The 66757-nt window shown below is 43.1% G+C and overlaps 2 protein-coding genes across 7 annotated transcripts; one reads left to right on the top strand and one right to left on the bottom strand.

The window, feature by feature from the left end:
- Positions 1–12556: 12556 nt before the first annotated feature.
- On the top strand, positions 12557–51424 carry tert (telomerase reverse transcriptase). 4 transcript variants are annotated; one of them, XM_061882648.1, is made up of 17 exons: positions 12558–12862; positions 19963–21094; positions 29721–29910; positions 29974–30127; positions 30186–30353; positions 31746–31907; positions 31973–32059; positions 36346–36431; positions 36497–36613; positions 36706–36777; positions 36837–37013; positions 37178–37304; positions 37573–37634; positions 41991–42115; positions 47356–47493; positions 49994–50136; positions 51280–51424. In XM_061882648.1, the coding sequence occupies exons 1-16, from the start codon at positions 12647–12649 to the stop codon at positions 50095–50097; spliced, it is 3117 nt and encodes a 1038-aa protein (XP_061738632.1). In that variant the 5' UTR covers positions 12558–12646; the 3' UTR covers positions 50098–50136; positions 51280–51424. The 4 variants fall into 4 exon arrangements, with proteins under 4 accessions (XP_061738633.1, XP_061738630.1, XP_061738632.1 ...); XM_061882649.1 differs by lacking the exon at positions 51280–51424 and having other exon boundaries at positions 12557–12862; positions 36349–36431; positions 49994–50231; XM_061882647.1 differs by lacking the exon at positions 51280–51424 and having other exon boundaries at positions 49994–50231.
- On the bottom strand, positions 50092–60066 carry LOC133540132 (sodium-dependent neutral amino acid transporter B(0)AT3-like). Of its 3 annotated transcripts, none has more exons than XM_061882651.1 (12): positions 59871–60066; positions 59551–59691; positions 53185–53322; positions 52931–53112; positions 52761–52871; positions 52586–52698; positions 52387–52515; positions 52156–52312; positions 51498–51702; positions 51265–51424; positions 51094–51198; positions 50092–50956 (listed from the first exon to the last, which is right to left on the bottom strand). In XM_061882651.1, exons 1-12 carry the CDS (start codon positions 60007–60009, stop codon positions 50884–50886), a joined length of 1653 nt encoding a protein of 550 aa, XP_061738635.1. In that variant the 5' UTR covers positions 60010–60066; the 3' UTR covers positions 50092–50883. The 3 variants fall into 3 exon arrangements, with proteins under 3 accessions (XP_061738635.1, XP_061738634.1, XP_061738636.1); XM_061882650.1 differs by having other exon boundaries at positions 51036–51198; positions 59871–60065; XM_061882652.1 differs by lacking the exons at positions 51094–51198; positions 51265–51424.
- Between the last annotated feature and the right edge of the window lie 6691 nt (positions 60067–66757).

The raw sequence follows: 66757 nt of genomic DNA, 5'->3' as shown, positions 1-66757 counted from the left end.
GTGTTCAGGTAGTCACATGACTGTAAGTGGCCCGCCCTATGGGCTGTGTTCAGGTAGTCACATGACTGTAAGTGGCCCGCCCTATGGGCTGTGTTCAGGTAGTCACATGACTAGGTGGCCCGCGTTCAGGTAGTCACATGACTGTAAGTGGCCCGCCCTATGGCCTGTGTTCAGGTAGTCACATGACTGTAAGTGGCCCGCCCTATGGCCTGTGTTCAGGTAGTCACATGACTAAGTGGCCCGCGTTCAGGTAGTCACATGACTGTAAGTGGCCCGCCCTATGGCCTGTGTTCAGGTAGTCACATGACTAAGTGGCCCGCGTTCAGGTAGTCACATGACTGTAAGTGGCCCGCCCTATGGCCTGTGTTCAGGTAGTCACATGACTGTAAGTGGCCCGCCCTATGGGCTGTGTTCAGGTAGTCACATGACTAAGTGGCCCGCGTTCAGGTAGTCACATGACTGTAAGTGGCCCGCCCTATGGGCTGTGTTCAGGTAGTCACATGACTGTAAGTGGCCCGCCCTATGGGCTGTGTTCAGGTAGTCACATGACTAAGTGGCCCGCGTTCAGGTAGTCACATGACTGTAAGTGGCCCGCCCTATGGGCTGTGTTCAGGTAGTCACATGACTAAGTGGCCCGCGTTCAGGTAGTCACATGACTGTAAGTGGCCCGCCCTATGGCTGTGTTCAGGTAGTCACATGACTGTAAGTGGCCCGCCCTATGGGCTGTGTTCAGGTAGTCACATGACTAAGTGGCCCGCGTTCAGGTAGTCACATGACTGTAAGTGGCCTGCCCTATGGGCTGTGTTCATGTAGTCACATGACTGTAAGTGGCCCGCGTTCAGGTAGTCACATGACTGTAAGTGGCCCGCCCTATGGGCTGTGTTCAGGTAGTCACATGACTGTAAGTGGCCCGCCCTATGGGTTGTGTTCAGGTAGTCACATGACTAAGTGGCCCGCCCTATGGGCTGTGTTCAGGTAGTCACATGACTGTAAGTGGCCCGCCCTATGGGTTGTGTTCAGGTAGTCACATGACTAAGTGGCCCGCGTTCAGGTAGTCACATGACTGTAAGTGGCCCGCCCTATGGGCTGTGTTCAGGTAGTCACATGACTGTAAGTGGCCCGCGTTCAGGTAGTCACATGACTGTAAGTGGCCCGCCCTATGGGCTGTGTTCAGGTAGTCACATGACTGTAAGTGGCCCACCCTATGGGTTGTGTTCAGGTAGTCACATGACTGTAAGTGGCCCGCCCTATGGGTTGTGTTCAGGTAGTCACATGACTAAGTGGCCCGCCCTATGGGCTGTGTTCAGGTAGTCACATGACTGTAAGTGGCCCGTGTTCAGGTAGTCACATGACTGTAAGTGGCCCGTGTTCAGGTAGTCACATAACTGTAAGTGGCCCGCCCTATGGGTTGTGTTCAGGTAGTCACATGACTGTAAGTGGCCCGCGTTCAGGTAGTCACATGACTGTAAGTGGCCCGCCCTATGGGCTGTGTTCAGGTAGTCACATGACTAAGTGGCCCGCGTTCAGGTAGTCACATGACTGTAAGTGGCCCGCCCTATGGGCTGTGTTCAGGTAGTCACATGACTAAGTGGCCCGCGTTCAGGTAGTCACATGACTGTAAGTGGCCCGCCCTATGGCTGTGTTCAGGTAGTCACATGACTGTAAGTGGCCCGCCCTATGGGCTGTGTTCAGGTAGTCACATGACTAAGTGGCCCGCGTTCAGGTAGTCACATGACTGTAAGTGGCCTGCCCTATGGGCTGTGTTCATGTAGTCACATGACTGTAAGTGGCCCGCGTTCAGGTAGTCACATGACTGTAAGTGGCCCGCCCTATGGGCTGTGTTCAGGTAGTCACATGACTGTAAGTGGCCCGCCCTATGGGTTGTGTTCAGGTAGTCACATGACTAAGTGGCCCGCCCTATGGGCTGTGTTCAGGTAGTCACATGACTGTAAGTGGCCCGCCCTATGGGTTGTGTTCAGGTAGTCACATGACTAAGTGGCCCGCGTTCAGGTAGTCACATGACTGTAAGTGGCCCGCCCTATGGGCTGTGTTCAGGTAGTCACATGACTGTAAGTGGCCCGCGTTCAGGTAGTCACATGACTGTAAGTGGCCCGCCCTATGGGCTGTGTTCAGGTAGTCACATGACTGTAAGTGGCCCACCCTATGGGTTGTGTTCAGGTAGTCACATGACTGTAAGTGGCCCGCCCTATGGGTTGTGTTCAGGTAGTCACATGACTAAGTGGCCCGCCCTATGGGCTGTGTTCAGGTAGTCACATGACTGTAAGTGGCCCGTGTTCAGGTAGTCACATGACTGTAAGTGGCCCGTGTTCAGGTAGTCACATAACTGTAAGTGGCCCGCCCTATGGGTTGTGTTCAGGTAGTCACATGACTGTAAGTGGCCCGCGTTCAGGTAGTCACATGACTGTAAGTGGCCCGCCCTATGGGCTGTGTTCAGGTAGTCACATGACTGTAAGTGGCCCGCCCTGTTGAATGTGTTCAGGTAGTCACATGACTAAGTGGCCCGCCCTATGGGCTGTGTTCAGGTAGTCACATGACTGTAAGTGGCCCGCCCTATGGCTGTGTTCAGGTAGTCACATGACTGTAAGTGGCCCGCCCTATGGCTGTGTTCAGGTAGTCACATGACTGTAAGTGGCCCGCCCTATGGCTGTGTTCAGGTAGTCACATGACTGTAAGTGGCCCGCCCTATGGGCTGTGTTCAGGTAGTCACATGACTAAGTGGCCCGCGTTCAGGTAGTCACATGACTGTAAGTGGCCCGCCCTATGGGCTGTGTTCAGGTAGTCACATGACTAAGTGGCCCGCGTTCAGGTAGTCACATGACTGTAAGTGGCCCGTCCTATGGGCTGTGTTCAGGTAGTCACATGACTGTAAGTGGCCCGCGTTCAGGTAGTCACATGACTGTAAGTGGCCCGTCCTATGGGCTGTGTTCAGGTAGTCACATGACTGTAAGTGGCCCGCCCTATGGCTGTGTTCAGGTAGTCACATGACTGTAAGTGGCCCGCCCTATGGCTGTGTTCAGGTAGTCACATGACTGTAAGTGGCCCGCCCTATGGGTTGTGTTCAGGTAGTCACATGACTAAGTGGCCCGCGTTCAGGTAGTCACATGACTGTAAGTGGCCCGTCCTATGGGCTGTGTTCAGGTAGTCACATGACTGTAAGTGGCCCGCCCTATGGCTGTGTTCAGGTAGTCACATGACTGTAAGTGGCCCGCCCTATGGCTGTGTTCAGGTAGTCACATGACTGTAAGTGGCCCGCCCTATGGGTTGTGTTCAGGTAGTCACATGACTAAGTGGCCCGCGTTCATGTAGTCACATGACTGTAAGTGGCCCGCGTTCAGGTAGTCACATGATTGTAAGTGGCCCGCCCTATGGGCTGTGTTCAGGTAGTCACATGACTAGGTGGCCCGCGTTCAGGTAGTCACATGACTGTAAGTGGCCCGCCCTATGGCCTGTGTTCAGGTAGTCACATGACTGTAAGTGGCCCGCCCTATGGGCTGTGTTCAGGTAGTCACATGACTGTAAGTGGCCCGCCCTATGGCCTGTGTTCAGGTAGTCACATGACTGTAAGTGGCCCGCGTTCAGGTAGTCACATGATTGTAAGTGGCCCGCCCTATGGGCTGTGTTCAGGTAGTCACATGACTAAGTGGCCCGCGTTCAGGTAGTCACATGACTGTAAGTGGCCCGCGTTCAGGTAGTCACATGACTGTAAGTGGCCCGCCCTATGGGCTGTGTTCATGTAGTCACATGACTGTAAGTGGCCCGCGTTCAGGTAGTCACATGATTGTAAGTGGCCCGCCCTATGGGCTGTGTTCAGGTAGTCACATGACTAGGTGGCCCGCGTTCAGGTAGTCACATGACTGTAAGTGGCCCGCCCTATGGCCTGTGTTCAGGTAGTCACATGACTGTAAGTGGCCCGCCCTATGGGCTGTGTTCAGGTAGTCACATGACTGTAAGTGGCCCGCCCTATGGGCTGTGTTCAGGTAGTCACATGACTAGGTGGCCCGCGTTCAGGTAGTCACATGACTGTAAGTGGCCCGCCCTATGGCCTGTGTTCAGGTAGTCACATGACTGTAAGTGGCCCGCCCTATGGCCTGTGTTCAGGTAGTCACATGACTAAGTGGCCCGCGTTCAGGTAGTCACATGACTGTAAGTGGCCCGCCCTATGGCCTGTGTTCAGGTAGTCACATGACTAAGTGGCCCGCGTTCAGGTAGTCACATGACTGTAAGTGGCCCGCCCTATGGCCTGTGTTCAGGTAGTCACATGACTGTAAGTGGCCCGCCCTATGGGCTGTGTTCAGGTAGTCACATGACTAAGTGGCCCGCGTTCAGGTAGTCACATGACTGTAAGTGGCCCGCCCTATGGGCTGTGTTCAGGTAGTCACATGACTGTAAGTGGCCCGCCCTATGGGCTGTGTTCAGGTAGTCACATGACTAAGTGGCCCGCGTTCAGGTAGTCACATGACTGTAAGTGGCCCGCCCTATGGGCTGTGTTCAGGTAGTCACATGACTAAGTGGCCCGCGTTCAGGTAGTCACATGACTGTAAGTGGCCCGCCCTATGGCTGTGTTCAGGTAGTCACATGACTGTAAGTGGCCCGCCCTATGGGCTGTGTTCAGGTAGTCACATGACTAAGTGGCCCGCGTTCAGGTAGTCACATGACTGTAAGTGGCCTGCCCTATGGGCTGTGTTCATGTAGTCACATGACTGTAAGTGGCCCGCGTTCAGGTAGTCACATGACTGTAAGTGGCCCGCCCTATGGGCTGTGTTCAGGTAGTCACATGACTGTAAGTGGCCCGCCCTATGGGTTGTGTTCAGGTAGTCACATGACTAAGTGGCCCGCCCTATGGGCTGTGTTCAGGTAGTCACATGACTGTAAGTGGCCCGCCCTATGGGTTGTGTTCAGGTAGTCACATGACTAAGTGGCCCGCGTTCAGGTAGTCACATGACTGTAAGTGGCCCGCCCTATGGGCTGTGTTCAGGTAGTCACATGACTGTAAGTGGCCCGCGTTCAGGTAGTCACATGACTGTAAGTGGCCCGCCCTATGGGCTGTGTTCAGGTAGTCACATGACTGTAAGTGGCCCACCCTATGGGTTGTGTTCAGGTAGTCACATGACTGTAAGTGGCCCGCCCTATGGGTTGTGTTCAGGTAGTCACATGACTAAGTGGCCCGCCCTATGGGCTGTGTTCAGGTAGTCACATGACTGTAAGTGGCCCGTGTTCAGGTAGTCACATGACTGTAAGTGGCCCGTGTTCAGGTAGTCACATAACTGTAAGTGGCCCGCCCTATGGGTTGTGTTCAGGTAGTCACATGACTGTAAGTGGCCCGCGTTCAGGTAGTCACATGACTGTAAGTGGCCCGCCCTATGGGCTGTGTTCAGGTAGTCACATGACTAAGTGGCCCGCGTTCAGGTAGTCACATGACTGTAAGTGGCCCGCCCTATGGGCTGTGTTCAGGTAGTCACATGACTAAGTGGCCCGCGTTCAGGTAGTCACATGACTGTAAGTGGCCCGCCCTATGGCTGTGTTCAGGTAGTCACATGACTGTAAGTGGCCCGCCCTATGGGCTGTGTTCAGGTAGTCACATGACTAAGTGGCCCGCGTTCAGGTAGTCACATGACTGTAAGTGGCCTGCCCTATGGGCTGTGTTCATGTAGTCACATGACTGTAAGTGGCCCGCGTTCAGGTAGTCACATGACTGTAAGTGGCCCGCCCTATGGGCTGTGTTCAGGTAGTCACATGACTGTAAGTGGCCCGCCCTATGGGTTGTGTTCAGGTAGTCACATGACTAAGTGGCCCGCCCTATGGGCTGTGTTCAGGTAGTCACATGACTGTAAGTGGCCCGCCCTATGGGTTGTGTTCAGGTAGTCACATGACTAAGTGGCCCGCGTTCAGGTAGTCACATGACTGTAAGTGGCCCGCCCTATGGGCTGTGTTCAGGTAGTCACATGACTGTAAGTGGCCCGCGTTCAGGTAGTCACATGACTGTAAGTGGCCCGCCCTATGGGCTGTGTTCAGGTAGTCACATGACTGTAAGTGGCCCACCCTATGGGTTGTGTTCAGGTAGTCACATGACTGTAAGTGGCCCGCCCTATGGGTTGTGTTCAGGTAGTCACATGACTAAGTGGCCCGCCCTATGGGCTGTGTTCAGGTAGTCACATGACTGTAAGTGGCCCGTGTTCAGGTAGTCACATGACTGTAAGTGGCCCGTGTTCAGGTAGTCACATAACTGTAAGTGGCCCGCCCTATGGGTTGTGTTCAGGTAGTCACATGACTGTAAGTGGCCCGCGTTCAGGTAGTCACATGACTGTAAGTGGCCCGCCCTATGGGCTGTGTTCAGGTAGTCACATGACTGTAAGTGGCCCGCCCTGTTGAATGTGTTCAGGTAGTCACATGACTAAGTGGCCCGCCCTATGGGCTGTGTTCAGGTAGTCACATGACTGTAAGTGGCCCGCCCTATGGCTGTGTTCAGGTAGTCACATGACTGTAAGTGGCCCGCCCTATGGCTGTGTTCAGGTAGTCACATGACTGTAAGTGGCCCGCCCTATGGCTGTGTTCAGGTAGTCACATGACTGTAAGTGGCCCGCCCTATGGGCTGTGTTCAGGTAGTCACATGACTAAGTGGCCCGCGTTCAGGTAGTCACATGACTGTAAGTGGCCCGCCCTATGGGCTGTGTTCAGGTAGTCACATGACTAAGTGGCCCGCGTTCAGGTAGTCACATGACTGTAAGTGGCCCGTCCTATGGGCTGTGTTCAGGTAGTCACATGACTGTAAGTGGCCCGCGTTCAGGTAGTCACATGACTGTAAGTGGCCCGTCCTATGGGCTGTGTTCAGGTAGTCACATGACTGTAAGTGGCCCGCCCTATGGCTGTGTTCAGGTAGTCACATGACTGTAAGTGGCCCGCCCTATGGCTGTGTTCAGGTAGTCACATGACTGTAAGTGGCCCGCCCTATGGGTTGTGTTCAGGTAGTCACATGACTAAGTGGCCCGCGTTCAGGTAGTCACATGACTGTAAGTGGCCCGTCCTATGGGCTGTGTTCAGGTAGTCACATGACTGTAAGTGGCCCGCCCTATGGTGTGAGTCACGACAACACTGCACGCCTTGTCGCTATTGGTGGGAGGCTGGATAGGAGCCAGTAAGACCCCCTCTGATTGGAGGGATGCCAGTAAAACCGTAGACATGTTCTCAGGCAGTGGTTCTCAAATGGGGGTAAGTATCTTTGTTTTCTACCTGTCAACTGTCACTTTAGTATCTTTGTTTTCTACCTGTCAACTGTCACTTTAGCATCATTGTTTTCTACCTGTCAACTGTCAGTTTAGCATCTTTGTTTTCTACCTGTCAACTGTCAGTTTAGCATCTTTGTTTTCTACCTGTCAACTGTCACTTTAGCATCTTTGTTTTCTACCTGTCAACTGTCAGTTTAGCATCTTTGTTTTCTACCTGTCAACTGTCACTTTAGCATCTTTGTTTTCTACCTGTCAACCGTCACTTTAGCATCTTTGTTTTCTACCTGTCAACTGTCACTTTAGCATCTTTGTTTTCTACCTGTGAACTGTCAGTTTAGCATCTTTGTTTTCCACCTGTCAACTGTCACTTTAGTATATTTGTTTTCTACCTGTCAACTGTCAGTTTAGCATCTTTGTTTTCTACCTGTCAACTGTCAGTTTAGCATCTTTGTTTTCTACCTGTCAACTGTCAGTTTAGCATCTTTGTTTTCTACCTGTCAACTGTCAGTTTAGCATCTTTGTTTTCTACCTGTCAACTGTCAGTTTAGTATCTTTGTTTTCTACCTGTCAACTGTCAGTTTAGCATCTTTGTTTTCCATCTGTCAACTGTCAGTTTAGCATCTTTGTTTTCCACCTGTCAACTGTCAGTTTAGCATCTTTGTTTTCCACCTGTCAACTGTCAGTTTAGCATCTTTGTTTTCCACTTGTCAACTGTCAGTTTAGCATCTTTGTTTTCTACCTGTCAACTGTCAGTTTAGCATCTTTGTTTTCTACCTGTCAACTGTCAGTTTAGCATCTTTGTTTTCCACCTGTCAACTGTCAGTTTAGCATCTTTGATTTCTATCTGTCAGCTGTCACTTTAGCATCTTTGTTTTCTACCTGTCAACTGTCAGTTTAGCATCTTTGTTTTCCACCTGTCAACTGTCAGTTTAGCATCTTTGATTTCTACCTGTCAACTGTCAGTTTAGCATCTTTGTTTTCTACCTGTCAACTGTCAGTTTAGCATCATTTTTTTCTACCTGTCAACTGTCAGTTTAGCATCTTTGTTTTTTACCTGTCAACTGTCAGTTTAGCATCTTTGTTTTCTACCTGTCAACTGTCAGTTTAGCATCTTTGTTTTCTACCTGTCAACTGTCAGTTTAGCATCTTTGTTTTCTACCTGTCAACTGTCACTTTAGCATCTTTGTTTTCTACCTGTGAACTATCAGTTTAGCATCTTTGTTTTCTACCTGTCAACTGTCACTTTAGTATCTTTGTTTTCTACCTGTCAACTGTCACTTTAGCATCATTGTTTTCTACCTGTCAACTGTCAGTTTAGCATCTTTGTTTTCTACCTGTCAACTGTCAGTTTAGCATCTTTGTTTTCTACCTGTCAACTGTCACTTTAGCATCTTTGTTTTCTACCTGTCAACTGTCAGTTTAGCATCTTTGTTTTCTACCTGTCAACTGTCACTTTAGCATCTTTGTTTTCTACCTGTCAACTGTCACTTTAGCATCTTTGTTTTCTACCTGTCAACTGTCACTTTAGCATCTTTGTTTTCTACCTGTGAACTGTCAGTTTAGCATCTTTGTTTTCCACCTGTCAACTGTCACTTTAGTATATTTGTTTTCTACCTGTCAACTGTCAGTTTAGCATCTTTGTTTTCTACCTGTCAACTGTCAGTTTAGCATCTTTGTTTTCTACCTGTCAACTGTCAGTTTAGCATCTTTGTTTTCTACCTGTCAACTGTCAGTTTAGCATCTTTGTTTTCTACCTGTCAACTGTCAGTTTAGTATCTTTGTTTTCTACCTGTCAACTGTCAGTTTAGCATCTTTGTTTTCCATCTGTCAACTGTCAGTTTAGCATCTTTGTTTTCCACCTGTCAACTGTCAGTTTAGCATCTTTGTTTTCCACCTGTCAACTGTCAGTTTAGCATCTTTGTTTTTCACTTGTCAACTGTCAGTTTAGCATCTTTGTTTTCTACCTGTCAACTGTCAGTTTAGCATCTTTGTTTTCTACCTGTCAACTGTCAGTTTAGCATCTTTGTTTTCCACCTGTCAACTGTCAGTTTAGCATCTTTGATTTCTATCTGTCAGCTGTCACTTTAGCATCTTTGTTTTCTACCTGTCAACTGTCAGTTTAGCATCTTTGTTTTCCACCTGTCAACTGTCAGTTTAGCATCTTTGATTTCTACCTGTCAACTGTCAGTTTAGCATCTTTGTTTTCTACCTGTCAACTGTCAGTTTAGCATCATTGTTTTCTACCTGTCAACTGTCAGTTTAGCATCTTTGTTTTTTACCTGTCAACTGTCAGTTTAGCATCTTTGTTTTCTACCTGTCAACTGTCAGTTTAGCATCTTTGTTTTCTACCTGTCAACTGTCAGTTTAGCATCTTTGTTTTCTACCTGTCAACTGTCACTTTAGCATCTTTGTTTTCTACCTGTGAACTATCAGTTTAGCATCTTTGTTTTCCACCTGTCAACTGTCACTTTAGTATATTTGTTTTCTACCTGTCAACTGTCAGTTTAGCATCTTTGTTTTCTACCTGTCAACTGTCAGTTTAGCATCTTTGTTTTCTACCTGTCAACTGTCAGTTTAGCATCTTTGTTTTCTACCTGTCAACTGTCAGTTTAGCATCTTTGTTTTCTACCTGTCAACTGTCAGTTTAGCATCTTTGTTTTCTACCTGTCAACTGTCAGTTTAGCATCTTTGTTTTCCACCTGTCAACTGTCAGTTTAGCATCTTTGTTTTCCACCTGTCAACTGTCAGTTTAGCATCTTTGTTTTCCACCTGTCAACTGTCAGTTTAGCATCTTTGTTTTCCACCTGTCAACTGTCAGTTTAGCATCTTTGTTTTCCACCTGTCAACTGTCAGTTTAGCATCTTTGTTTTCCACCTGTCAACTTTCAGTTTAGCATCTTTGTTTTCTACCTGTCAACTATCAGTTTAGCATCTTTGTTTTCTACCTGTCAACTGTCAGTTTGGCATCTTTGTTTTCTACCTATCAACTGTCAGTTTAGCATCTTTGTTTTCCACTTGTCAACTGTCAGTTTAGTATCTTTGTTTTCTACCTGTCAACTGTCGGTTCAGCATCTTTGATTTCTACCTGTCAGCTGTCAGTTTAGCATCTTTGCTTTCTACCTGTCAACTGTCAGTTTAGCATCTTTGTTTTCCACCTGTCAACTGTCACTTTAGCATCTTTGTTTTCCACCTGTCAACTGTCACTTTAGCATCTTTGTTTTCTACCTGTCAACTGTCAGTTTAGCATCTTTGTTTTCCACCTGTCAACTGTCACTTTAGCATCTTTGTTTTCCACCTGTCAACTGTCAGTTTAGCATCTTTGTTTTTCACCTGTCAACTGTCAGTTTAGCATCTTTGTTTTCTACCTGTCAACTGTCAGTTTAGCATCTTTGTTTTCTACCTATCAACTGTCAGTTTAGCATCTTTGTTTTCTACCTGTCAACTGTCAGTTTAGCATCTTTGTTTTCTACCTGTCAACTGTCAGTTTAGCATCTTTGTTTTCTACCTGTCAACTGTCAGTTTAAGCCAGATGTTCTCAACCTTTTTTCAGTGATGTACCCCCAGTGAATAATTTTTTAATTCAAGTACCCCCTAATCAGAGCAAAGCATTTTTGGTTGAAAAAAAAAAGATAAAGAAGTAAAATACAGCACTATGTCATCAGTTTCTGATTTATTCAATTGTATAACAGTGCAAAATATTGCTCATTTGTAGTGGTCTTTCTTGAACTATTTGGAAAAAAAAAGATATAAAAAATAACTAAAAACGTGTTGAAAAATAAACAAGTAATTATCATGGAAGTAATCATCAACTTAAAGTGCCCTCTTTGGGGATTGTAATAGAGATCCATCTGGATTCATCAACTTCATTCAAACATTTCTTCACAAAAAAATAAATCTTTTATATCAATATTTATGGAACATGTCCACAAAAAAATCCAGCTGTCAACACTGAATATTGCATTGTTGCATTTCTTTTCACACTTTATGAACATACATTCATATTTTGTTGAAGCATTATTCAATAAATATATTTATAAAGGATTTTTGAATTGTTGTTATTTTTAGAACATTAAAAAAAAAAAATGTCTCAAGTACCCCCTTTTGAGAACCACTGCTTTAGGCTACTCGCCGGCTCCTCGTCACCACTTCAAGATGGCGGCCGAATTCCTTGCGTCACAGCAGCCAATGCTGCGTCTCACCTGCACTTTGTCGCTATTGCTGGGAGGCTCAGTCAAGCCAAAGTTCCCCCATAAATAAACCTTTAAAAAAATAAAATAAAATAAATAAAAAATCATTGAGATCTATTATGCTATTATGAACAAATATAAACACATTCAGACCAAAAAAATTAAATAAAAAAAAGTTCCTCGACCATTTACTTCTGGCGTCATGATTAATACAGACGTATTGTTAACGCTATATTGTAAAAATATAACGCTGTATTATAAAAAGAGAGACATTTTGTTAACGCTATATTATATACATATATGTATAAAAAAAACTATTTACAAACACAAGCTATGGAATGACACATTTAATTTCGGGGTCACGTTTTGATTGATTGATTGATTGATACTTTTATTAGTAGATTGCACAGTACAGTACATATTCCGTACAATTGACCACTAAATGGTAACACCTCAATACATTTTTCAACTTGTTTAAGTCGGGGTCCACGTTAATCAATTCAAATATATACTATCAACATAATACAGTCATCACACAAGTTAATAATCATAGTATGTACATTGAATTATTTACATTATTTACAATCCAAAACCTTTCCTCTTATGTCATCTCATAGCTTGTGTTTGCAAATTGTTTTTTTTGTTGTTTTTTTACAATATAGCGTTAACAAAACGTCTGTATTAATAATGACCCCGGAAGTAAATGGGCGGGAAGGTTTTTTGTTGTTGTTGTTGTTGTTGTTGTTTTTTTTCTCCTTTTCAAGTTTTTTTTAATACAGTGTAAAACCAAATATCACATCTTTAAAACAAAGCACACATTTGTCATAAATATCGTTGTTCTCTGTTAGTTTTTTTTTTAGTTTATTTATAAATTTCAACATTTACAAACAGTTGAGAAACAATAATCAAAATAAGATCAACAACAGTATAAAAACAGTACAAAACAGCGCCAGGGGGTTCGTTATGTTTTATGTTTTTTTTAATTTTTTTAAAGGTTTATTTATACATTTCAAGGGCGGGAAGGTTTTTGTAAGGGGAAGAAATATGGCGTGACACCGCCCTCTGAATGAACGGAAGCCAGTAAGACGCTCTCTGATTGGACAAATGCCAGTAAGACGCCCTCTAATTGGACGGATGCTTTTGCTTGAGTCTTCATTTGCTCAGAGCGAACAGCGCGGGAACTTCAGTCAAGGATCGCCGCAGTGATGCAACAAAAATGTCTCAAGCGGATTTTTCCCGAGTCCTCCACACACTGCGTTGTCTTTATGGCCACACATGCACATTGGAGGAGTTTGCGGACAGAATAGTGTTCGAAGACGGAGAGAGAGCAGCTCTCGTGCAGCAGACGGACACTGACCGCTTCAAGACTTTCGTACAGAACATTTTTGTCTGCTACGACAATGAGTTGCAGCAAGTGCCGAGCAGACATCAGGTGAGTCATTAACTCATCCAAAACCTCATCATAAACAAGAAAATACGTCTCCAGGATGCTAACCAGTCAGCTAGCGAGGCTGTTAGCTTGTCAGGAAGTCTAAGTTTAATTAGCAGAGACACTTCCGGTCTGTGAGACAGTCCTAATAATTCTACAAGAAGGTTAAAATGATAACATTTTGAAAACTAGGACCACCTGCTGGGGCAAAATATGATCTTAGACCAGGGGTGCCCACACTTTTTCTGCAGGCGAGCTACTTTTCAATTGTACTCGAGGGGATCTACCTCATTTATATATATCATTTATATTTATTTATTTATGAAAGAGACATTTTTGTAAACAAGTTAAATGTGTTTAATTATAATACAAGCATGTGTAACACATATAGATGTCTTTCTTTCACGAAGACAAGAATATAAGTTGGTGTATTACCTGATTCTGATGACTCGCATTGATTGGAATCAGACAGTAATGATGATAACGCCCACATTTTCAAATGGAGGAGAAAAAAAGTTGTCCTTTCTGTACAATACCACATGAAAGTGGTTGGTTTTTGGCATCTAATTCATCCAGCTTCCATACACTTTACAAGAAAAACATTGGCGGCAAATTCCGTAGCTTGCTTGATTGACATTCACGGCACCCGAGGGTCTTGTGAGATGACGCTGGCTGCTGCCAGTTCATTATTATGAAAAAATGACAGAGAGGAAGGCGAGAAACACATTTTATTTCAACAGACTTTCGCGCCGTCCCTTCCGTCAAAACTCTAAAGGCCGACTGCACATTTCCTATCTTCACAATAAAAGCCCTGCTTCATACTGCCTGCACTAACTAAATAAGAGTCTCGGAAAGCTTGTGCACGCCAGCTTTCTGAGGGATCGCTTGTGCACGCCAGTTTTCCGAGACTCTGTATTTAGTTAGCGCAGGCAGCATGAAGCAGGGCTTTTATTGTGAAGATAGGAAATGTGCAGTCGGCCTTTAGAGTTTTGACGGAAGGTACAGCGCGAGAGTCTGTTGAAATAAAAAGTGTTTCTCGCCTTCCTCTCGGCCATATTTTAATAATAATGATCTTGCAGCAGCCAGCGTCATCTCACAAGACCCTCCGGTACCGTGAATGTCATTTAAGTGACGTCTTGGTGAAGATTGATGATCACTAATTTTTAGGTCTATTTTTTTTAAAAGCCTGGCTCGAGATCGACTGACACACCCCCCGCGGTCGACTGGTAGCTCGCGATCGACGTAATGGGCACCCCTGTCTTAGACCGTGTAGGATAACAGCTTTAAAGGCCTACTGAAACACACTACTACCAACCATGCAGTCTGATAGTTTATATATCAATGATGAAATGTTAACATTGCAACACATGTCAATACGGCCTTTTTAGTTTACTAAATTGCGATTTTAGATTTCGTGAGGAAGTATGCTAAAACGTCGCGGTATAATGACGCGTTTTGTGACGTCACGCATTGTAGAGGACATTTTGTTCCAGCACCGTTCCCAGCTATAAGTCGTCTGTTTTCATCGCGTAATTCCACAGTATTCTGGACATCTGTGTTGCTGAATCTTTTGCAATTTGTTCAATGAACAATGGAGACTTCAAAGAAGAAAGCTGTAGGTGGAAAGCAGTGTATTACGGCCGCCTTTAGCAACACAAACACAGCCGGTGTTTCATTGTTTACATTCCCAAAAGATGACGGTGAAGCTTTACTATGGAACAGAGCGGTCAAGCGAACATGGTTGGATTGGACCACACACACAAAGTACAGTGTATTATGCAGCGATCATTTCGAAAGATCGTGTTTCGAAGAGGGTCCCTTGCGAAGGGCAGAGATGGGCATCGCCACCACCCGTCGACTGGTGCTGAAGAAAGGTGCGGGACCGACCTTCAGGTTGTACAGGTACAACCATATAATCTCACTAAAACACCAGTAACACAATAAGCAGATAAGGGATTTTCCAGAATTATCCCAGTAAATGTGTCTAATAACATCTGAATCGCTCCCACTGCCCTCTAGTCTTTTTTTTCTTCTAGTCCTTCACTCTCACTTTCCTCATCCACAAATCTTTCATCCTCGCTCAAATTAATGGGGAACGTTGCTCTCGCTGCTGGTGGCCATGATTGTAAACAATGTTCAGATGTGAGGAGCTCCACAACCCGTGACGTCACGCACACATCGTCTGCTACTTCCGGTACAGGCAGGGCTTTTTTATCAGCACCAAAAGTTGCAAACTTTATCGTGGATGTTCTCTACTAAATCCTTTCAGCAAAAATATGGCAATATGGCGAAATGATCAAGTATGACACATAGAATGGACCTGCTATCCCCGTTTAAATAAGAACATCTCATTTCAGTAGCCCTTTAACATTTAATACACTGTGGGAAACCGTGGACAACAGCGCCCCCACCTGGTTGGAAACATTTACAACACCCATTCCAAACAATTCCTCTTAAAAAACAGCAATATAATATAATCTAACTTTAAACATTTCTATGCACGTAAAACACTTAAGATGTGGACTTGAATTATGGAATGGATTAAGTATATAATGCAGTTTAAGAGGCTGTTTAAACTACAAGTGTTAGCAAAGTACAAGGAAGAAGAATTATGATACTTACTGAAAATAAGATATTATGCATCTCATTAGTGAATCATAACTAACCTAACTATTTCTTAAGAGAGACAACATCATTGATGTTGGCAGAGATATCTTTTCTGTCATCTTGGTGTCCCTCCATCTCTGTTCCATTGAATCACACGACATAAGCACGCCAGCGCAGCTCAGCAGAACAACAGCACTGGTTATTGCTACAAATTTTGATTTTTAATACTAAATCCTGCTATCATACGTGTATTTACTATAGGGCGGGGAATTTTTGGGCACCTCACGACTCCGATTCCATTCTTGGGGGTAACGATCCGATTCAGAATCAATTCTCGAGTCTAAATAATTCTCGATTCAAAATCGATGCTTCTTTAATAACATTGGGTGCCAGTTCTATGATTAACTACATTCCTTTATAGGATATGAAAACAGCTAATTTCTATAGTACATAAAAGAAAACTTTTTTTTTTCAATAAAATATTTAATGAAGTCAAATATAAACAAGAGAAGTATCCAACACTTCTCTTTTCTAAAGTAAATATGTCCAGCAGATATAGACCATCTACATTCAGTGTGTGAATGGGCGAATGTGGAAATACTGTCAAAGCGCTTTGGGCTCCCTAAAAAGGGATAGAAAAGCGCTATACAAGTACAACTCATTTACCATTTAGAGCAGGGGTGCCCATTACGTCGATCGCGAGCTATCAGTCGACCGCGGGGGGTGTGTCAGTCGATCTCCAGCCAGGCTTTTAAAAAAGATAGACCTAAAAATGAGTGATCATCAATCTTCACCAAGACGTCACTTAAATGACATTCACGGTACCGGAGGGTCTTGTGAGATGACGCTGGCTGCTGCAAGATCATTATTATGAAAATATGACCGAGAGGAAGGCGAGAAACACTTTTTATTTCAACAGACTCTCGCGCCGTACCTTCCGTCAAAACTCTAAAGGCCGACTGCACATTTCCTATCTTCACAATAAAAGCCCTGCTTCATGCTGCCTGCGCTAACTAAATACAGAGTCTCGGAAAACTGGCGTGCACAAGCGATCCCTCAGAAAACTGGCGTGCACAAGCTTTCCGAGACTCTTATTTTGTTAGCGCAGGCAGCATGAAGCAGGGCTTTTATTGTGAAGATAGGAAATGTGCAGTCGGCCTTTAGAGTTTTGACGGAAGGGACGGCGCGAAAGTCTGTTGAAATAAAAAGTGTTTCTCGCCTTCCTCTCTGTCATTTTTTCATAATAATGAACTGGCAGCAGCCAGCGTCATCTCACAAGACCCTCGGGTGCCGTGAATGTCAATCAAGCAAGCTACGGAATTTTCCGCCAATGTTTTTCTTGTAAAGTGTATGGAAGCTGGATGAATTAGATGCCAAAAACCAACCACTTTCATGTGGTATTGTACAGAAAGGACAACTTTTTTTCTCCTCCATTTGAAAATGTGGGCGTTATCATCATTACTGTCTGATTCCAATCAATGCAAGTCATCAGAATCAGGTAATACACCAACTTATAATCTTGTCTTTGTGAAAGAAAGACATCTATATGTGTTACACATGCTTGTATTATCATTAAACACATTTCACTTGTTTACAAAAATGTCTCTTTCATAAATAAATAAATATAAATGATATATATAAATGAGGTAGATCCCCTCGAGTTGGTCAATTGAAAAGTAGCTCGCCTGCAGAAAAAGTGTGGGCACCCCTGATTTAGTGGTTCTCAACCTTTTTTCAGTGATGTACCCCCTGTGAACATTTTTTTAATTCAAGTACCCCCTAATCAGAGCAAAGTATTTTTGGTTGAAAAAAGAGATAAAGAAGTAAAATACAGCACTATGTCATCAGTTTCTGATTTATTCAATTGTATAACAGTGCAAAATATTGCTCATTTGTAGTGGTCTCTCCTGAATTATTTGGAAAAAATATATAAAGTATATTTATATATATATATATATATATATATATTTAAAAAATCTCATGTACCCCTTGGCATACCTTCAAGTACCCCCAGGGGTACGCTTACCCCCATTTGAGAACCACTGATTTATAGAATATAAAAACAGCTCATTTATATAGTACATAAAAGAAAACTTTTTATTTTTATTTTTCAATAAAATCGTCTCCAAATATTTAATGAAGTCAAATATAAACAAGAGAAGTATCCAACACTTCTCTTTTCCAAATTAAATGTGTCCAGCAGATGTCGATCATCTACATCAACCATATGATTTGTCTGAGTGGCTGGACAGGACAGATTTAAAATTAGAAGAAAAAAATAGATTTTTTTGAATGGATTAAAAATCGCTACAAATAATAATCACGATTAATTCGAAAATGTATTTATTTTTTGTTTGAAACTGCTGATACGTTGTATCTGCTGGTGTATTTCTTTTGTATTTGTTGATAATTTTAAAAGAAGACCCATATGTGACGGATGTTCAAATTATAGCATATTTTTCGGACTATAAGTCGTAGTTTTTTTCATAGTTTGGCCGGGGGTGCGACTTATTCTCAGGAGCGACTTATGTGTGAAATTATTAACACATTAGCGTAAAATATCAAATAATATTATTTATCTCATTCACGCAAGAGACGAGACGTATAAGATTTCATGGGATTTATGGATTAGGAGTGAGAGATAGTTTGGTAAAGGTATAGCATGTTCTATATGTTCTAGTTATTTGAATGACTCTTACCATAATATGTTAGGTTAACATAGCAGTTGCTTATTTATGCCTCATATAACCTACACTTATTCAGCCTGTTGTTCACTATTCTTTATTTTAAATTGCCTTTCAAATGTCTATTCTTGGTGTTGGATTTTATCAAATACATTTCCCCCAAAAATGTGACTTATACTCCAGTGCGACTTCCATCCATCCATCCATCATCTTCCGCTTATCCGAGGTCGGGTCGCGGGGGCAACAGCCTAAGCAGGGAAATCCAGACTTCCCTCTCCCCAGCCACTTCGTCTAGCTCTTCCCGGGGGATCCCTAGGCGTTCCCAGGCCAGCCGGGAGACATAGTCTTCCCAACGTGTCCTGGGTCTTCCCCGTGGCCTCCTACCGGTTGGACGTGACCTAAACCCCTCCCTAGGGAGGCGTTCGGGTGGCATCCTGACCAGATGCCCGAACCACCTCATCTGGCTCCTCTCCATGTGGAGGAGCAGCGGCTTTACTTTGAGTTCTTCCCGGATGGCAGAGCTTCTCACCCTATCTCTAAGGGAGAGACCCGCCACACGGCGGAAGAAACTCATTTCGGCCGCTTGTACCCGTGATCTTATCCTTTCGGTCATGACCCAAAGCTCATGACCGTAGGTGAGGATGGGAACGTAGATCAACCGGTAAATTGAGAGCTTTGCCTTCCGGCTCAGCTCCTTCTTCACCACAACGGATCGGTACAACGTCCGCATTACTGAAGACGCCGCACCGATCCGCCTGTCGACCTCACGATCCACTCTTCCCTCACTCGTGAGAAAGACTCCTAGGTACTTGAACTCCTCCACTTGGGGCAGGGTCTCCTCCCCAACCCGGTGATGGCATTCCACCCTTTTCCGGGCGAGAACCATGGACTCGGACATGGAGGTGCTGATTCTCATTCCGGTCGCTTCACACTCGGCTGCGAACCGATCCAGTGAGAGCTGAAGATCCCGGTCAGATGAAGCCATCAGGACCACATCATCTGCAAAAAGCAGAGACCTAATCCTGCGGTCACCAAACCGGAACCCCTCAACGCCTTGACTGCGCCTAGAAATTCTGTCCATAAAAGTTATGAACAGAATGGGTGACAAAGGACAGCCTTGGCGGAGTCCAACCCTCACTGGAAATGTGTTCGACTTACTGCCGGCAATGCGGACCAAGCTCTGACACTGATCATACAGGGAGTGGACCGCCACAATAAGACAGTCCGATACCCCATACTCTCTGAGCACTCCCCACAGGACTTCCCGAGGGACACGGTCCAATGCCTTCTCCAAGTCCACAAAGCACATGTAGACTGGTTGGGCAAACTCCCATGCACCCTCAAGAACCCTGCCGAGAGTATAGAGCTGGTCCACAGTTCCACGACCAGGACGAAAACCACACTGTTCCTCCTGAATCCGAGGTTGGACTATCCGGCGTAGCCTCCTCTCCAGTACACCTGAATAAACTTTACCGGGAAGGCTGAGGAGTGTGATCCCACAATAGTTGGAACACACCCTCCGGTCCCCCTTCTTAAAAAGAGGAACCACCACCCCGGTCTGCCAATCCAGAGGTACCGCCACCGATGTCCACGCGACTTATACTCTGAAAAATATGGTATACATTTAGATTGTTTACACTATCAATATTAAAAAAAAACATATCAGCGCTGATATTCAGTTGATCCCTAATTTTAAACCCAACTGTGAAGTCGAAATGAGGCCATTTTAGCAGATACATGAAATATAAAGGTGAAAATGTTTCTTGTTGATGGGAAAATATATCATTGTTGTTGTCATGATGCTTTCTGCAGGTTTGCACCTTCTCTGAGCTGCTGGCCTTCATTCTCAACAGCTTGTTAAGAAAGAGGAAGCGAAACATATTGGCGCGCGGCTACAACTTGTGGCGTGTGGCTCAGGAGGAGCGAGACGCCGACCACCTGAAATTCCAGGGGGATGTGACCCAGTGCGCCGCCTACTTCCTGTCCAGCGACCTGTGGAAGAAAGTGTGCGCGCGCCTGGGCACTGACCTCACACGCTACCTGCTGGAGAGCTGCTCCCTCTTCATCGCCGTGCCGCCTTCGTGCGCCCTCCAGGTCTGCGGCGCTCCTGTTTACGACCGGGTCTCCATGACCGCCGTGCCCTCGGGGTTCTCCCTCCGGGCTCGGTCCAGAACACAGCGAAACGCCGCCGCCGTGAGAAGGAGACGTGACATCAGGAGCGAGAAGAAGCGCAGAAGGGACGCCAGGGTGCACAGCAGGAAAAGGAGGAGAGAGGAAGAAGAGATGTCCGCCTCGACAAAGAGGAGGCGTGTCGGAGAGTGTGACGCTTCAGAAGTTTCCGTGGAGCCTGCAGGAGGAAGCTGGAAAGCAGCAGCTGAAACCAGCACAACTCTTTTGGAAGGAACTCCTAGTTGGAGATCTGGGACTTCTCCCCCCTTGCCTCCCTCGCAGGTCTTTGTACGCACCAGGGCGCTGATGTATGGCGGCAGCGGCATGCCAGCCTTCCTTCTCAACAAGAAGAAGGGAGGGAGAAGACTACAGGCTCAGGATTTAGTCCGAGTGGTGTTCTTTGAAGGACTGCCCTACCTCCGTGGCGTCCAGAGAAAACCAAAGAAGCTTCCACGGCGTTTTTTCAACATGGTCCCGCTTTTTAGCCAAGTGTTGCGTGAACACAGGAGGTGTCCTTACGCCAGGATCCTGCAGAGGGTGTGCCCGCTCCTTCCGCCCCAACACTGTGCTCCTCACAGGGTCTACCTGTTCGTCAGGGAGTGTTTGTCCAAAGTGGTCCCAGCAGCGCTCTGGGGCTCCGGGGAAAACCGCCGCCTTTTTTTGGCGCGCGTCAGGAGCTTCTTGCGCAGCAGCAAGTTTGACAAGGTGTCGCTTGCTGAGCTGATGTGGAAAATGAAGGTGAACCACTGTGACTGGTTGAAGCTCAGCAAGACAGGTGAGATTGGGCTTAAAACAACTAACAAGACCTGCTAGATTTTCATTTCTAAATAATGGAAGCAACTCATGCCATGGTTACCCTCCGTATATTCATAGTTTTAATAATACAGTGATCTATCAATCAGTTTGTTGGAGGAATCTGATTAAAAACACTTTAGCAGGTGTGTCATTCTCCAATGAATTACAAACCCCGTTTCCATATGAGTTGGGAAATTGTGTTAGATGTAAATATAAACAGAATACAATGATTTGCAAATCATTTTCAACCCATATTCAATTGAATATGCTACAAAGACAACATAGTTGATGTTCGTTTTTTTTATCTTTAGAATTAGATGCCAGCAACATGTGACAAAGAAGTTGGGAAAGGTGGCAATTGATAAAGTGGAGGAATGCTCATCAAACACTTATTTGGACCATCCCACAGGTGTGCAGGCTGATTGGGAACAGGTGGGTGCCATGATTGGGTATAAAAACAGCTTCCCAAAAAATGCTCAGTCTTTCACAAAAAAGGATGGGGCGAGGTACACCCCTTTGTCCACAACTGCGTGAACAAATACTCAAACAGTTTAAGAACAACGTTCTCAAAGTGCAATTGCAGGAAATTGAGGGATTTCAACATCTACACTCCATAATATCATCAAAAGGTTCAGAGAATCTGGAGAAATCACTCCACGTAAGCGGCATGGCCGGCCGGAAACCAACATCAAATTACCGTGACCTTCCATCCCTCAGACGGCACTGTATCAAAAACCAACATCAATCTCTAAAGGATATCTCCACATGGGCTCAGGAACACTTCAGAAAACTACTGTCACAGTTCGTCGCTACATCTGTAAGTGCAAGTTAAATAGAATAGAATAGAAAGTACTTCATTGATCCCTGGGGGAAATTCAGCTGGCTCTGAAATAGCTCTACTATGCAAAGCCAGAGCCATTTATCAACAACATCCAGAAACGCCACCGGCTTCTCTGGGCCCGAGATTGTCTAAGATGGACTGATGCAAAGTGGAAAAGTGTTCTTTGGTCTGACGAGTCCACATTTCAAATTGTTTTTGGAAATATTCGACATCGTGTCATCCGGACCAAAGGGGAAGCGAACCATCCAGACTGTTATCGACGCAAAGTTCAAAAGCCAGCATGTGTGATGGTATGGGGGTGCATTAGTGCCCAAGGCATTGGTAACTTACACATCTTGGAAGGCACCATTAATGCTGAAAGGAGCATACATGTTTTGAAACAACATATGCTGCCATCTCAGCGCCGTCTTTTTCATAGACGCCCCTGCTTATTTCAGCAAGACAATGCCAAGCCAAAAAAAAAAAAGTTTATGAGTTTGAACATCAAATATTTTGTCAATTAAATATGGGTTGAAAAATATTTGCAAATCATTGTATTCCGTTTATATTTACCTCTAACACAATTTCCCAACTCATATGGAAACGGGGTTTGTATATGATTACTATGGCTGCTCTCAGGTGAATATAAATGTATCACAGCCTCGCTACACAACTTGCATAGGAAATTCTATTTAATGACTATACTTTTTACCAACAGACTGTTGGATAATTTGCTGGTTTGCCGGATGAGATGATATTCAAGCGAGCAGCATACACTATACAGCGCTTGTTACATGCACTACATTTTTCCTGTCAAAATTGATAGAACAATACATACATTTAGTCACAAAACGCTTCATTATTTCCAGTCTTTTTTTGAAGTTCACATAAAATAATGCAACGCATCACATAAAATGACATGTCGGGCCACAGGTTTGACACCTGAGCTTGATAGCCTCAATGCATATTTTAGGGAAATAGTTAAAAAATATAGGGCTTCACGGTGGCAGAGGGGTTAGTGCGTCTGCCTCACAATACGAAGGTCCTGCAGTCTTGGGTTCAAATCCAGGCTCGGGATCTTTCTGTGTGGAGTTTGCATGTTCTCCCCGTGAATGCGTGGGTTCCCTCCGGGTACTCCGGCTTCCTCCCACTTCCAAAGACATGCACCTGGGGATAGGTTGATTGGCAACACTAAATTGGCCCTAGTGTGTGAATGTGAGTGTGAATGTTGTCTGTCTCTCTGTGTTGGCCCTGCGATGAGGTGGCGACTTGTCCAGGGTGTACCCCGCCTTCCGCCCGATTGTAGCTGAGATAGGCGCCAGCGCCCCCCGCGACCCCAAAAAGGGAATAAGCGGTAGAAAATGGATGGATGGATGGATAGTTAAAAAATAAAACCCAATGTTTTTATTCACCATAACCTTCACTTTTCATCAACATTGAAATTGCGCTTCTAAAGAACTCTTCAAGCACACACTGCTCTCATGTGCACTCAATTGCAGCGGCCGTGCAGAAACTATTAGGTTAGATAGTACTTTATTTATTCCGTCAGGAGAGTTCCTTCAGGAAAATTACAATTTTCAGCACAATCCCATTCAAGTTTAGACAAACATTACAGGGAGACAGAACAGGATCGCTGACGGGTCTGCCGGCTTGCAGCGCCCCTCACAAAAAAGATGAGATACAGGTAAACAAGGGGGGGGGGGGGGGTTAAAATAAAATAAAAAAATAAAAATCGGTCTTAGCCTGGGGCCTGGAGAGGAGGTGCAGACTGAGGCCAAGGGAAAAAACAACAACTCATAGCCATAGTACACATCCCTCTTCCATGTGTGTAAGAGGGAAACATCAAAGAACACATAGGACATTAAATACATTAAAGCAGCAGATACAAGCAGACACTTCTACATACAAGCTATGAATAAAAAGTAAAAGAAACATATCCACTGTGGTGCCCTCTGCGGTGTTCCACGCCATCGTCCGCTGGGATGGGGGGAGCATGGCCAGAGACAGGAGCAGACCCAACAAAGCAACCAAGACAGCCGACTCCATTTTCGGCCTGTGTCCAGTCCGCATGGATGAGCGAGAGTACGTCCAAGGTGACTGAGGTGTCCGACACCTGCTCACCCAGTCAAGACACCACGAAGCCTCTCCGTCCCAGCGCTCAGTGCTAGCTCCACAGTCCTGTCCCCTCATCCGCACTTCCTCCAGTCCCTCCAAACTCTGCAGTCCTGTCCCCTCATCCGCATCTCCTCCAGTCCCTCCAAACCGACTCCGGTGTGGCAGACACCCAGCAGCTGGTCTCCATGGCCAAAAGCCTCCCAGGAGGCAGATCCAGAAGTCCACAAAAAAAAGCACCACAGAGGTCACGAAAGTGGCACCCCTTGTCACACAGTCCCAAAGGGTCCCGGACCAAAAGGCAAAAAAATATAACAACACATGAAAAACAAGAGGGAAACACAAAAGGATGACACAAGAGCACAGAGCTCCTGCCTACAGCAGCCACTACAGCAGCGCCATCTTGGAAAAAAATGTCAGCATACTTAAAGTTGCGGGCACACCATGTGGTTTGGATTTTATACATTTGTATTAGTAACACTCATTCAATGATTAGTCCAAGCAACGGATGTTAATTGAAGCTTTTTTTATGCTCAGGACACATTTTTAAGCTGACTGACAATGTCTTGCTCAATGTTACAAAAATGAGCAGCTGCCTGCTCTTCTTTAATGAATAAAAAACAAAACAAGTCTGCCAATACTGATAAAAGAAGGCCAATATCGATAAATCTGAAATATCAGCGTCAATATTCAATCGATACCTAATTTAAAGGGGAACTGCACTTTTTTGGGAAAATTACAAGTGTCTTTTTGTGTCGTCCTCGCCAGTTTCGGGTCCTAAATGGCTAAATGTACCGACTTGTCAGAATACCTACTCGGACGTGTCATGTCATGCTGAGAGGCATGCTTCATGATTTACAATAAACCTACAGGGAGCAAGGAAGCGAGGAAACAGCAGACCACCCGATGATGTAAAAAACAAAACAAGCCTGCCAATACTGATAAAAGAAGGCCAATATCGATAAATCTGAAATATCAGCGTCAATATTCAATCGATACCTAATTTAAAGGGGAACTGAACTTTTTTGGGAAAATTACAAGTGTCTTTTTGTGTCGTCCTCGCCCGTTTCGGGTCCTAAATGGCCAAATGTACCGACTTGTCAGAACACCTACTCAGACGTGTCATGTCCTGCTGAGAGGCATGCTTCATGATTTACAATAAACCTACAGGGAGCAAGGAAGCGAGGAAACAGCAGACCACCCGATGATGTAAAAAACAAAACAAGTCTGCCAATACTGATAAAAGAAGGCCAATATCGATAAATCTGAAATATCAGCGTCAATATTCAATTGATACCTAATTTAAAGGGGAACTGCACTTTTTTGGGAAAATTACAAGTGTCTTTTTGTGTCGTCCTCGCCAGTTTCGGGTCCTAAATGGCTAAATGTACCGACTTGTCAGAATACCTACTCAGACGTGTCATGTCCTGCTGAGAGGCATGCTTCATGATTTACAATAAACCTACAGGGAGCAAGGAAGCGAGGAAACAGCAGACCACCCGATGATGTAAAAAACAAAACAAGTCTGCCAATACTGATAAAAGAAGGCCAATATCGATAAATCTGAAATATCAGCGTCAATACTCAATCGATACCTAATTTAAAGGGGAACTGCACTTTTTTGGGAAAATTACAAGTGTCTTTTTGTGTCGTCCTCGCCCGTTTCGGGTCCTAAATGGCCAAATGTACCGACTTGTCAGAATACCTACTCAGACGTGTCATGTCCTGCTGAGAGGCATGCTTCATGATTTACAATAAACCTACAGGGAGCAAGGAAGCGAGGAAACAGCAGACCACCCGTTGATGTAAAAAACAAAACAAGTCTGCCAATACTGATAAAAGAAGGCCAATATCGATAAATCTGAAATATCAGCGTCAATATTCAATCGATACCTAATTTAAAGGGGAACTGCACTTTTTTGGGAAAATTACAAGTGTCTTTTTGTGTCGTCCTCGCCAGTTTCGGGTCCTAAATGGCTAAATGTATGGACTTGTCAGAATACCTACTCAGACGTGTCATGTCAATCAATCAATCAATCAATGTTTACTTATATAGCCCTAAATCACTAGTGTCTCAAAGGGCTGCACAAACCACCACGACATCCTCGGTAGGCCCACATAAGGGCAAGGAAAAACTCACACCCAGTGGGACGTCGGTGACAATAATGACTATGAGAACCTTAGAGAGGAGGAAAGCAATGGATGTCGAGCGGGTCTAACATGATACTGTGAAAGTTCAATCCAAAATGGATCCAACACAGTCCTGGTGAGAGGCATGCTTCATGATTTACAATAAACCTACAGGGAGCAAGGAAGCGAGGAAACAGCAGACCACCCGATGATGTAAACATTGGGACACACAGAAGTGATCACGGCGCCGCTATAAATAGTTTGTCTGTGTTAGAGCTTATAATAACAATTTCACTAATACGTGGTTGATATTCAAGTCACCAAATTAAATGGAGTATTGTTGGTGCTTTTTTATAGGTTATTTATTGGATTTTATGGGTGAAATAGAGGAATCCCTAGGTAAGCAGACTTTTATTTACGTTTATTTATATGTTAGAATGCATTTAAAAATCCATCCGTTCTAATGTACTTCATAATGATTGTGAATGATGGCCAACATTAAAAAAGTGCAGTTTTCCTTTAAATAGCCCCTGATCTGGAGGACCCCGTTGAAATATGCATTTAAACAAAGTTTTTTGGACGTTGTCAGGTGAAACCTGAATGGAAGTATAAATGTTATTTTATCGTCACACTCTTTAGTCTATGTTAAAGTGACATGTATAAACTTGTTAGCAGAAAGCCAACACAGGTGTCCAAACAGAAGCCTGTTTAAATTGACAGTAGTAGCAAAAGTCAGGTTCGGATGCTAGTAAGAGTTAGCAGGCGCAACTGGAAAAACAGTTTTTTTTTTTTAAGTATTACGATTATTGTTTATGTGGTGTAAATGTGTTATTAGTTTTAGATGCCACAGTGAAGTTGTAAAATCCAGCATGGCACACTATTTTGAACATGGGGGACCAAACGTTTTCCATAAAGCGCCGCATACTGAAATGTCTGAATCCATTTTGTTAAAAAAAAAAAAAAAAAAAGCATGAAAGATTCTTTGTATTAGGGCTGGGCGATATGGACTTTTTTTAATATCTCGATATTTTTAGGCCATATGGCGATAAACGACATATGTCTCGATATTTTGCCTTCGACTTGAATGAACACTTGATGCATATAATCACAGCAGTATGATGATTCTATGTGTCTCCATTTAAACATTCTTCTTCATACTGCATTTATATATGCTACTTTTAAACTTTCATGCAGAGAACGAAATCAAAACTAAGTCAATTGACCAAAACTGTATTTATTAAAAAAGTATTAGCTGGTGAATTTTCAAATGATGCTAGACATTAGCAATAATGTTACTTCTGGTAGCAACGCTTGTGCCCCACACTTGACAAATTAAAGTTGTCTATTCGACATATTCCCACCTGAAGCCGAACCACCGCCTGGCGATGGACCCCCTGCTGTTTTTCTTGGGCATTAATTCTTCCTTCATTTGTATCCAGATTCGCAACTTCTTTCTCTCGTATTACCACTCGGACAGCTTCGCTAGCATCACAGCTAACTTTACCCATGCTGATACCTCTCTGCTCGGGGAGAGTGTGTGACGTTGTAAGAAGGTGCGCTTGTTTTAAGTCTCTGTGAGAAGGAGAGACAAGAAAGAGGGAAAGACTCATGCAGTTTAATGCCCGCAGCTAAAAACAACTGCGTGAGAACGTATACTCAAATATCTCCTTATAGTCATTTTCTATATCGCACAGAGACAAACCTGCGATATATCGATATATCGCCCAGCCCCAATATATATATATTAGGGCTGGGCAACGATTAAAAATTTTAATCGAAGTTAATCGCACTATTTCTCCGATTAATCGCGATTAACTGCATTGTATACGCAAAGCCCAATAATGAATTCAAAAGTAGTGTGTAGTGCACCTTTATTGGAATATTCTCCCACATGAACAAAAGCGCCAAAACATTTGTTGTGCAAACACAATTTAAATCAGTCCTTGTTAAACAGTAGCAGTTAAATAGCATATTTTATGAAAATCAACTCAAAAAATGTAAATACAAACATTTAAGCTTATTGCCACTGCCAGGGTATTTAAGTTATCCTGTTTGTTATGGAAAATAAATATAATCTACATACAAATCTCTGAGCCACAATCATAACATCTGAACAGGCAATTTCTGAGGTAACAGCAGAAACATTTTTTTTATCAGGGTCTTATGTTTAAAAAAACTATATAATAGGTAGTGGGCTGTTTTAGGGAATTTTTGATCAAATTATCCGTAGTAGCAATATTAATAATGTTGTGTTTATTCTGCGTAGTGCACTTCAAATAATTAAGACCATATCTAGGAATTGATGTGATGGGAATTTTCCGATTGTTTGCTTGGTGCTTTGATAAACTGAACGCATATACATGGTACTATATTGTGATGTTATTACTAACTTATAATAATAATAATAATTCACCCCTATACAATATCATGCCCTAATACCCTACGGTGCAATACTACCCTTCGAGTGCAATACGTCCGTCACTGATTGTTATTTATTACTTCGGTACTCCTGTCTTACTCTGTATATTGTACAGTATTTGTATTTTGTACTTCTATAGTGTTTTGTATATTGTACAGAATTGCTTATTATTTTTATTGGATAGTAGTCTGTTTATTTCAATTGTTAGTTTTTCCTTTATTACCTCTTATGTAATTTATTTCACCCCATATTTGTTCCCACTACCGCACCTTAAGTTGGAGTCTTTAATCTCGCTATATGCAAATATAATGACAATAAAGTTCATTCTATTCTATTCTATTCTTATGAGCCTGGGGAAAAAAAGAACTACCCTACCCAGCATGCAACAGGAGTGACGAGCATGCGCGGTAGCCCGGTATAGGTTGTGTCGCCATGACGGCATCTTGTATGTTGTGATATGCACGCTCTGAAAGCAAACGTTAAGAACTCAGCCAACACTCCTGGTCTGCATTATTCATAAATAGACAGACAACACATATACTCCGCTGCTTCACAGGCCGCTGGATGTAGCTGGCAAAGTATTCCCATGCTAGCTAGCCGGTCTAGCAAGCACGCCTCATTCAGTCCAAAACGGCCCGATCTATCCACATCCAGAATTGTCTGGCGGTCGTAAGTGATCCCGGAGTGACCACGCTGTAAGCCAGCCATGACATTTTGCCAAATGTTCCATCTTTACCAAGAGCCCCTCGACGCCGAAGTACATCCGGGAGATGCCATCTTGTTAAGAAAAGGCGTTAACAAAATAAAAGCATGTAAACAACATACGCAAATGTGCGATAAAATAATTGTCGGCGTTAATAGATTGATGAGTTAACTCGTAATTAACGCATTAATTTGCCCACCCCTAATATATATACATTTAATGACACAACTTTGTATGCACTCTTTGTTACAGGTGACAGTGTGTTGTTAGTTTTTAGTAACATTTTGCTTTTTCTCCTTACATTTTTACTGTTGTGTTTTTTGCCCGTTTTCATTTCCACAATATGCTGTGGGCCAACAATACTGGTGGCAAATGGACACCCCCTGATTAAGAAACTCATTGGAAACTTGGACCATTCACAGGCAGGGTCCCACCCAGTGAGCTGGCCTATCGCACTCGAGTCCTGGGTCAGCTGCTGGCTTGGCTTCTGGACGGATACGTGGTCCACCTGGTGCGGGCCTGTTTCTACGTCACAGAGAGCATGGGGCAAAAGTACGCCCTGAAGTTCTACAGGCATGATGTCTGGGCCAAACTGCAGGACCTGGCCTTCAGGTGCGCACCTTAAACACACACAGGGAGCATTGTGGATGTCCCGCTCATAATGAGGGATTGCAGAAGTCATGTTTCCAAGGGCCAGATGGTGGAGTTAACTCCTGCTCAGGTGGCATCGCTGCCTAAAAGCACCGTGGTCTCCCACCTTCGCTTCATCCCAAAGGCGGATAGCATGAGGCCCATCACTCGACTTCTGAGAGCAGACGCCAAGACCAGGGTACCAGCATTCCTAATGTCCCATGCAGGGTGTTCAAATATGTTGATATTTGTTCTAGTTCTTCCAAGGGCACGTGCGTGATTTGAGGGATGTACTGCGGTTTTGCGTGCGCTCCAGTCCATCCCTGCTGGGATCCACAGTTTGGGGGTTAACCGACATCCATAAGGTGTTGTCTTCTCTTGCTGCAGCCCAGAAGAAGAAGCCACACCCCCTCTTCTTTATTAAGGTTAGTATAATCTTTGGTTATTTATTCATCTAGGACAGGGGTGCCCATTACGTCGATCGCGAGCTACCAGTCGACCGCGGGGGGTGTGTCAGTCGATCTCGAGCCAGGCTTTTAAAAAAAATAGACCTAAAAATGAGTGATCATCAATCTTCACCAAGACGTCACTTAAATGACATTCACGGTACCGGAGGGTCTTTTGAGATGACGCTGGCTGCTGCAAGATCATTATTATGAAAATATGACCGAGAGGAAGGCGAGAAACACTTTTTATTTCAACAGACTCTCGCGCCGTACCTTCCGTCAAAACTCTAAAGGCCGACTGCACATTTCCTATCTTCACAATAAAAGCCCTGCTTCATGCTGCCTGCGCTAACTAAATACAGAGTCTCGGAAAACTGGCGTGCACAAGCGATCCCTCAGAAAGCTGGCGTGCACATCAGTTGTGCACGCCAGCTTTCTGAGACTCTTATTTTGTTAGCGCAGGCAGCATGAAGCAGGGCTTTTATTGTGAAGATAGGAAATGTGCAGTCGGCCTTTAGAGTTTTGACGGAAGGTACGGCGCGAAAGTCTGTTGAAATAAAAAGTGTTTCTCGCCTTCCTCTCTGTCATTTTTTCATAATAATGAACTGGCAGCAGCCAGCGTCATCTCACAAGACCCTCGGGTGCCGTGAATGTCAATCAAGCAAGCTACAGAATTTGCCGCCAATGTTTTTCTTGTAAAGTGTATGGAAGCTGGATGAATTAGATGCCAAAAACCAACCACTTTCATGTGGTATTGTACAGAAAGGACAACTTTTTTTCTCCTCCATTTGAAAATGTGGGCGTTATCATCATTACTGTCTGATTCCAATCAATGCAAGTCATCAGAATCAGGTAATACACCAACTTATATTCTTGTCTTGGTGAAAGAAAGACATCTATATGTGTTACACATGCTTGTATTATCATTAAACACATTTAACTTGTTTACAAAAATGTCTCTTTCATAAATAAATAAATATAAATGATATATATAAATGAGGTAGATCCCCTCGAGTTGGTCAATTGAAAAGTAGCTCGCCTGCAGAAAAAGTGTGGGCACCCCTGGTCTAAACGTTAGCTGCTTTGTTATCAGTACCCTTGTGTTTTAACGGCTACTGTGTGCTAGAAGAAATACAGAACAGCTCCTGTGTTTGTAGCTGATGGTTAGTAGGCAGAGCTCCAGACTTTATTTTATGATGTGTAGCCAAGCCTGGCTGGCTCAACTCTCTACGGGTGAGACAGAAGTGGTGTCATGTCCAGGAAGAAGGAGGGTTTTTTTGGTTATAAAGACACTAAAAACGCTGCTGACTGAAAAGAAAGTAGAAGTGTTGGGGGTCAATTGTGACTGACTTTCTGTTTTCTAACTTTCAGGTGGATGTCAGCGGAGCGTACGAAAGTCTGCCTCATGCCAAACTTCTCGATGTGATTGGCCAAGTGCTGTCAACCATCCAAGACCAGCCCTTTTCCATTCGCAGCTATGCCAAGGTCTGGGCGGACCTTCACGAGGGCCTGAAGAAGTCCTTTGTACGACAGGTACCATCACGCAGTGCCCACGGGCTTTAAGATACACTCGTAATCTTTCTCTTTTCCTCTTGGAGGACAACATGGGTGCCACCAACATGAAGAGCTTTGTGTCAGCGCTGCAGAGAAGCTATAAAGTTCATCATGCCATACTGGTGGAGCAGGTTTGTGTGCCGCGTCCTCTAACCCTCCTTTATCGCGGTTATTTGGTGGATTTTATGCCTCGTATGAATTATTAATCATAGTCAATCAATCAATCAATGTTTATTTATATAGCCCTGAATCACAAGTGTCTCAAAGGGCTGCACAACGAGATCCGCGGTACAGAGCCCACATACTGTGAGGGCAAGGAGAAACTCAGCATATCGATGTGAATGACTATGAGAAACCTTGGAGAGGACTGCATATGTGGGCAACCGCCCATTCCCCTAACATAATAGTGTGAGAGTCCAGTCCATAGTGGATCTAGCATAATATTGTGAGAGTCCAGTCCATAGTGGATCTAACATAATAGTGAGAGTCCAGTCCATAGTGGATCTAACATAATAATGAGAGTCCAGTCCATAGTGGATCTAACATAATAATGAGAGATTCCAGTCCATAGTGGATCTAACATAATAGTGTAAGAGTCCAGTCCATAGTGGATCTAGCATAATATTGTGAGAGTCCAGTCCATAGTGGATCTAACATAATAGTGTGAGTCCAGTCCATAGTGGATCTAACATAATAGTGTGAGAGTCCAGTCCATAGTGGATCTAACATAATAATGAGAGTCCAGTCCATAGTGGATCTAACATAATAGTGTGAGAGTCCAGTCCATAGTGGATCTAACATAATAGTGTGAGTCCAGTCCATAGTGGATCTAACATAATAGTGTGAGAGTCCAGTCCATAGTGGATCTAACATAATAGTGTGAGTCCGGTCCATAGTGGATCTAACATAATAGTGTGAGAGTCCAGTCCATAGTGGATCTAACATAATAGTGTGAGAGTCCAGTCCATAGTGGATCTAACATAATAATGAGAGAGTCCAGTCCATAGTGGATCTAACATAATAGTGTGAGAGTCCAGTCCATAGTGGATCTAACATAATAGTGTGAGAGTCCAGTCCATAGTGGATGTAGCATAATATTGTGAGAGTCCAGTCCATAGTGGATCTAACATAATAGTGTGAGTCCAGTCCATAGTGGATCTAACATAATAATGAGAGATTCCAGTCCATAGTGAATCCAACATAATAGTGAGAGTCCAGTCCATAGTGGATCTAACATTATAATGAGAGATTCCAGTCCATAGTGGATCTAACATAATAGTGTGAGAGTCCAGTCCATAGTGGATCTAGCATAATATTGTGAGAGTCCAGTCCATAGTGGATCTAACATAATAGTGTGAGTCCAGTCCATAGTGGATCTAACACAATAATGAGAGATTCCAGTCCATAGTGGATCCAACATAATAGTGAGAGTCCAGTCCATAGTGGATCTAACATTATAATGAGAGATTCCAGTCCATAGTGGATCTAACATAATAGTGTGAGAGTCCAGTCCATAGTGGATCTAGCATAATATTGTGAGAGTCCAGTCCATAGTGGACCTGTATAGGCGTAATATGATCAAACTTTCTTGTACTTGTCAAAAGTCTAGCAGCCGCATTTTGTACCAACTGTAATCTTTTAATGCTAGACATGGGGAGACCCGAAAATAATACTTAAGAGGAATCGAGACGAGACGTAACAAACGCATGGGTAATGATCTCGGCATCGTTAGTGGACAAAATGGAGCAAATTTTAGTGATATTACGGAGATGAAAGAAGGCCGTTTTAGAAATGCTTTTAATGTGTGACTTAGGGTAGTCCCGATCCGATCCAAATATCTGATCGGCTTCCGATATTTGCCCAAAAATGCGTATCAGCAAGGCATTGGAAAATGCCGATCCAGATCCAGTTAAAAAAATTCCAGTACGTGTTTTCCAACGCACCGATTTAAACAATACATTTCACTCTTCTGCTGCTCCCTACGCTCCGTTCCACTTTTTCCAGCACACCTTCAACACATCCACAGGTCTGTGTTCTAATTAAGACGGCCGTGTGAATTAAAAGTTACGGTAAAAATGTCAGCTGTGTTGGATTATTTTACCATACAAAACAAAAAAGATGAAGAGGTGGAGTGTAAAACCTGCCACAATAAAGTCTAGCATGGTAGTAAAGTTGTAAGACATTTTAATGACTCTTCAGAGTGAGAGGATTTTTAGCACTCATCATTGATGAACACAGGAGCAGGCTGACACCTGAGCATCTTTAAGTGCTCGTCTTCGTTAGAAAGAATCTCCCCATTATGCTTGGACTTCAATTGTTTCTGCATCCAGTGGCCCCCAGGTAAATTGAGTTTGAGACCCCTGGTCTACACCATCTAACTAATCTTTTAAACAATTTAAAACAACAACATTTTAGACATAAAACAACACCCAAATAGTCACATAAATAGGATTAGCTAATACCGCCAGAAACCCAATACGACTCCAAAAATTACGAGAGAGAATTAAGTGAAAAAAGTACCCAAGTCCTGAGTAACTAATGAGTAAGTGTTTTCTACGGTACTTGCTCTCCAACCATACTTTGTGTGTGTGTTGAGAGACAGTGACACCCTACTACAGCATGTACTACAAAAAACTAACATTTTACAGTCACTTATGTCGTTACAACAGGCTAATTTTAGCGTAACGTTAGCTAAAACATAAACTACATCTACAAGTTAGCGTTTTCTCTGGTTGGAATTTTAATTATTTTGGGTTGAAATGTGAACACTGACACACATGACCATAGAAATGTTCTTTTTCATACTTATTAAGTAAATATTGACCATCATGTCACTTTTTACAGTGTGCAGTTTGAGTACAGTCATGTGACTGCCAGGCTCCGTTGGATTGGTCAAAGGTCACCAATGCTGAGGTTGGATTGGTGAAAGAGAGTCATGTGACACAAGTCCCTAACGAGACCACACGTCTTTGCAAGCAGATTATAAATAAATGTAATGATATAAATCAACGCAGCGATCGGAATGAAACTTAGTGTAACAAAGTCAAAGTAGTGTTTCTTCTTCACAAAATGACTCATTTAACAGTAAAGAGTATGTTGCATGGTGCATGGGAGTTTGCCCAACCAGTCTACATGTGCTTTGTGGACTTGGAGAAGGCATTGGACCGTGTCCCTCGGGAAGTCCTGTGGGGAGTGCTCAGAGAGTATGGGGTACCGGACTGTCTTATTGTGGCAGTCCGTTCCCTGTATGATCAGTGCCAGAGCTTGGTCCGCATTGCCGGCAGTAAGTCGAACACATTTCCAGTGAGGGTTGGACTCCGCCAAGGCTGTCCTTTGTCACCCATTCTGTTCATAACTTTTATGGACAGAATTTCTAGGCGCAGTCAAGGCGTTACGGTTTCGTGACCGCAGGATTAGGTCTCTGCTTTTTGCAGATGATGTGGTCCTGACGGCTTCATCTGACCGGGATCTTCAGCTCTCACTGGATCGGTTCGCAGCCGAGTGTGAAGCGACCGGAATGAGAATCAGCACCTCCAAGTCCGAGTCCATGGTTCTCGCCCGGAAAAGGGTGGAGTGCCATCTACGGGTTGGAGAAGAGACCCTGCCCCAAGTGGAGGAGTTCAAGTACCTAGGAGTCTTGTTCACGAGTGGGGGAAGAGTGGATTTTGAGATCGACAGGCGGATCGGTGCGGCGTCTTCAGTAATGCGGACGCTGTATCGATCCGTTGTGCTGAAGAAGGAGCTGAGCCGGAAGGCAAAGCTCTCAATTTACCGGTCGATCTACGTTCCCATCCTCACCTATGGTCATGAGCTTTGGGTCATGACCGAAAGGATAAGATCACGGGTACAAGCGGCCCAAATGAGTTTCCAGGTCTCTCCCTTAGAGATAGGGTGAGAAGCTCTGCCATCCGGGAGGAACTCAAAGTAAAGCCGCTGCTCCTTCACATCGAGAGGAGCCAGATGAGGTGGTTCGGGCATCTGGTCAGGATGCCACCCGAACGCCTCCCTAGAGAGGTGTTTAGGGCACGTCCAGCTGGTAGGAGGACACAGGGAAGACCCAGGACACGTTGGGAAGACTATATCTCCCGGCTGGCCTGGGAACGTCTCGGGATCCCCCGGGAAGAGCTAGACGAAGTGGCTGGGGAGAGGGAAGTCTGGGCTTCCCTGCTTAGGTTGCTACCCCCGCGACCCGACCTCGGATAAGCGGAAGAAGATGGATGGATGAATGGATGGAGTATGTTGCAATATAGCTACTTGAACAAAGTTACTCCAGCGAATTTAATGGAGTAAATGTATCAAGTTAGTCATTGTAATGCTTGAACATGTTGAATTTATACCAACCATACTTAGAACATGCTTTAAAAAATGTAATGTGTGGAGGGACGACTGTATGAACTAATTCTGTTCCTTCTTTCAGAAGCTTTCCTCAGATATAGATGGAAAAGAAGAGCTGGAGTTCTTCAAGCAAATGTTGACTGGCAGTGTTGTACGCTTCGGGAAGAAGTAAGGTTGCAGTATTATTCTCAGCGTGAATCTGCCTAACTTAATTTGGACTTTCTTGGTTCCAGAACATACCGTCAGTGTCGCGGGATTCCTCAGGGCTCTTCTGTGTCCAGTCTGCTGTGCTGTCTGTGCTACGGTCACATGGAGAAGGGCCTGTTCCAAGGCAGTGAGAGACTCAAAGGGTACTGCTGGGCTTTCTGCAGACGTGATAATAGCCTCTCAGCAGCAGAGGGCAGCGTTTTGGAGCTAAATGTTGGTATTTTTCCCTGCCCAGACGGCTGATGAGACTAGTGGATGATTTCCTTCTGATCACGCCTGACCTCCGTGAGGCACACAACTTTCTCAGGTATGGCTGCCATGCCTTTTTAGCGCGAATGTCGCTTTAAAGTGAGGCGGTCTGTGCAGGCTCTTGCTGGCCGGCGTCCCCCAGTACGGGCTGGTCATCAACCCGCAGAAGGTGCTGGTCAACTTTCCCTCGGTTTCCCTGGCCAACGTCCGCACCCTGCCCTCCCACAGCCTCTTTCCCTGGTGCGGCCTGCTGCTGGACCCACACTCGCTCAGCGTCCACAATGATTACTCCAGGTGACGAGGCCTTTCGTGCGCTGTAAATAATATCTTCAGCTTTGTCTTTGTCCTTTTGCTTTATGGTCGCTTGTAAATTAAGGAGAAACTCTTCCTGCCCTTTGCACCTACTTATAAACGTGGTAAGACACAACCCAATACCTCTTTCATTGTCTTTGTGGCAGGTACGCCGGCCTATCTCTGCGCTACAGCCTCACTTTGGGCTCCTTCCACTCAGCCGGAGAGCAAATGAGGAGGAAGCTGATGGTGGTCCTCAGACTCAAGTGCCATGCCCTGTTCTTGGACGTGGAGGTCAGGGAGGCAAACTGGCCAGTTTCCTTGTGCCTTTACGAGGCAGTTAAATGCATTCCTTTTTCACTGGCGTTAGCGTGGGTTTTGAAGAAGGAAATGAATCACTTTGTTGGAGTGATGATCAGAAACTGTACACAAATGTCAGATGTCTTACTGCAGCTAGCACACTTTCTAAATTGTAGATGTGATCATTGTCCTTATTAACTGTCAAAAGCATGAATGGAGACACCTTTATGTATTTTGCTTAAATGACATGTTTTCCTTGCAGATCAATTCCCTGCAGGCAGTCTACAAGAACATCTACAAGTTGGTGCTGCTCCATGCATTCAGGTAAAGACCTCATTTTCAACTACATTACAGTGCTTCTCAAACTTGTAGCACCTCAGAAAACACTTGACTTTCAAAGTACCACCATATCAGCCAACATTAAAATACAGTAGCGTATTTAACAAGTATATTTAATATTGTTGGCCAATGTAACATTACACACAATTGGAACAGTAAGACTGTTCTGAATGAAGGGATTTATTTCTATTGATACATTTATATAGTTCATTATTAGTTTTAAAGTGTTCCCAAGCCATTTTGCAGTTCACTAACTGCGGTCTACGTGCATGGCGGATTTAAAAGAACCTTTGAGTGCATTGATTTGAGTACCCTTCAGTACCCATGATAAAATGACATTGGTTTTTAGAGGTTTTATAAAGTGTTTATAAGTGTGTGTGGAGGGTTTATAAAGAAGTTAAATCAGTGCTTCTCAATTATTTTCTGTCACACACACCCCAGGAAGAAGAACATCAATCAATCAATGTTTACTTATATATTGCCCTAAATCACAAGTGTCTCAAAGGGCTGCACAAGCCACAACGACATCCTCGGCTCAGATCCCACAGGAAGAACATCATTTGCGTCCCTAACTTTCCACCGCAACTATAAATGGTATAATTCCATCGGTGGGAGCTGTGAATGGTTGACCAAGTGCTTATTTTCCACCGTAATTTGCAGATACATTTTTTTAGGTTCCTGCAGTGTGAGTTCCTGGATTTTTTCTTCGCATTCTGTCTCTCGCGGTTGGGGTGTACCTATGATGGGGGTTGCAGACCTCTGTCGTCATTTTGGGTGGGAGGGCTTGCACAATCGGTGGCTGACTAGATGCTTTTTTGCCCCACTGTATAAAGCCTTTTAAAAAATATATTTTAAAAGACAATAACTATATTCCATTTATATCTCTTGACCTGAAAATCAACCAAGTGTTAGCGATATTGGTATTATAAGCAATAACACAGTGGAACTACTTTTATTGGTGCCGTGAACACAGAGCAACACCTAGCTCGTGCTGCTATATTGACACATAAAGCTGCTGCCTCGCCTCTTGAGTTGTTAATTTTAATTAATAAATCATGTTTCTCACCTGGATAGAAGGCTGGGACATAAACTGAGAAGCTGGTCAACTTTGACATCCAACTTATACCCAAATATGGCGAGAAAGACACCAAAATATGATTACTTGCACCCCCCCTTTAAGACTTTGTGGGGATTGTGATTATTCTTCATCTAAACCTACTCAGTGGCCTAGTGGTTAGAGTGTACGCCCTGTGTTTGGTAGGTTGTGAGTTCAAACCCCTGCCGAGTCATACCAAAGGCTATAAGAATGGGACCCATTACCTCCATGCTTGGCACTCAGCATCAAGGGTTGGGATTGGGGGTTAAATCACCAAAAACGATTCCCGGGCGTGGCACCGCTGCTGCCCACAGCTCCCCTCACCTCCCAGTGGGTGAACAAGGGAATGGGTCAAATGCAGAGGACACATTTCACCACACCTAGTGTGTGTGTGACAATCATAGGTACTTTAACTTTTTTAACAGGAAGATATAAACATCCCATGAGTCGTCATCCCAGGGAGAGCAGACATTGTACAGTAAGCGATTGTTTTGTGTTTGTAGTTTGTGTTTTTTGTTTAACACTTGGCAACACCGCAACTTGCTGGATATCCATTGCTTTCGGTCCCCTAGAAGGAGGGGGTTGCCCACATTTGAGGTCCTCTCCAAGGTTTCTCATAGTCAGCATTGTCACTGGCGTCCCACTGGATGTGAATTCTCCCTGCCCACTGGGTGTGAGTTTTCCTTGCCCTTTTGTGGGTTCTTCCGAGGATGTCGTAGTGGTAGTGGTTTGTACAGTCCTTTGAGACATTTGTGATTTAGGGCTATATAAATAAACATTGATTGATTGATTGATTGATAATTTGTACATACAATTGTTATAAGTACACCTCTGCATAACACTGTATCCCTATCAACATACAACTAAAACAACACGCAGGTGTTTCCTTGTCTCCCACCATAGTCACAGTGAAGCCAAGCATTTTGTCATCTTCCCCAAGGGCCCCGGCGTATATTTATCAAAAATATACCGAAATGTACCAACCAGGGGAATGAAACCTTCACGATAGTCAAGGCAACACTATACTATTAACATAAAATATGCATAATAAAATAAATTGAACAAATAATAAAAAATTAAGTATAAATGATGAATACATTTAAATGAACAAAACAGTTTTTTTGTTGCCCAATAAAATTGCAAATATTTCAATATGGTATGAATAATTATTTTAATGTTTAATTTCTATTATTGTTAAAGTTCAGGTTCAAGTAGCAATGATTGTCACACACACACTAGGTGCGGAAATTTTCTTTTCTGCATTTGACCCATCACGCCCTAGGAGGTGAGAGGAGCAGTGAGCAGCAGCGGTTGCCGCGCCCAGGAATCATTATTGGTGATTTGGGACGGCGTGGCGCATCGGGAGAGTGGCCGTGCGCAACTCAAGGGTCCCTGGTTCAATCCCCACCCAGTACCAACCTCATCACGTCCGTTGTGTCCTTGAGCAAGACACTTCACCCTTGCTCCTGATGGGTGCTGGTTAGTGCCTTGCATGGCAGCTCCCTCCATCAGTGTGTGAATGTGGAAGTAGTGTCAAAGCGCTTTGAATACCTTGAAGGTAGAAAATCGCTATACAAGTACAACCCATTTATCATTTATTTATTTTTTAACCCCCAATTCCAAGCCTTGATGCTGAGTGCCAAGCAGGGAGGTGATTGCTCCCATTTTTATAGTCTTTGGTATGACTCGGCCGGGGTTTGAACTCACAACCTACTCATCTCAGGGCGGACACGCTAACCATGATATGTAAATACAGTAATTGAATGGATTCTGTACAATGATCTCAAACCATTTCCTGCAGCGTGAAGTCTCTTAAAAGATGTGTTGAATCCAATGCACAGCATAGGCCTACTCAGTGGCCTAGTGGTTAGAGCAGGGGTGCCCATTACGTCGATCGCGAGCTACCAGTCGACCTCGGGGGTTGTGTCAGTCGATCTCCAGCCAGGCTTTTAAAAAAAATAGACCTAAAAATGAGTGATCATCAATCTTCATCAAGACGTCACTTAAATGACATTCACGGTACCGGAGGGTCTTGTGAGATGACGCTGGCTGCTGCAAGATCATTATTATGAAAATATGACCGAGAGGAAGGCGAGAAATTTTTTTTATTTCAACAGACTCTCGCGCCGTACCTTCCGTCAAAACTCTAAAGGCCGACTGCACATTTCCTATCTTCACAATAAAAGCCCTGCTTCATGCTGCCTGCGCTAACTAAATACAGAGTCTCGGAAAACTGGCGTGCACAAGCGATCCCTCAGAAAGCTTTCCGAGACTCTTATTTTGTTAGCGCAGGCAGCATGAAGCAGGGCTTTTATTGTGAAGATAGGAAATGTGCAGTCGGCCTTTAGAGTTTTGACGGCGCGAAAGTCTGTTGAAATAAAAAGTGTTTCTCGCCTTCCTCTCTGTCATTTTTTCATAATAATGAACTGGCAGCAGCCAGCGTAATCTCACAAGACCCTCGGGTGCCGTGAATGTCAATCAAGCAAGCTACGGAATTTGCCGCCAATGTTTTTCTTGTAAAGTGTATGGAAGCTGGATGAATTAGATGCCAAAAACCAACCACTTTCATGTGGTATCGTACAGAAAGGACAACTTTTTTTCTCCTCCATTTGAAAATGTGGGCGTTATCATCATTACTGTCTGATTCCAATCAATGCAAGTCATCAGAATCAGGTAATACACCAACTTATATTCTTGTCTTTGTGAAAGAAAGACATCTATATGTGTTACACATGCTTGTATTATCATTAAACACATTTAACTTGTTTACAAAAATGTCTCTTTCATAAATAAATAAATATAAATGATATATATAAATGAGGTAGATCCCCTCGAGTTGGTCAATTGAAAAGTAGCTCGCCTGCAGAAAAAGTGTGGGCACCCCTGGGTTAGAGTGTCCGCCCTGAGATCGGTAGGTTGTGAGTTCAAATCCTGGCCGAGTCTTACCAAAGACTATAAAAATGGGAGCCATTACCTCCCTGCTTGGCACTCAGCATCAAGGTTTGGAATTGGCGTCTAAATCGCCCACTGCTCCCCTCACCTCCCAGGGGGTGATCAAGGGTGATGGGTCAAATGCAGAGAATAATTTCGCCACACCTAGTGTGTGTGTGACAATCATTGGTACTTTAACTTTATATTACTGGGTGCTTATTAACATGCTCGTTAACCACAATACCTACGAGCAGCTGAGAGCTCATTAATTTGTCATTCATCACAGAATGCAAACATGTCGACTTGTCTTTTAGATTCCATGTGTGTGCTCAGAGTTTACCCTTCGGCCAAACGGTTGCCAAGAACCCCTTCTACTTCCTGCGGATGATATGGGACCTGGCCCACTACGCCAATCAGCTACTCAGGCGTAGCAACAAAGGTTTTTTTAGTCAAATACTGTAAGAAATGAGGGCTGTCAAATGATAACGAAACGAAAATATCGCAATTAATCTTCCAATAGTTAACTTGTGATGAATGCGTTTTTTCCCTTTAATTAGTGTACTTTAGACAGTTTTTAATACTACCTTTAGTACCAACACGGGACTAGGCTTGTCCCCATACCAATATTTTGGTATCGGTACCAAAATGTTTTTCATACTTTTCAAAATAAAGGACACCACTAACACATTCCGTTAATGGCTTCATTTTAACGGAAAATATTACATTTAACATACGTTCCTTTTTGCACTTAAAGAATAATTTTAAAAGATTAGAATTAAAAAATTAAGTCATTAAACACACTGGGCTTTTTTTATTGAACTCATGTAAAATTGTGAATTATTCTTTACTACATAAAGCCTTGCCATAGTTTAGGATTAGGTTAGAATAGAATACAAGGTTTTAATTCAGGGGTGTCAAATGTACGGCCCGCAGGCCGGATCAGGCCCGCCAACAGGTTTTATCCGGCCCGCGGGATGAGTTTGCTAAGTATAAAAATTAGACGAAATTTTTGAATGTAAGAAACTTCGGTTCTAAATGTCTCCACCAGATGTCGCAATAGCAATTATTTGTTTGGCTGTAGATGTTACATCCATCCATCCATCCATTTTCTACCGCTTATTCCCTTTCGGGGTCGCGGGGGGCGCTGGCGCCTATTTCAGCTACAATCGGGCGGAAGGCGGGGTACACCCTGGACAAGTCGCCACCTCAGCGCAGGGCCAACACGGATAGACAGACAACATTCACACACTAGGGCCAATTTAGTGTTGCCAATCAACCTGTAGATGTTACATATGTAAAAAAAAAAAAAAAAAAAAGAACCACATGGTTGTGCACCAGTTGAGGGAAATTAGTAAACTACAGAAATACCATCCTGTAATTAGATTTTGATATTATTTTCTTGTCTTAATCGATTGAAAATCAACACCAATGATTTGACTGATGAACATTATCACTAATTTATTCAGGAAGTATAAATAACGACAATTAAAGATATGATGCTATTAACCACAACATGTAAGTGTAATTGTAAAAAAACCAAAAACTTCTATGATTATTACATTCTTAAAATGTGCTTGTTCTATTTTCAAATAAAGAAAACAATCTGCTGCGATGAGGTTGCAACTTGTCCAGGGTGTAAGCCGCCTTCCGCCCGATTGTAGCAGAGATAGGCACCAGCACCACCCGCGACCCCAAAGGGAATAAGCGGTAGAAAATAGATGGAAAACAATCTGAAGTTGTCTTTATTTTTAAGTTATTGTTCCGTGATTTTACCAGTCAGGCCCGCTTGGGAGTAGATTTTTCTCCATTTGGCCCCTGATCTAAAATGAGTTTGACACCCCTGCTTTAATTAATAAATGCACCATGGTTTATATTTGTCACTCTTGGTCTGTGCTTTCAGACAAATAACATTATTGCTAAATACTAAAAGCAATATGGGTAAAAGCAGAGGTGGGTAGTTTACTCCGTTACATCTACTTGAGTAACTTTTGGGATAAATTGTACTTCTAAGAATACATTTTATGCAACATACTTTTACTTTTACTTGAGTATATTTATAGAGAAGAAACGATACTTTTACTCCGCTCCATTTATCTGCAATCAGGTCGCTACTCGCTACATTTTTTTTTTATCGATCTCTTAATGCACGCTTTGTTTGTTTTGATTTTGTCAGACACGCATTCAAAGTAGGAACTACGCATGCTTGCGTTTCACCAATCACATGCAGTCACTGGTGATGTTGGACCAATCAAACGGAGCTACGTGGTCACGTGACCGTCAGACGTAGACCCGACATGTTGAAAAACTTATTGGGGTGTTACCATTTAGTGGTCAACTGTACGGAATATGTACTGTACTGTGCAATCTACTAATAAAAGTTTCAATCAATCAATCAAATGTGTAAAGGAAAAAAGACACTTTTTATTTCAACCGTACTTCCCGTCAAAAGCCTAAAGACCGATCGCACAGTTCCTGTCTTCACAATAAAAGTGCCGCTCCATCGCGCCTGCGCTAACAAAATAAGAGTCTCCGAAAGCCAGCGCAAACAAACTAGCAAGCTATGGAGTTTGCCGCCAATGTATTTCTTGTAAAGTGTATAAAAACGAATATGGAAGCTGGACAAATAAGATGCCAAAAAAAAACGACTTTCATGATGTATTAGACAGGAAGGATGAACTTTTTTTCTCCTCCATTTGAAAACCGGGACGTTATCAGCACTATACTGTCTGATTCCAACCAATGCAAGTCATCAGAATCAGGTAATACTCCAACTTATATTCTTGTCTTCATTAAAGATAGGAATCTATACGTTAAACATGCATGTATATTCATTAAAACACCTTTAACATGTGAACAAAAACGGCAAAATGAATAAATATAAATTATATACTGTATATATAAAGATATATATATATATATATATATATATATATATATATATATATATATATATATATATATATATATATATATATGTGTGTGTATGTATATGTATATATGAGGTAAATCACCTCGACTTGGTCATTTATTAAGTAATTGATTAACGTTGAAAAACTTATTGGGGTGTTACCATTTAGTGGTCAATTGTAGGGAATATGTACTGTACTGTGCAATCTACTAATACAAGTTTTAATCAATCAATCAATCAATCAATCAATGTCTACTGAGCCTACGGTGCTGTTAAGTTATTGTGGCTCAATTTGCCTTAATTTTTTTTTTTATTTTAATGTATTATTATTTAATATATAATATTGTTTTAGTTCCTTAAGAGATATTCCTGGCTCTGAATTTGCTCATTGCGATTTTTATCTTTTTGTGCATTATTTGTTGCCGTAATCATTAAACGAACAGGTTACTCATCAGTTACTCAGTACTTGAGTAGTTTTTTCACAACATACTTTTTACTTTTACTCAAGTAAATATTTGGGTGACTACTCCTTACTTTTACTTGAGTAATAAATCTCTAAAGTAACAGTACTCTTACTTGAGTACAATTTCTGGCTACTCTACCCACCTCTGGGTAAAAGTACATAGCTAAAATATTCAGCAGGTAAAACACACATTGTTAAAAATAAAACACACATTTTTGGAGTTTGTTACAAATGTAGTAATTTCACAAGCATTAACTTAAGCTACGTGGGCAGTTAAAAGTGCGCTAATAATAGGCAACCAGCTGGGTGTCTACGTATGTGTGTATGTACATTACCTTTAAACTCCTTGTGCAGGATTGATGATTGTTTTTTACATGTTGGCCTAAGTCTGAAGCAACTATTATAATACTTGAATGCCATCTTTGGCGAGGCATGTTTTTTAAGCACCGCTTGCAGAGTGGCGCTTCCATGTTTAAAGCGTCACCTTTATTGGTAGTTTTGAAGCCCGGATACCTCCTATATTGCGCTTCACGCATCTCTTGCAGCCTCTTTATTAACCAGTAGAAATGCTGCAAAAACAACAAAAAGAGGAAATGACGTTTTTTGCCATTCCACCTCTCCACATTGTTTTTGCTTGTATGCGCAGGTGTGTGTGCGTGCTGACACACTCAACATGCGCCTCGGCTCTCTCTGAATGTCACCGCCCGCCGCATGGCAGTATTTTTCAAATGTTTCTCAAAGGCAGCATAATATCGTTTTTAATTCTGTAGTAATTAAGCAAAAAAGCGATCCGCATATGCAAATTCAATACAAAATCAAGCATATTTCTATTAAAATTTAAAAAATATATTTACAAATACATGTTCATGTGTACAAATTCTTGATGTTTTTGTATGTCACTTTTTTGTATTTATCAATTTTATTAGTATATATTTTAAAATATATTTACAATATTTCCATTTATACAAATTATTTATTTATTTGTGTATCACATTTGTATTTGTATATTTATTAATACAAACCCCGTTTCCATATAAGTTGGGAAATAGTGTTAGATGTAAATATAAACAGAATACAATTATTTGCAAATCCTTTTCAACCCATATTCAGTTGAATATGCTACAAAGACAACATATTTGATGTTCAAACTCATAAACTTTATTTTTTTTTGCAAATAATAATTACCTTAGAATTACATGGCTGCAACATGTGCCAAAGTAGTTGGGAAAGGGCATGTTCACCACTCTGTTACATCACCTTTTCTTTTAACAACACTCAATTAACGTTTGGGAACTGAGGAAACTAATTGTTGAAGCTTTGAAAGTGGAATTCTTTCCCATTCTTGTTTTATGTAGAGCTTCAGTCGTTCAACAGTCCGGGGTCTCCGCTGTCCTATTTTACGCTTCATAATGCGCCACACATTTTCCATGGGAGACAGGTCTGGACTGCAGACGGGCCAGGAAAGTACCCGCACTCTTTTTTTACGAAGCCACGCTGTTGTAACACGTGCTGAATGTGACTTGGCATTTTATCGCTGAAATAAGCAGGGGCGTCCATGAAAAAGACGGCGCTTGGATGGCAGCATATGTTGTTCAAAAACCTGTATGTACCTTTCAGCATTAATGGTGCCTTCACAGATGTGTAAATTACACATGCCTCGGGCACTAATGCACCCCCATACCATCACACATGCTGGCTTTTACACTTTGCGTCGATAACAATCTGGATGGTTTTTTTTTGCAAATAATCATTAACTTTAGAATTTGATGCCAGCAACACGTGACAAAGAAGTTGGGAAAGGTGGCAATAAATCCTAATAAAGTTGAGGAATGCTCATCAAACACTTATTTGGAAAATCCCACAGGTGTGCAGGCTAATTGGGAACAGGTGGGTGCCATGATTGGCTATAAAAACAGCTTCCCAAAAAAATGCTCAGTCTCTCACAAGAAAGGATGGGGCGAGGTACACCCCTTTGTCCACAACTGCCTGAGCAAATAGTCAAACCGTTTAAGAACAACCTTTCTCAAAGTGCAATTGCAAGAAATGTAGGGATTTCAACATCTACGCTCCATAATATCATCAAAAGGTTCAGAGAATCTGGAGAAATCACTCCACGTAACCAACATTGAATGACCGTGACCTTCCATCCCTCAGACGGCTAAACTAAATTAGCGTAGCGGTAACTCAACATTATAGCGTTAACTTTGACAGCCCTGGTAAAAAAAAAAATGGCCTATTTGCAGTTCAAAATCTAAGTTAATTGTTATTTCTTGTCTCTTTCTCTCTTCTGTGCATCTCCGCCTTGAAGGGCTGCGTGGAGGCTGCAAGGCCCTGGCCGCCATCATTCCGTACGACGCGGTCAAGTTGCTTTTCTGCCTTTCCTTTTTGCTGGTGTTGTCACAGCATCGTGCCGTTTACAAGAAGATGCTGCCCCAGCTGCAGAAACGTAGGTGTCCCATCAGGAGACACACACAGACACCTAACGTTTCAGGAAAATTCATAAAACACTATCAAAAACTGCTTTATAGAACCAAAGCATATATATCACGTTTTAAAAATCTCCCCGCACTCCACCAAAGAAGCAGACACAGTTTAGGGGCGGCTTAGCTCGGTTGGTAGAGTGGCCGTGTCAGCAACTTGAAGGTTGCAGGTTCGATTCCCGCTTGTGCCATCCTAGTCAATGCCGTTGTGTCCTTGGGCAAGACACTTTACCCACCTGCTCCCAGTGCCACCCACACTGGTTTAAATGTAACTTAGATATTGGGTTTCACTATGTAAAGCGCTTTGAGTCACTTGAGAAAAGCGCTATATAAATATAATTCACTTCACTTTAATGATGTACGTCCACAAGCAGCTGGCTTTGACATTCTTTGTCTTCAACACCGTGGCCAAGAAACCAAAGACAAGAGCAGGGGTTTCCCAGACAGCCACTTTGATGGAATTAGTACATTAAAGATACTAAACACAATACAATATGGATCAATCAATGCACGGTTAACTTTATCTGAACATTTCATAAGGACAAAGGTGTGTAAGACCATACATAAAGAACGACACATAGGTCATTTTGGTTTTCAGGACTCATCTTTTTTTTTTAAATGTCAATATTTGTTTATTTCATTTCTTTTATGTAGCATATTATTTTATATTATATTATATTCTCGCCCGGAAAAGGGTGGAGTGCCATCTCCGGGTTGGAGAGGAGACCCTGCCCCAAGTGGAGGAGTTCAAGTACCTAGGAGTCTTGTTCACGAGTGGGGGAAGAGTGGATCGTGAGATCGACAGGCGGATCGGTGCGGCGTCTTCAGTAATGCGGACGTTGTACCGATCCGTTGTGGTGAAGAAGGAGCTGAGCCGGAAGGCAAAGCTCTCAATTTACCGGTCGATCTACGTTCCCATCCTCACATATGATCATGAGCGTAGGGTCATGACCGAAAGGATAAGATCACGGGTACAAGCGGCCCAAATGAGTTTGGGTCTCTCCCTTAGAGATAGGGTGAGAAGCTCTGCCATCCGGGAGGAACTCAAAGTAAAGCCGCTGCTCCTCCACATGGAGAGGAGCCAGATGAGGTGGTTCGGGCATCTGGTCAGGATGCCACCCGAACGCCTCCCTAGGGAGGTGTTTAGGGCACGTCCAACCGGTAGGAGGCCACGGGGAAGACCCAGGACACGTTGGGAAGACTATGTCTCCCGGCTGGCCTGGGAACGCCTCGGGATCCCCCGGGAAGAGCTAGACGAAGTGGCCGGAGATAGGGAAGTCTGGGCTTCCCTGCTTAGGCTGCTGCCCCCGCGACCCGACCTCGGATAAGCGGAAGATGATGGATGGATGGATTATTTTATATTTGTAATGTTGTAATTTGGGACATGCGTATTTTTCTTTAGAATGTGTCGCGGGCCTATGAAAAGTGAGCTGTAAATTGGCCCTTTGGACACCTCCGTGTTAGCGCAAGCAAAGAAGGGATAATTGTTGGGTAAAGAAGAGCGAAGGATTAGCGGGAGAGCTTTGTGTTATTTTAAATTGTACTTTTTTTCCTTGGTGAGAATAAGAGATTATTGCATACAGGTTTGATCCATATTTGGCTTTCTGTCTTACAGCATAAACACTGTTGCTGGTTAACAAACTAAATGTAGGTTTTAATTGAAGTTATTATTTTGAGCAGTTATTTTACTTCGTAAGCATTGCAGGCTAATGTTGCTGTTGAAATGTGTACGTAGTGAAGTGAAGTGAATGATATTTATATAGCGCTTTTTCTCTAGTGACTCAAAGCGCTTTACATAGTGAAACCCAATATCTAAGTTACATTTAAACCAGTGTGGGTGGCACTGGGAGCAGGTGGGTAAAGTGTCTTGCCCAAGGACACAACGGCAGTGACTAGGATGGCGGAAGCGGGAATCGAACCTGCAACCCTCAAGTTGCTGGCACGGCCCGTACATTGACTAACCTAACACAAACAACAACTATTAAGTTTGCTTATTCATTTGCTCATTAAATGGGGACTACACTTTTTGGGGAATTTTGCTCTTCACTCACCATCCTTATGGGAGACAAGAACACTTTACTTATTTTTTCAGTTTTTATCTATTGGCTTGTTGGAGGTGGCTAACAATACAGAGAATAGGAGAAATCCATTCCGCCTTTCGAGCACTCTAAAAGTGCATCCAAAAAGCGCCAACAATACTCTATTTACATCTCCTGACATTTTTGTTAACCAAGTTATTATAAGGGATAACACAGGCCAACTAATTTAGCCGCGCCTTGATCAGAGCGATATCTAAAGTTTATTTACAAGTTAGATGCCATAAAAAAAGAAAAAACAAGTGTTCTTGTTTTACATTGAGATCGGGAGGGATAGGCAACATTTAAAAAACTGTGCAGTTCCCCCTGAAGCACAAAATGCCCTATTAGGCAGTTCACAAAATAAAAAAAATATGTCTGCTGCGCTCAGGAAAACGTCATCTGGAGCGGCGCCTGGGAGACTTGAAGCTGGCCCGAGTAAGACAGGCTGCCAACCCAAGGACCCCTGTGGACTTTTTGACCATCAAAATGTAATAAGCCGGTCAGATCCCCCTCAGCAGGGTCACATTTTGGGTAAGAATGTTCTCAGCTTAAACCTTCGTTTTTCTGCCAAACTGTTAGATTTGTCGGATTTAATATTCAGCAACGTTGAAATATCAATTATTAATGTGCAGTTTTTTTCTTTCATTTGATACATAGCACTTTAACATTGATCACAAACCTGGCCCAGAATCCAACCACTGGATAAATAAAGGTAATTAATTGAAAAATCCTTCAGTACAAATAAATACACACGTTTGGACTTTCATTTAAAAGTAATGTGGTATTTGTCAATGTAAAACTTCAAATATCCATATATTCATCCATCCATCACGTCTGGCCTGTTTCAATTGCACATACTGTATGATGTTTGAATGCAAAATTGTAATAAAGACAAGTACCTGGTTTCACTTTACATGAACAAATGCATTGTAATAACTGAAGCACATCTAAAATAAGAAGAAAAGCCAATATTTGCAGTGCTGGCACCTTAATTAGAAACACAGAGCATTAAATAGAACTACAGTAACACAAAGTGGCAAAACACACCCTGTTCTCATCCCCAACCGACAACAATATGTTGCGTTAGGTTTTTAGAAAATCCAAATATACTGATAAACAAAAGTTGTTGCTGCCGCATCCAGTCATGCCAGGGTTACTGCGCTTCCATCTGAAAGCCACCATTGCTGTATGGGTTCAGGTCCGCGTGTCTAGAAGACATCGTCTTGATCTTTTGGATGCCTTTGTAGAGAGCCACCAGGGGGATGGAGATCACGGGCATTACACAGAGCAGCACGATGATGGCAAACACCCAATTTGGGTAAGGCTTGACCTCGGTTTTGGGAAAGAGTTTCTGTAAGAAAAGGACAGAATGGGATGAAAAATATGAAAATGTCTATGATTGATTGAAAACCATTTTTTTTTCTTCTTACATAATCCTGATTCCATGCAAAGTATGTGGGGTGTTTCTGAGTTTGGAGCACCACGTACGCAACCAGTACTACCAGGAGCAATAAAGGACTGATAAAAGTCCAACAAATCTTCCAATAAATATTGGGTCGCTTCCCAGTCATGAAATAGATGTCCTCGCTGAAGCTGAGGACGCAGAAAAGGCCGTTTAGAATAGGAGGTCCAAATTATGCAGAAAAAAAGTTGAAGTACTTTTTCATTCCATAGATGTACACCACTCCGACTGTCTCGAAAAATGCAATAATGAGCAAGGGGATGGAGCCCACGTAGCTGTTGAAGACCTCCACCCAGTAGTTCCCAGAGCCCATGGTGAAGATGAGAGAAAGACAAAAAGAAATCAAGCAGAAGAGCCCTGGAAAAAAGTGAAAAGCACCAAAAAAAATTGTTCACAAATAGCAAACTTAATGAAGCTCATTTTTAGGTACCTGTCACAACTTCATTGGGCACCGACTTGGGCAACAGCTCCAGATCAGCAAGGGGTTTGAGGACTCCCTCCGCGTTGCCAAACATGGAGGACAAACCTAAGCTGAAGAGCATCAGGAAAAACAACACAGCCCATAACTGCGATCCAGGCATCTCCAGCACTGCTTCAGTGAACACGATAAAAGCCAGGCCAGTTCCAGAAGCGCTCTGAGATTTGAAACAACGATACATTTTGGTCTAGTGCATTGATTGATATGCGGGCTACTTCTAAATGTACTCGGGAACATCTCACATTCAAATGAAACTTTCCTGGCTCGACTGCCACTTAAAGCTAAACCTCTGTGGTTAATGGAAGTAAAGATAGGATGTGGTACTGTACTTGGTGTCAAAGGTTTAAGAACCATTGGTTAAGTTATCTATGGATGTTCTCACTGATCAGGTCATTGTGTTCTCAGGGCATTTAATTGATCACAACTAGACTGTTTAGTTTGTCTCAGAAGATGTTTCGCCTTTTATCTAAGCAGGCTTCAGGACTTCACGCTCATAGACTTAGATGGCTCAGATTGGGTCATTAGTTAGTACATTGAGTGCAGGTCTCACACGGGAGGAAAACCCGGAAGAAACCTGCGTGTGAGAGCATAAACAACACCATGGAATCACCTGGTCAAGGAAGGTTTTTAGGTCACAGTCTCTCAGTTGCAAGCCGGAGAGCTCGACAGGACTGGTCCAATTCAGATACTCAACCCAGCGGTCGTAGTTCTCGGTTGTTATGTTCTGGTCGGAAAACTCAAAGTGGTTGGTCAAAGTCAAGATGTTTCTGCAAAGTCGACACACGTTTTGTTATTTCTGTTTGCGCCCAGAATGCTTTGAGATTAAGAATGAACATCGTACTCCTCAAGACAGGTGTTAAAACCCGTGTTGGCTTTAAAACCCAGGATGGAAAAGATGGAAATGGCTGCATAAAGGGATGTGGCACTGTTGATTATTCCCACGACGACTGCATCCTTTTCGCAGTCATTTCTAAAACGCACATTACGGAAATAAAAAAAGTGTGAAACACAAACCTCTTTGTTGATATAATAGTCCTTACTGTTCATTGGCGTAGCTGGAGATCGCTATGATGCCTCCAAAGGCCACTGAGAGAGAGAAGAAGATCTGGGTGGAAGCATCTAGCCACACCTGAGGGTTCTTCAGTATCTCCCACTGAAAACATCTCCATTTATAGTTTGGATCCAACAAGGAAAAACAATCCAGCAAAAACTCACATCAGGAGTGAAGAGATAGACCAGTCCATCCGCAGCTCCAGGCAGGGTAAGGGCACGGATCAGAAAGATGGTCAGGACCACATAGGGCAAGGTGGTTGTCACATAAACTGCCTAAGAAAAACAAAACCACATTGACATACCAATCTTTCTTATTCCATCAGTCCACTGACCTTTCCCACGGACTGGATTCCTTTGATGATACAGAGATAGATCAGCAACCAGGCGCAAGCCAGGCAGACCACCAACCACCACTGCAGAGAACCACTGGTCTCGATGTCAGTCGTGATGTTGAGCGTCTGACGGTACCAGAAGTAATTGACCGGCGTGCTCTTCTCACATTCCGCATCCACGCCTGCCGTGTGAGGTAGGGAGTCTTGTGACCGCCTTCTTGTTTTGGTGACGTGTCTTGTTTACTTTACATTACCTGTGCGGTTAACGTTGAGTGGACACTGGCTCCACGGTAGAGGGTCCTGGAAGGAGTTGAAAAAGTACCAAAACACCCAGGCCAGGATGGTGTTGTAGAACATGCACACCAGGAAAGACACAACCATAGAGCCGATGCCTAAAATGGAGCACATTACAAAGTGTGTTCAATATTAGGAGGAGCGGAGCAAGACAAAAATGTTGTCCTGAACTTGTTGGTCCAGACCGACTGATTTTTAAACTAATTAAACTAAACCTACACCAGAATTTGTTTGGACGCGTTGTTTTAGAGTATCACAAATACATCGGAAACAAATGTATTTTTAGTACAAAATGAATAGATCAAGAACAAGGCAAAAAGAATAGACTAGACTTTATTGTCAAATCTGCATATAACGAGATTAAAGACTCCAATTTAAGGTGCGGTTGTGGGAACAAATATGGGGTAAAATAAATGATAAAGGAAAAACTAACAATTGAAATAAACAGACTACTATCCAATAAAAATAACAAGCAATCCTGTACAATATACAAAACAATATAGAAATACAAAATACTGTACAATATACAGAACAAGACAAGAGTACCGAAGTAATAAATGATAATCAGTGTCGGACGTATTGCACAGTAGGGTATTTGGGCAGGATATTGTAAAGGGGTGAATTATTATTATTATTATTATTATTATTATTATTATAATAATAAGTTAGAGTTCAACATGGTGACAGCTCTGGTGTGACAAAGGACTTTATTCCACTAATTTTACTTTCGGACACCTGCATCCTCTGCTTCAAAGATGAGGATGGCACCATCGACGTATCATCCATCCATTTTCTACCGCTTATTCCCTGGTGCCTATCTCAGCTACAATCGGGCGGAAGGCGGGGTACACCCTGGACAAGTTGCCACCTCATCGCAGGGCCAACACAGATAGACAGACAACAATCACACTAACTATCAGCGGGTATCATTTGTTCATGGTGACGGACAAGGAAAGGGCTAGGAATAGTATTCATTTACCGTCCAATTTCACGTAACGCGACACATCATTTACAATTTGACATTTTACTAGCTATTTTTGCTTTTCCCAGCCCGAGAGAGTTATCATACACCATCCATCCATCCATTTTCTACCGCTTATTCCTTCCAGGGTCGCGGGGGGCGCTGGAGCCTATCTCATCCATCCATCCATCCATCCATCCATCCATCATCTCCCACTTATCCGAGGTCAGGTCGCGGGGGCAACAGCCTAAGCAGGGAAACCCAGACTTTCCTCTCCCCAGCCACTTCGTCTAGCTCTTCCCGGGGGATCCCGAGGCGTTCCCAGGCCAGCCGGGAGACACAGTCTTCCCAACGTGTCCTGGGTCTTCCCCGTGGCCTCCTACCGGTTGGACGTGCCCTAAACACCTCCCTAGGGAAGCGTTCGGGTGGCATCCTGACCAGATGCCCGAACCACCTCATCTGGCTCCTCTCCATGTGGAGGAGCAGCGGCTTTACTTTGAGTTCCTCCCGGATGGCAGAGCTTCTCACCCTATCTCTAAGGGAGAGACCCAAACTCATTTGGGCCGCTTGTACCCGTGATCTTATCCTTTCGGTCATGACCCAAAGCTCATGACCATAGGTGAGGATGGGAACGTAGATCGACCGGTAAATTGAGAGCTTTGCCTTCCGGCTCAGCTCCTTCTTTACCACAACGGATCGGTACAACGTCCGTATTACTGAAGACGCCGCACCGATCCGCCTGTCGATCTCACGATCCACTCTTCCCTCACTCGTGAACAAGACTCCTAGGTACTTGAACTCCTCCACTTGGGGCAGGGTCTCCTCCCCAACCCGGAAATGGCATTCCACCCTTTTCCGGGCGAGAACCATGGACTCGGACTTGGAGGTGCTGATTCTCATTCCGGTCGCTTCACACTGGGCTGCGAACCGATCCAGCGAGAGCTGAAGATCCCGGTCAGATGAAGCCATCAGGACCACATCATCTGCAAAAAGCAGAGACCTAATCCTGCGGTCGCCAAACCGGAACCCCTCAACGCCTTGACTGCGCCTAGAAATTCTGTCCATAAAAGCCTATCTCAGCTACAACCTATCCGCAGGTGCATGTTTTTGGAGGTGGGAGGGGCCTATCCTTAAGTGCATGTCTTTGGAGGTGGGAGGGGCCTATCCTTAAGTGCATGTCTTTGGAGGTGGGAGGGGCCTATCCTTAAGTGCATGTCTTTGGAGTGTGAATGTTGTCTGTCTATCTGTGTTGGCCCTGCGATGAGGTGGCGACTTGTCCAGGGTGTACACCGCCTTCTGCCTGATTGTAGCTGAGATAGTGAAGTGTGAAGTGAAGTGAATTATATTTATGTAGCGCTTTTCTCAAGTGACTCAAAGCGCTTTACATAGTGAAACCCAATATCTAAGTTACATTTAAACCAGTGTGGGTGGCACTGGGAGCAGGTGCGTAAAGTGTCTTGCCCAGGGACACAACGGCAGTGACTAGGATGGCGGAAGCGGGAATCAAACCTGCAACCCTCAAGTTGCTGGCACGGTCACTCTACCAACCGAGCTATGCCGCCCCCCGCGACCCCAAAAGGGAATAAGCGGTAGAAAATGGATCGGGGCTGTGCTAGAATATGGATAACATTGTATAATCATTAGGCAAATGATTAATGACTTTCTAAAAAAAAAGTGGGACGTTTTGCTTGATGGCGGCCATGTTTTTCAATCATTGCTTAAATGTAAACGTGTAAGGCGTCAAAAGCGTGCCCAAATCCCAGCCCATGAAAAGCTCAGCGTGTGCAGCGTGCCAAGACAGTGTTTGTTCGCCTCCCTTTTGACTCTTGTCTCCTAACGTTGTGGACTCAACTCTGTGGTCATTAGGCCAAGCAACCTCAAGACATTAAGCATATTTGAGGTGGAGCTGCCTTATTGGGGTTAAGTGTTGAGGTTGGATGTCAACACAGTCATGTGACGTCATTGGCAGGAAAGTAGGGATGCATGTTCTGGAATCGTAGTACTCCTACTCCTTTAGGAGTGGAAAAAGTCAGCTTGCAACAAACAGGAACAATTCTACAAAATATCAAATACCTTTTTTTTCCCCCTTTGTCATGAAAAAGAAATGTTTTAGTCATGAAAAAGGTAGGTTTTTGTGGTTGGTGCACTAATTGTAAGTGTATATTGTGTTGTTTTTGTAAAATAAAAATGAATAAAAAATTATTCTGCGGCCCGGTGGTTGGGGACCACTGGTTTACATGTATAACTTTCTCCGACTTTCTAAGACGTGTTTTATGCCACTTCTTTTTCTGTCTCGTTTTGTCCACCATGAATGCACAAAGGTGAGTTTATTGACTTGTGTGGAGTGCTAATCAGACATATTTGCTCACTGCATGACTGCAAGCTAATCGATGCTAACATGCTATTTAGGCTAGCTGTATGTACAATATTGCATCATTATGTCTCATTTGTAGCTATATTTGAGCTCATTTAGTTTCCTTTAAGTCATCATAATTCAATTTATATCTCATGACACACTGTATGTAATATGGCTTTTAAATTTTTGCGGCTCCAGACGGATTTGTTTTTGTATTTTAGGTCCAATATGGCTCAACATTTTAGGTTGCCGACTCCTGGATTAGACGTATAAGATTTCACAGGATTTATGGATTAGGAGTGAGAGATAGTTTGGTAAAGGTATAGCATGTTCTATATGTTATAGTTATTTGAATGACTCTTACCATAATATGTTAGGTTAACATAGCAGTTGCTTATTTATGCCTCATATAACCTACACTTATTCAGCCTGTTGTTCACTATTCTTTATTTATTTTAAATTGCCTTTCAAATGTCTATTCTTGCCTTACTTGCCAACATTGAGACCTCCGATTTCGGGGGTGGGGCGGGGGCGTGGTTAAGAGGGGAGGAGTATATTTACAGCTACAATTCACCAAGTCAAATATTTCATATATATATATATATATGATGTATAAGAAAATACTTGACTTTCAGTGAGTTCTAGCTATATATATATATATATATATATATATATATATATCCATCCATCTTCTTCCGCTTATCCGAGGTCGGGTCGCGGGGGCAACAGCCTAAGCAGAGAAACCCAGACTTCCCTCTCCCCAGCCACTTCGTCTAGCTCTTCCCGGGGGATCCCGAGGTGTTCCCAGGCCAGCCGGGAGACATAGTCTTCCCAACGTGTCCTGGGTCTTCCCCGTGGCCTCCTACCGGTTGGAGGTGCCCTAAACACCTCCCTAGGGAAGCGTTCGGGTGGCATCCGGATATATATATTTATTTATTTTATTATATGTATATATATATATATATATATATATATATATATATATATATACACACCGTACGTGCGTGGCGCAGTAGGAGAGTGGCCGCGCGCAACCCGAGGGTCCCTGGTTCAATCCCCACCTAGTACCAACCTCGTCATGTCCGTTGTGTCCTGAGCAAGACACTTCACCCTTGCTCCTGATGGGTGCTGGTTAGCGCCTTGCATGGCAGCTCCCTCCATCAGTGTGTGAATGGGTAAATGTGGAAGTAGTGTCAAAGCGCTTTGAGTACCTTGAAGGTAGAAAAGCGCTATACAAGTACAACCCATTTATCATTTATATAAATAAAAGAAATACTTAAATTTCAGTGTTCATTTATTTACACATATACACACACATAGCACTCATCTATTTATTTTTTGAGTTAAGGGTTGAATTGTCCATCCTTGTTCTGTTCTCTGTCACTATTTTTCCAACCATATGCATGTACAGTAGATGACAGTATTGTCCTGTTTAAGAGTGTCACAACATTGCTGTTTAACGGCAGACGAGCTGCTTTACAGTAGACGAAAACGTGACTGCTGTTGTTGTGTGTTGTTACCGCGCTGGGAGGACGTTGATGAAACTGATACATTCTACAGTTATAACGTCATTGGGCAGGCACGCTGTTTATATTGTGGGAAAGCGTAGTAGGTGAAAACAGGCTTTCCTCACTCAGGTCCGCCTGAATTTCGGGAGATTTTCAGGAGAATCCGGGAGGGTTGGCAAGTATGATTCTTGCTGTTGGGTTTTATCAAATAAATTTCCCCCAAAAATGCGAATTATACTCCAGTGCGACGTATAAATGTTTTTTTCTTCTTTATTATGCATTTTCAGCAGGTGCGACTTATCCGAAAAATAGGGTAGTTAAAAGCATGATGGCTGATGGCTAGCATGACAAGGACCAGAGAAGCTTCCTGACATTTCAAGTGGCCTGGACTACTGCAATGCACTTTATTCTGGCATTAGCCAAAAAGCTCTCTCCCGGTTGCAGTTAGTCCAGAACGCGGCAGCAGGACTTTGAACAGGGGCCAGGAAACGCCAGCATAGAACCCCAATTCTTCAGAGTTTGCACTGGCTCCCTGTTCATTTTAGAATTGAATTTAAAACATTGCTGTTTGTTTTTAAATCTTTACATGGACTGGCACCTCAATATATCTCGGACCTCATCCAAATTTACATTCCTGCGCGCGCTCTGAGGTCCGAGAGCCAGTTCCAGCTCGTGGTGCCCAAGACCAGACTTAAGACCAGGGGAGACATGGCCTTCTTCCCTAAGCTCTGGAACACTCTGCCCCTCCATGTTCAAACTGCTTCTACAGTGGACTCTTTTAAGTCTCGTCTTAAGACCCACTTTTATTCTTTAGCTTTTAACACTACATGAGTTGTGTGGTCCTCTGTCTTCTGTGTTTTTTATACACTTTGATTTCTATTTTACTGTTTTAATTGATTTTACCCTTCAAAATAGTTTTTAATCATATTTGTTTTTACATTGTTTTTATTGGTTTTATATTTATTTTTTGTTTTTATTCGGTCATTGGTGGAGCATAATACAGTATGTATATATATTGATTGGCAACACTAAATTGGCCCTAGTGTGTGAATGTGAGTGTGAATGTTGTCTGTCTATCTGTGTTGGCCCTGCGATGAGGTGGCGACTTGTCCAGGGTGTACCCTGCCTTCCGCCCGATTGTAGCTGAGATAGGCGCCAGCGCCCCCCGCGACCCCGAAAGGGAATAAGCGGTAGGAAATGGATGGATGGATGGATATATATTTTTTTTATTTTTTACAATTCTTTTTAACATGGCTGTGCAGCACTTTGGAAACGTTATTGTTGTTTAAATGTGCTATACAAATATAGTGGATTGGATTGGATTGACAAACAAATGGTGAGTAGTTTTACTTTATTTTAGTTTTTTTTTTTTTTACTGTTGGGAATTTAAAAATATTAAACGCCTGCAGAATGAATTTGGGACTTTTATGTTTCATTGTCGGACATTTAAAAGGAGAGATGTTTGCTAATATGAATGTGGAAATGATGACAGGTGACCCACCAACTCCCCCCAGAAAAGGCGAGATGGACCTCCAGACGCCGATGCTTCCTTTGCGCAGCCTCTGCCCTATGGCCATCTCCAGGTAGAGCAGGGGGAGACCCTCAAACACCAGCGCTATCAGGTAGGGGATGAGGAAGGCTCCTGAAGAGGTAAGCATGTTGCAAATGAAGTCACACAGCAAGGGTGAAATATGTGAAGGTGATGAACTGGCTGCTCTCCAGTCTTTGTTTGGCTTCACCTTCACTGACATGCTATGAGGAAGTGAATTGACCTTCTGCACTAATTATCAACCAGAACATGGGAAGCTGAAAACAACTCACCCCCTCCATAGATTTGGCACAAGTAGGGAAAACGCCAAACGTTCCCGATTCCCACCGCAAAACCGATAGCGGTCAGCATGTACTGGATCTTGTTTTCCCATTTGACGTCCCCCTCCACGCCTTCTCTGCTTTTGTCCATCTTGAGCAGATGAGGCGCGTTGGCACACTCCAGCCTTTTATCAGAGCAGAGAAATGTTGCGCTCCTCCTGAGTGCCAGGCCTCGCCCTCCTCCAGGGGGTTGTCCTTCAGCAGCTTCCAGTCAGGGATCCAATCTACCGCTTGTATTTTTGAAAGGAAGTCTCAGATAAGCACAATGCGCAGCAAATACAGAATTGTGAAACTGCGTCCAGGCTCTATAAAATGGTCCAATTGACAAAAGTCACCAGGAAAGGAATGATGGCATTTGTGGCCAGAACTTTTCCGCTTGTTTATGATACGAGCGTGCTAACTGGCCCCGGGATTAATGGATAACCTGAGCGATGCTCAATGTTAGGCTGACCCCGATCAAGACCATGCAAAAGTGTGGACAAAACTTATTTGCTTTGATAATGTACCGCTCAGCATTCCACAGGTGTGAGGCGTTTCCTCTTTTATGTTGTCAGCACGGTGGTTTGCTGGCTGGAGGAGCAACTAAATGCAACATTTAATATTCAGCACTTTGTTGTTTATCAGTGGTAACCTCCCGTTCAAGACGAGCTGTTCTGCTTTCTGGAGCAAAGCCGTGATACTCGCTTGTTTGACTAGCACCGTGCTTTTTCCTATAAAGAGGGCACCCGCTGATAATATTGACTTTTTAAAAATTATTCTCCATTCCTGAACTCGACCGAGTTGCCTTCTTGCCAAGTCTGCTCCAAAGGCGTGGATGTGTTGTGTCTTTGGATTGAATTGTTGAATGCAGGCAGTTCTGACTTGCAATCATCAGGGAAACATTTACATGTGCTTCACGGCCGACTTGACGCCAAGCGCTTTATTGATGACCCACTTGTCATAAAACACGGAGCCAGTAAACCTGGCCCGCTAGATCAATAAAGATGGATGGTATGTGTGTGTGCGTGCGATCTGGACTTTGATTTACACAGAGTGGTATTTTTCCATGAAAAAGTACTATTGTAGCAAAACTACTTGCAAATGCATATCTCAAACTGTGTGTCTGTAGTCTGTGTCTCTGTACTAATGTGTGTGTCTGTATCTCAAACTGTGTGTCTGTAGTCTGTGTCTCTGTAATAATGTGTGTGTCTGTATCTCAAACTGTGTGTCTGTAGTCTGTGTCTCTGTACTAATGTGTGTGTCTGTATCTCAACCTGTGCGTCTGTAATCCAATGTATGTGTCTCTGTACTAATGTGTGTGTCTGTATCTCAATCTGTGTCTGTAGTCTGTGTCTCTGTACTAATGTGTGTGTCTGTATCTCAATCTGTGCGTCTTTAATCCAATGTATGTGTCTCTGTACTAATGTGTGTGTCTGTATCTCAATCTGTGTCTGTAGTCTGTGTCTCTGTACTAATGTGTGTTCCTGAATCTCAATCTGTGCGTCTGTAATCCAATGTATGTGTCTCTGTACCAATGTGTGTGTCTGTATCTCAATCTGTGCGTCTTTAATCCAATGTATGTGTCTCTGTACTAATTTGTGTGTGTGTATCTCAATCTGTGCGTCTGTAATCCAATGTATGTGTCTCTGTACTAATGTGTGTGTCTGTATCTCAATCTGTGCGTCTGTAATCCAATGTATGTGTCTCTGTACTAATGTGTGTGTCTGTATCTCAAACTGTGTGTCTGTAGTCTGTGTCTCTGTAATAATGTGTGTGTCTGTATCTCAAACTGTGTGTCTGTAGTCTGTGTCTCTGTACTAATGTGTGTGTCTGTATCTCAAACTGTGTGTCTGTAGTCTGTGTCTCTGTACTAATGTGTGTGTCTGTATCTCAAACTGTGTGTCTGTAGTCTGTGTCTCTGTAATAATGTGTGTGTCTGTATCTCAAACTGTGTGTCTGTAGTCTGTGTCTCTTTACTAATGTGTGTGTCTGTATCTCAGTCTGTGTGTCTGTAGTCTGTGTCTCTGTACTAATGTGTGTGTCTGTATCTCAATCTGTGTGTCTGTAGTCTGTGTCTCTGTACTAATGTGTGTGTCTGTATCTCAAACTGTGTGTCTGTAGTCTGTGTCTCTGTACTAATGTGTGTGTCTGTATCTCAAACTGTGTGTCTGTAGTCTGTGTCTCTGTAATAATGTGTGTGTCTGTATCTCAAACTGTGTGTCTGTAGTCTGTGTCTCTGTAATAATGTGTGTGTCTGTATCTCAAACTGTGTGTCTGTAGTCTGTGTCTCTGTAATAATGTGTGTGTCTGTATCTCAAACTGTGTGTCTGTAGTCTGTGTCTCTGTACTAATGTGTGTGTCTGTATCTCAAACTGTGTGTCTGTAGTCTGTGTCTCTGTACTAATGTGTGTGTCTGTATCTCAAACTGTGTGTCTGTAGTCTGTGTCTCTGTAATAATGTGTGTGTCTGTATCTCAAACTGTGTGTCTGTAGTCTGTGTCTCTGTACTAATGTGTGTGTCTGTATCTCTATCTGTGCGTCTGTAATCCAATGTATGTGTCTCTGTACTAATGTGTGTGTCTGTATCTCAAACTGTGTGTCTGTAGTCTGTGTCTCTGTACTAATGTGTGTGTCTGTATCTCAATCTGTGCGTCTGTAATCCAATGTATGTGTCTCTGTACTAATGTGTGTGTCTGTATCTCAATCTGTGCGTCTGTAATCCAATGTATGTGTCTCTGTACTAATGTGTGTGTCTGTATCTCAATCTGTGCGTCTGTAATCCAATGTTATGTGTCTCTGTACTAATGTGTGTGTCTGTATCTCAAACTGTGTGTCTGTAGTCTGTGTCTCTGTACTAATGTGTGTGTCTGTATCTATCTGTGCGTCTGTAATCCAATGTATGTGTCTCTGTACTAATGTGTGTGTCTGTATCTCAAACTGTGTGTCTGTAGTCTGTGTCTCTGTAATAATGTGTGTGTCTGTATCTCAAACTGTGTGTCTGTAGTCTGTGTCTCTGTACTAATGTGTGTGTCTGTATCTCTATCTGTGCGTCTGTAATCCAATGTATGTGTCTCTGTACTAATGTGTGTGTCTGTATCTCAAACTGTGTGTCTGTAGTCTGTGTCTCTGTACTAATGTGTGTGTCTGTATCTCAATCTGTGCGTCTGTAATCCAATGTATGTGTCTCTGTACTAATGTGTGTGTCTGTATCTCAATCTGTGCGTCTGTAATCCAATGTATGTGTCTCTGTACTAATGTGTGTGTCTGTATCTCAATCTGTGCGTCTGTAATCCAATGTTATGTGTCTCTGTACTAATGTGTGTGTCTGTATCTCAATCTGTGCGTCTGTAATCCAATGTATGTGTCTCTGTACTAATTTGTGTGTGTGTATCTCAATCTGTGCGTCTGTAATCCAATGTATGTGTCTCTGTACTAATGTGTGTGTCTATCTCAATCTGTGGGTCTGTAATCCAATGTATGTGTCTCTGTACTAATGTGTGTGTCTGTATCTCAATCTGTGCGTCTGTAATCCAATATATGTGTCTCTGTACTAATGTGTGTGTCTGTATCTCAATCTGTGCATCTGTAATCCAAGTACTTCTAAGTACTTCTTTTACACACTCACAAATTGAAATGTGGACACACAAATTAAGACACGCCCACAGGTCTGATTACACTCACACAGATTGAGATCCCACACACAAATTAGTACACGGACACTTGAATCACATTACACACACACACACACACACACACACACACACACACACACACACACACACACACGCACACACAGAGTTGAGTTACATGTTTGCAAAAAGTTTTTCTACAATACTAAAATAAAAAGGCAACAGAAATGTCATCAGCAAAGGAAAATGATGTCCATAGAACAACAATGTTTTTCATTCAGGGCCACATGAATGTGTGTGAATATATGTTCGTATACACATATTTTATAATGATTGTGTGTGACTCCCACAGGGAGTCCTTTGGCAATGGCCAAAGGACCTATTGTTTTTCGTGCGTTTTATTATTCTTTATTAGGGTCCTTTGCCATGGGCCAAGGACCCTATTGAAACTGCTGTGTTTTATTATTATTCCGCACCTACGCGCTGTAATTTGACCCCCTTAACATGCTTCAAAACTCACCAAATTTGACACACACGTCGGTATAGCAAACTTTCCCAACATATTAAGCAACCAATCCCCCAAAATTAAAATTGCGCTCTAGCGCCCCCTAGGAAAAAATTACAGACAAAACTGCATGTAACTTCTGTTAGGAATGTCATAGCGACATGAAACAAAAACTGCTATGTAGGTCTGACTTAGACCCAATTTTCATACACTCACTTCTTTCAGCCAAAATCTACAGGAAGTTGGCAAAAACCCCTTCAAAATAAAATTTCCGCAAAAAATGCCATTTTTGCCTCTTTGCGCTGTAATTTGACCCCTTTAAAATGCTTCAAAAGTCACCAAACTTGCCGCACACATAAGGACTGGCGAATATTGCGATCTAATGAAAAAAACAAACCCCAAAACTCAAAATTGCGCTCTAGCACTATTTTTGAATAAAACACTGAAAAAACTGCTCCTAGGAAGAAAACTGACAAAATTGCTTGTAACTTCCGGTAAGAATGTCGGAGAGACATGAAACAAAAACCTCTATGTAGGTCTCGCTTAGACCTACATTTCATAGATTGACAACCCCAAACAAAAATCAACAGCAAGTTTGCAATCCCCCCTTCAAAACAAAAGTTTTGTAAAAACCAGTCACCGTTCTTCAAACATTATCTCCTCTGAGTGCGTTTTTTTGTTTTGGCTTCAAACTCGCACAGGAGATTGAACCCTTCTGTTTAAAAGTATAGAACAGAGTTTTGATAAGTTCTCAGGTTTTGATTTTACGCACCTTCAAAGAACCCCTGTGCAAAATCTCCTAAAAAATGTCATTTTTGCCTCTTTGAGCTGTTATTTGACCCCCTTAAAATGCTTCTAAACGCACCAAACTTGACACACACATTAGGACTGGCAAAAATTGCGACATAATGAAAAAACCAAACCCCAAAACTCAAAATTGCGCTCTAGCGCAATTTTTTAATAAAACACAGGAAAAAACTGCTCCTAGGAAGAAAACACAGACAAAACTGCTTGTAACTTCCCGTAGGAATGTCGGACAGACATGAAACAAAAACTTACACGTAGGTCTCACTTAGACCTGCATTTTAATGATCAACATCCTTCATTAAAAATAGACAGGAAGTTAAAAATTACCCCTTCAAAATTTTGTAAACACCCGTCACCTTTTTCAAACGTTATCTCCTCTGAGCGTGTTTGTCGTTTCAGCTTCAAACTCGCACAGAAGAGAGTTTGAACCCTTCTAATTAAGTTATCAAAAGAGTTTTGATTACTGCTCCGGTTTGGATTTTACGCGCCATCAAAAAAACCTGCGCAAATTTTCCTAAAAAATGTAATTTTTGCCTCTTTGAGCTGTAATTTGACCCCCTTAAAATGCTTCAAGGTGCAAGTTAAATCACTACTATGCAAAGCGAAAGCTATTTATTTATCAACAACATCCAGAAAAAATGATCTTTAATTTCACCCCCTTAACATGCTTCAAAACTCACCAAATTTTACACACACATTAGGACTGGCGAAAATTGCCATCTAATAAAAAACCAAACCCCAAAAATCAAAAGTGCGCTCTAGCGCCCCCTAAGAAAAAACACAGACAAAACTGCTTGTAACTTCTGTTAGAAATGTCGTAGGGACATGAATAAAACACTTCTATGTAGGTCTGACTAAGACCAGGGCTTGAGTCTCGGCGGCAGCAGCCAAAGGCGGGCCCGACCAACACTGCTTGCAGCTTTAATTAGGGTCCGCCCTGCCCATGGCACCCATTGAAACTGGTGTGTTTTATTATTCTTTATTATTATTATTATTCCGCACCTATGCGCTGTAATTTGACCCCCTTAACATGCTTCAAAACTCACCAAATTTGACACACACGTCGGTCTGGCATGCCTTCCCAACTTATTAGGCAACCAAACCCCAAAAATTAAAATTGCGCGCTAGCGCCCCCTAGGAAAAAAAAAAACAGACTGCTTGTAACTTCCGTTAGGAATGTCGTAGAGACATGAAACAAAAACCTCTATGTAGGACTGACTTAGACCTAGATTTGCCATTGGAAACGTCTATACCTAAAATCAACAGGAAAACGGCAAAAACCCATTCAAAGCAAAATTTTCGCAAAAAATGCTATTTTTGCCTCTTTGAGCTGTAATTTGACCCCCTTGAAATGCTTCAAAGTGCAAATTAAAGCTCTACTATGCAAAGCGAAAGCCATTTATCAACAACATCCAGAAACGCCAATCTGTAATTTGACCCTCTTAACATGCTTAAAAACTCACCAAATTTTACACACACATCAGGACTGGCGAAAATTGCCATCTATTAAAAAACAAACCCTAAAAATTTAAATTGCGCTCTAGCGCCCCCTGGGAAAAAAAACAGACAAAACTGCATATAACTTCTGTTAGAAATGTCGTAGAGACATGAAATAAAAACCTCTATGTAGGTCTGACTAAGACCAGGGCTTGAGTAGTAGCTGCAGCAGCCAAAGGCGGGCCCGACCAACACTGCTCGCAGCTTTAATTAGGGTCCGCCCTGCCCATGGCAAAGGACCCTTTGCCATGGGCCAAGGACCCTATTGAAACTGGTGTGTTTTATTATTCTTTATTATTATTATTATTATTCCGCACCTATGCGCTGTAATTTGACCCCCTTAACATGCTTCAAAACTCACCAAATTTGACACACACGTCGGTCTGGCATGCCTTCCCAACTTATTAGGCAACCAAACCCCAA

Source organism: Nerophis ophidion, linkage group LG21, assembly GCF_033978795.1.
Source record: "Nerophis ophidion isolate RoL-2023_Sa linkage group LG21, RoL_Noph_v1.0, whole genome shotgun sequence".
In the NCBI taxonomy this organism is placed as follows: domain Eukaryota; kingdom Metazoa; phylum Chordata; class Actinopteri; order Syngnathiformes; family Syngnathidae; genus Nerophis; species Nerophis ophidion.
Note: the sequence above shows the minus strand (reverse complement) of the source record. Positions and strands in the feature narration are given on the sequence as shown.

What these genes read in the sequence shown, in the direction of transcription:
- tert (XM_061882646.1), top strand. Translation starts at nt 12,647, where the DNA reads ATGTCTCAAGCGGATTTTTCCCGAGTCCTCCACACACTGCGTTGTCTT. An exon ending in GTGCTGCTCCATGCATTCAG is followed by an intron (nt 37,635 to 47,355) that starts GTAAAGACCTCA and finishes TCCGCCTTGAAG; the next exon opens with GGCTGCGTGGAGGCTGCAAG. An exon ending in GCTGCCCCAGCTGCAGAAAC is followed by an intron (nt 47,494 to 49,993) that starts GTAGGTGTCCCA and finishes TGCTGCGCTCAG; the next exon opens with GAAAACGTCATCTGGAGCGG.
- LOC133540132 (XM_061882650.1), bottom strand. Translation starts at nt 60,009, where the DNA reads ATGGACAAAAGCAGAGAAGGCGTGGAGGGGGACGTCAAATGGGAAAAC. An exon ending in GAATCCAGTCCGTGGGAAAG is followed by an intron (nt 52,872 to 52,930) that starts GTCAGTGGACTG and finishes TGTTTTTCTTAG; the next exon opens with GCAGTTTATGTGACAACCAC. An exon ending in TAAAAACCTTCCTTGACCAG is followed by an intron (nt 51,703 to 52,155) that starts GTGATTCCATGG and finishes TTCAAATCTCAG; the next exon opens with AGCGCTTCTGGAACTGGCCT.